This window comes from Ipomoea triloba, chromosome 1, assembly GCF_003576645.1.
Source record: "Ipomoea triloba cultivar NCNSP0323 chromosome 1, ASM357664v1".
NCBI lineage: Eukaryota > Viridiplantae > Streptophyta > Magnoliopsida > Solanales > Convolvulaceae > Ipomoea > Ipomoea triloba.
In genome coordinates this window covers 27,539,114-27,608,502 of record NC_044916.1, presented here as the reverse complement: position 1 = coordinate 27,608,502, position 69,389 = coordinate 27,539,114, and the positions used below count along the sequence as shown (strand labels likewise).

Below are 69,389 nucleotides of genomic sequence, written 5' to 3'. Positions count from 1 at the left end.
AGAGCCCAGGAAACACAAGAAGCAGACCATACACTTCATCTACGGAGGTCCTGCAGACGGAGACACACAAGCAGAAAGGAAGAAGTGGAGTCGCCAGTTATATGTAGGTGAGGTGGTCAGCCTTCCAAAGGGGAAAAAGCAGAGGAGGGAAGCCGTGGTCAGCCTTCCAAAGGGGAAAAAGCAGAGGAGGGAAGCCATTACCTTCTCTGACGATGACCTCCAGCAGAGGAGGGAAGCCATTACCTTCTCTGACGATGACCTCCCAGAAGGTCCACTGCCTCACCGAGATGCGTTGGTGATCAAGATGGAGATTAACGACAGCATTGTGCATCGCATACTCGTAGACACCGGAAGCTCAGTCAACGTGATGTACTACGACGCTTTCACCAAACTGGGACTCCCCAGAAATCAACTCAAAGAGGTACGGACTCCACTTTCTGGTTTTACTGGGGATTCAATAGAGACGGAGGGATCTGTGGTACTACCAGTAGAGATAGGTGTGAGCCCCAACACCTCCAAAATAAACATGGAGTTCATCGTTGTGAAACTCACGTGTGCCCATAACATCATACTGGGGAGGCCGGCTCTGGAAGATTTGAAGGCGATAGTTTCGATGGAGCACCTGTGCATGAAGTTTCCCACGCCATACGGGATAGGAGTTGCGAGAGGAGATCAAAGAGCAGCTCGTAGCTGCTACGTCAAAGCGTGCAAGAAGATTGGACAGAAAGATCTGCAGGTCCACACCATCGCAGAAAAAGTGCTGAGAGAAGAGGAGGGTTGGCCCCGCGCCGAGCCTGCATCTGAAACAGAAGACGTGGTGGTCGATCCTGCACGAGCAGATAGGGTTGTAAAGATTGGTACTGGGTTGGCACCCGAACTAAGAGCCCAGATAGTCGAAGTCATCCGACAGTTTAAAGAAGTTTTTGCGTGGGGTCCAGAAGACATGCCAGGTATCAATCGAAACATCATAACTCACAAGTTAGCCGTGGACCCTACCAAGAAACCAATACAACAAAGAAAGCGATATATGTCGGCTGAACGAAGGGACTTTGTGAAAAACGAGGTGTTCGCGTTGACACAGGCAGGACATATCAAGGAGATCTACTACCCCGTGTGGTTGAGCAACATAGTCCTGGCCCCAAAAGGCTCCACATGGAGAATGTGTGTGGATTATACAGATCTCAACAGAGCCTGCCCTATGGATCGATTCCCCTTGCCAAACATAGACCAGCTAGTAGATGAGACGGCAGGATGTGAGTTGATGAGCTTCATGGATGCCTTCCGTGGGTACCATCAGATATTCATGCATGAGGAGGATGCTGAGAAGACTGCGTTCACCACCCCAGAAGGCATTTTTTGCTACTTGGTCATGCCGTTCGGCCTCAAAAACGCAGGCGCAACTTACACCCGGATGGTGGCCAAGTTGTTTGGAAAAGTGCTGGGGCGAAACATGGAGGCATATGTAGACGACATGATTGTCAAAAGCCGCAGAGGTGCCTCTCATGTCAAAGACCTTAACGAGGTATTTTCTATTATGAGAAATTTTAATTTACGCTTGAACCCTAAAAAATGCACTTTCGCAGTCAATGGGGGCAAGTTTCTGGGATTTATGGTCACTAGAAATGGGATAGAACCAAACCCAGAAAAGGTAAAAATCATTCTTGACATGGAACCCCCGCGGTCCATTAAAGAAGTCCAAAGACTCAACGGTCGCTTAGCGGCTTTGGGTCGATTTCTATCTAAATCGGCCGAACGATCCCTCCCTTTCTTCCAGATACTAAAGAAGAATAAGGGGTTTGAATGGACCCCAGAGTGTCAGTCGGCTTTCGATGACTTGAAAAGATATTTGCTATCCCCGCCACTGCTTGCGAAACCAGAGGCAGGTGAAACCTTACTCTTATACCTGGGTATATCACAGGGTGCGATCAGCTCCGTGTTGGTCAAAGAGGAAGGAGGGACTCAGCGTCCCATTTACTATGTGAGCAAGGCTCTACACGACGCAGAACTACGGTACACTGCCGTGGAGAAAACAGTGTTTGCTGCGGTCACCGCCTCTAAAAGGTTGGCCCTCCAAGCTGAGCACTGGGATCCCTGGCCACATTCGTAAGATTGCTCGGGTTGAGGATTTGGAGACATCCAGCATCGATATCTCATGGGTTTGCCCCGTGCAATCCAGAGAGCCATGTTGGATTGACCACATCACAAAGTACAAGAAGGAAGGCACTTTACCAGTGGACGAGCAAGATGCAAAGCTAACAAGGTTGCGGGCACCCAGCTACGTGATATTGGAAGACAAGTTATATAAACGATCCTATAATGGCACACTCTTGAAGTGTGTGTACCCTAACGAAGCAGAGCTGATGATGAGAGAAGTCCACGAAGGAGTGTGCTCCGCGCATCAAGGAGCATACACCATAGCTCGACGCATCATGCTGCAAGGTTTCTTCTGGCCAAAGATGTTGAAGGATTGCGCAGAATACGCCAAGCGATGCCCTAAGTGTCAAGAGTTCCAGACATTGCCAGGACGACCCGCAACCAACTACACTCCGGTGAGCACCGCAATTCCATTCTCGAGATGGGGAATAGACTTGGTAGGAGCCCTTCCCACGGGCTCGGGAAGCCGGAAGTACATTATCGTGGCCATTGACTACTTCACCAAATGGGTGGAAGCTGAACCGCTGGCTAGTATCACAGCAGCCAGGTGTAAAAAGTTCGTGGAGAAGAACATACTGTGCCGCTTCGGCATCCCCATCCAAGTAATCACGGACAACGGACGTCAATTCGAAGGTAGAGAGTTTTCAGACTTTTTGACGGAATGGGGCATCAAGCATAGTCGGGTGGCGGTGTCATACCCACAGGCGAATGGTCAGGTAGAGAATGCCAATAGAACCATCCTTGACGGTTTAAAGAGGAAATTGGAAGCAGCTGGCGGGGCGTGGGTTGAAGAACTGGATAGCATCCTTTGGACCTATCGCACAACCCCAAGGAGGGCTACGGGTGAAACTCCTTTCGCATTGAGTTACGGGTTCGAAGCTCGAGCTCCAGCAGAGGCGATGATACCAAGTAGAAGGATGGAAGAGTACGAGGCAGAGCAAAATGAGATCCAACAGGGAACCGATCTCAATTTCATAGATGAAAGGCGAGAAGCTGCGTTCTGTAGGATGGAAAACTACAACAGGCAGTTGAAGTCCTATCATGACGCCAAAGCTAAACCCAGGTACTTTCAAGTAGGTGATTATGTTTTGAGAAGAAGAGAAGCCAGTCAACCCTTGGAAGGAGGCAAGTTCGCGAAAAAATGGGAGGGTCCGTACATCATTGACGAAGTGATTCGCCCAGGAACTTACAAGTTGACGACAGTAGGTGGCAGGTTGATTGATAGGATATGGAATTCAGAACACTTAACAAAATTTTATCATTAGGAAGTCAAGTCCTGGTCTGTCCAGGTTGTCTTGGTCCGTCCAACCCAGACGAATAAAATTCCATGTTTTTTATATAAAGAGGGGCATCATATAAGTTGAAAAAAAAAAATTTCGAGGTCCCACCTCGGCACAAAGCCGAGGTGAGGTTTCCACCTTAGCACAATGCCGAGGTTTCCCTCGGCATTGTGCCGAAGTGAAACCTCGGCACACCACCTCGGCACAAAGCCGAGGTGAGGTTTCCACCTCGGCACACCACCTCGGCACAAAGCCGAGGTGAGGTTTCCACCTCGGCACACCACCTCGGCACAAAGCCGAGGTGAGGTTTCCACCTCGGCACAATGCCGAGGTAAAACCTCGGCCCAGCGCCGAGGTAAAGCCTCGGCACAACGCCGAGGTCCCACCTCGGCCCAGTGCCGAGGGCAAAAAAAAAAAAAAAAAAAAAAAAATATACAAGAAGATAATTCGAAAAAACAATACAAGTGTTCAACACACGAATAACTGCGAAACTAGTATTCAAAAAACAGTGCGAATGTGGATAGCAACGAAAAATAAATCAGATATGCTAAGCATCCTTCGTAGCAGTGGTGGGATCCTCAGCAGCGTCTTGGGCAGCGGTGTTGGTGTTGTCAGGACGATCAGACACTCCCGCATCATCAGCATCAACAGGGGATATGTCGTACTCCTCAGACTCAGGGTCGGGATTCTCCATAAACTTAGGCAAGCCCACAGCCTCCGGATCAAAATTAGGATTCTCTCCCTTAAGCACCGGATAAATCTGCTGCTGCATGGTGAACATTCCAAGGTCGAATGCTAGCTGAGTCTGTGCCTCGAGTGCAGCCCGACCCGCCGCGGACGCAGAAAACTCCTCTACAGCTTCTGGAGTCCTCATGAACTCCCGGACGTCATCCTTGAACTTAGATGAATGCTTGTACGTCTCTCGTGCCTTTTCCAGCTTGGTGACAGTAGCACGAGTCTCCTGGTGCCCCTTTCGCTCATCCTTCAGCTTCTGCTCTAACTTTGAGTGATCAGTTTTCAGTGTTATGTTCTCTTCCCTCAGTTTCTTCAACTCGGTATCCAAAAGCAGTTGGTCTTCTGCGAGTTTCTTCCTCTGCAAAAGAGAATCGCGGAGCATAGCTTCGTACTGCAAATGAAGACTGTCCCCTATCAACACAGACTCCATCGCCATTTTGCAATATCGCTCCCGTAGCGCAACCAAACCCTGCTCTTCAAGAATTTCTGCATCTCTGTGGGTGACGAGGCTACGAACAAGCTCGGGGGCGTCAATAGTACCTTCTAAGAAGGATTTCCCGGGGAGCACATCCATACCGAGCCGGACCAAGTTGGTTCGAATGCGTGGAACTGGCGAGGCTTCCCCTTGCTCGGGGGGCTGGGCAGACAATCCCTCGGGCAAGGGATCCACATCCGAAATTGAAGATCCTGGCTGAGTTGAAGATCTTGTTCGCGGAAGCGTCAGGTTACAAGCTCCTCCACCAGATGTGGAGGCTTGACTCTTTTTTCCTTTTTTGTCAGTTTTGTTTCTCTTGGAAGGATACTGCCCACTTTGCGACAAGTACCGAGCAGCTGTTGACGATATAGCACCTTTCGACGACATAGCACCTGCAAACAATTTCAAGTTATGGCAAACAGTTACAAGAAAACAGCATGCAAGAAACAGCTAAACACCGAGAGGGGTACCAGGTACGTCAAGGGCAGCTGGCCGGATCCTCTTAAACCCCAAATTCTGAAGCCACCACTCAGAAGTACTCCCGACAACCTTAAAAGGACCACCCTTCAGAAGTTTCTTGACCTTCCTAAGCATATCTGGACTCTCGTCCAAAGTTGGATGGCATCTAACTCGGGTACCCCATGCGACAGCAAAAGGAGAAGGGATACCTAGGGAGACAAAGAAGAACCTAGACTTCCAGTCTTTGTTGAAGGAGGGACGATCATCGAAAAGCTGCTTACGGGGCATAGAGGAGATACACACGAAACCCTTACCCTCTCTAGGTGCCCTCATGACTCTAAACAACGATTGGAAGAGACCTAAGGAGGGTTTCATTCGTTTTTGGCTACACACAGAAAGAAATCCTGCGATAACCTGGTGACCGTTTGGGGCAAGCTGACCTGGGGCTATTTCATAAAAATTCAGAAACTCAATCAGGAAAGGGTGAAGGGGAAACCTAAGTCCTACCTGCACGGACAACAGGTGAACACCAAAAAAGGAGGGCTCCGGGGGTTCCATGATGCTGACATCATGCCCAGGGAGGACAATTCTAACATTCCCACACACTAGACCTTGGATATCTTCTACATCATCAGGTTTTAGACGGCGATAGGTACTCTCGATAAGTGAACTATCTATGGGGGAGTACGAGATCTGGCGCCTCTTCCTTTTACAACTAACAGAAGGGGCAAGAGGATCGAGATCTACGGTGTCTTCTTCGGAAGGAGAAGAAGACAGAGAGGAGGTGTCTTCGGTGTCATCACCATGGGCCAATGCCTCGGTGTCACCACCATAGGTCAATGTATCTTCACCATCATAAGATGAAGATTCATTGTCAAAAGACTCCGAGCACGAATTTGAATTCGAATCCATAATAGAGGAACTAACCTGGTTATGGGTAGGCACAATCACCAACCTATCAGCACAACAGAAAGAAAAACGAAAAAACAAAAACAAACTTGTCAATTCAACACAAGCATAGCCCTGAGCTAAAGAAAAAAAAAATGTACCGCGTGACCTCGGCCAGCGCCGAAGTCACGGTACCGCGTGACTTCGGCCCAGCGCCGAGGTCATGCGACCTCGGCACGGTGCCGAGGTGGGAGTGCGTAAAAAAAAAAAAAAGGGTTGAGTCACGCTATGTGACCTAAACATTGAACTTACCAGGATAGTTGGGAGTAGGAATGCAATCGGTAAAGAAAGAAGGGTTGAGTACAAAAGAAGGAGAAGGGTTTTTATAACCCTAGGGTTTTGTATAAGGAAACCCAATATTCCTAGTATCAATGGGATTTCCTAAAACAAATCCTGGCATATATTTTGCAAGTGGCATATATTTTGCAAGATTCTAAGGATTGTCTAAGAAGGTTATGATGATTCACATCCTGAATTATCCCGGATAATTAGGGAAGATGAACCAAAAAAAAAAAAAATCGAAGTCACGCCCAGCATCTCGGCCCAGTGCCGAGGTCACGTCACGTAGCTTCGGCCCCGTGCCGAAGTTACAACACCGTGACCAGGCACGGGGCTGAAGTCAGGATAAAAAAAAAATAAAAAATAAAAAATAAAAAATAAAAAAAGGGAAGGGAACGGTTCGAAGTAAAACTTTTTATTTTATTCCAATAACATTCAATGCCATCACGCACTATTACACTTCAAACTACTAACTCCTACTCAAGACTTTAGGTCTTCGAGGACTTGGGATATTCCACTGCCAAAGGAAGCTCATCATCAGGCACAAGGACGATGGCCATACTTTCTTCCACGGGAACTTGTTTCAGTTGCTTCACGGCATCCTTCTGACGGAAGGGTTAGTGGATCCTCAACGGTATCACCAACTTCGTGCCCACGCTCCTTCCTCTGCTTCAACTTCTCCCGTCTAGCCAGCTCCATCAAACGGAACGATCGGCGCCTCTTCGTCCCCGCACCTGCTTCAGCAGCACTCGCTCTCTTTGGACTCATGATAAAACCAGCTGAGCTAACGTAATGAGGAGGGGTGAAAGACACAGATTCTGAGAGGGTCCTTATATACATATGAAGCCGGCCCATACACGGAAACAAAATCGCAGGGAGATTAGGAAATATTCCATAAATATGTGAAGTTTCCTTCCGGTAAAATTTCCTTCCAGAATTCGACATACCAAATCTTCTTCCACAAGTTCCAAGGGCGATCCATTCAAACACCGGCTGATACTCCCTAACTACCTCAGCCATTCTCGCTAGCTAGGGAGTGGGGGGCTGGTGACAGGGTAATTGGGTACCCGACCCGGAACCGTCGTCATAACCAAGACAGTTGCCGTTCAAACTACCAAGACACCTCACTCCTCAGCATCAATGCGCAACGGTCCAACTCCTCAGCATTGATGGCCAACGTTCAGCTCCTCGGCATTGATGACCAACGTTAAGCTCCTTAGCATTCAACACCTAGGTATTGATGTCCAACGTTCAACTCCTCATCAATGCTCCGTTACTGAGCTGAAAGGAATAAAAGGACTCACAACCACATAGTGGAGACGACACTTGAACTTAGACAATACATACTGAACTCACTTGTACACTGAGCACTACGCTCAATATGGTATTCAAACATTCAAATACTCAAATAATATACCGGTAAACACATTATTACCGTCATTTATGATTGAGCCAATGATAATATGATATTAATTGAAAAGTAATACATTTTTCTTTAAAAGTACTCCGTATTACATATTTGTTAAAAAGTGCTACCTTTCAAAAAAAAAATTACACTTATTTTTATATAATAAGTGAGTAAATACATCAAAAATAAAAGGGTCACGTAGACCCCTAAACTCTATACAAGTTAAGGTGTCAATTAGCCATTAAATTTTTTAAAATTCCAATTAAACTTATCAATTCGTAATTTTCGTACATTGAAGTCCAGAAACCAATTAATTCCCATTTAACATTGATAATATCCTACAAGGCAATTGACGTGACACTCTTTTTCAATAAATAATAATAATTAGTATTATATTAAAAATTTAAAAGGGAAAAAAAAAAAAGAGTTCAAAGAATAAAAGAAGGAATAATACTAGTATAGTACAGGCTGACTTAATGGAGATTAAACACAAAGCACATGGCCACCAAAGGTATATTAAAATGTGGATATCTTTGGGAAGTCAATTAATAATTAGAATTAATGTAATGCCAGTGATAATATATACTACCTTGATAATTATTAGTGGCAGTAGTGAGTGGTCACACTGCTGGCACGTTGCAACTGCCTAAGGCTTTATATAAAATTCACATGGTTCAATAAAAAGAGTTTTTTTTTTAGTTCATAATAATTTATTAAATGGAGAAATTTTAAGTTATATATTTTTTAAAAATGAAAAATTAGAGAAGAAACAAAAAAAAAAAATGAATCTCTTTAATTTAGAAAGTAGAGATATATATACCAATAAACGTATTGTCTATTTTATTTTATTTTAATAGAAAAATAGAGAATTTCCCGAATTAATATTGCACTCGAGAACTGAAAAATTAAAGTAAATGAAGCCTACTTTTTTTTTTTTTGAATACTACTAACTCTATTACAATGCAGTATCTGTTCATAACTACTTTCTCAACCTATTGAAGCACAAGAGTGCCCACCACCTCCCGTATAAAGGGAAGGGTTTGATGCCACTGGACCACAACGTCCTTGGATTCATTTAGTAATGCATTCATATACTTGTCACTGATTGGATACCAAATAATTAGTCTTGAATGAAATTATATCACGTAAGACATAAAGGTGTTTAGTAAATAGCTGATAGCTATTAGCTGATTGAGTTAGTGAAATTGACTGATAAGCTAATTATGTTACCAAACTAGGGCCATAATATTTCTTTTAAAGTAAATAGTTGATTATTCTTCTCTAAAAAATATTCCGTAATGTTTCCAAAAAAAAAAAAAAAAAAAAAACTTCGTAATAGACGGAATTTTTAAAGTACACATCGTGCCTAATAATTCCAAGTTCTTTAGAATAAATGAATAAATCGTCTGGTTGCATGTCTTATTAGACTATTTATTTCGTTCTTAAACTGCGTATTCCGTATATGTGTTCTTTTTAGGCATAATGGTTTTAACTGTTTGAATAAGGTATCTTAAGTACATGAATGGTTAAAGCACCTGATTTACTTTGAACGTCATACGAAGTTATCATATTAAAGAAAAGAACGAACCATTAATTTGGTTGGCAAGTTAAACTAATTTACAGAACAAGTAATAGTAATTTATTCATATTCTTAGACTTTTCCATTTTGATTTATAATTTGTTATTCTAGTTCCTCGTAGTTTATTGCTTAGCTTCTTGAGTTTTGATTTAATGATTTTGCATTTGACTATTTGAGTTAACCTTTATCTTTGATACTGAGTATTTGTTTTGTGCACTTTAACTTGTTAAGTTAATTATTTTAATTTCAAGTTTATAATTTGCATTGTATCAATTTTATGTGGATTCGACCTTTACTTTTGCACACTATTATTATATATTCGTGTACTTGCTATGACATTATTTAAATTGTCCATCACATGGACCAGGCTTTACCTTGCATTGTGGACCATATTTCAAAAAGACATTCAAATTATGTACTTGTAAATAAACTGAATGTACATAATATTTAATTATAGATACATAATAGGTTAATGGTAATAAGTGCCTAACTTACTAATTAAAAATACATAATATGTTAACAGTAAGTATATATTATGGATAGGGTTCATCATGCGCATGGTGGATCATGGTCCACAATATAACAATTGATATTAGTTTTTTTTTTTTCACTTTTGGTCCCACGACTATTGAACAATTTCCACATTTGATCCCTGACTATTTTTTTTCTCACATTTAATCCCACGACTTTTAAAATATTGCCACATTTCATCTTACGACTTTTAAATTATTGCCACATTTGATCCTCCAACCTAATTTCTGACCACCGGTGACCAAATTGTATCTATATGTTATTGAACATGAGCCCATAATAGTTTAGTTGCTTATCCTATAAGGATAAAGTTGATAGTCACCATCGGTGATCGTAAATTAGGTCGGAGGCCCAAATGTGGCAAGTTCTTTAATGTCGTTGGACCATATATGAAAAACTTAACAGTAAAAAATCAAATGTGAAAATAAGCCAATAATCGTGAAACATGAAAGAAAAAAAAAATCATAAACATTACCTGAAAAGTTAATTAGACTTATAAACATTTAAAAACTACAATTAGGTCCTTTAACATGTTAAATTGTGGTAAAGAAGCCCAAAAATTGATAAATGTACTGCAATTGCAGGTCATTTACTATTTCGATGAAAATCCAGCGACCGATACCCGACGGTAACCGCCGTCAATTGCCGGATTTTCACCGAAATAGTAAATGACCTGCAATTACCAATTTTTGGATTTCTTTGTCAATTTAACATGTTAAAGGACTTAATTGCACTTTTTAATTGTTTAGAGGTCTAATTAACTTTTCACGAAATGTTTAAGAGCTTATTTAACCCTTTTCCCAAAAAATAATAAAAATAAACTCAATTGATATTAACGGTGTTGGATTGTATTTTTTTATTAGGCCTTCTTGAAGGCCCATTTAATATTGGACTGTGAATAAAATGGGTCATAAATTTACTATCTATCTAATTAGTAATTTGTACAAGACCCGATCTGGCCTGTTTACATTTCGTCCCTGTCAATAATCTTTACAGAAATCGCAGGCACCCATCAGTTTAACTCTGGAAGCAACCTCCGCTCTGTGTCTGCACTCCATGTCTTCTTCTCTGCTTCTATCTCGGCTTCCTGGTCCGGCCACCGCCGGGAACAACCGCGACTTATGTTCTTCTATAAGCCTCCACAAATCCACTTTTCTCTCCTCCCAAAACCTCATATTCGCACCTTCTGGTCCCAGCCCTAGAGCAAAAAACGGTGTGAGAGGAGGATGTCCCTACAGGTCTCCCGTAGCTTCTTCTAAGTCTCTCGACCACATACCTAAACAATTCCGAGAGGAGAATCTCAAAGAAGGGTGTCAGTCTCTTTAACCCTTTGTTATTTGGTGTACTTATTTTTGTTAATATTTTAGAAATTTATCATCCATCTCATCTGCTACTCGGTATTATTTATTAGCAATTTCTTGGATTTTTGTTTTGATTTATTTGATGTGAGCAATTGTTAGGTGTTTTCTGTTTGTTATTTCAGTAATAGTTGGACCTAGTCGTTGAGCAATGGGAACCGTATAAGGAGTTCAGATTTTTGTTCTACTTTTCTATCTCTTTTTCTTGATAACTAAGCTGCAAATTATCTAGTAAAGTATATGTGTTATTGTAAGTTTTCCATTTGTCATTTTCTTGGCAATTCATTGAAGAAATGATGAAATAGTATCTTAGCTTTTTATCTGAGAGGCTTGTTCTCTTTCCTGGAATGAATCTGACTTTCCAGCTGTGTCTCTGTTACACTATTTATTGTTATGTGTTACTGGTCATTTCAGTAACCATTGCTAAAATTTATTCTGCTATCCCTATTTATTTATTTATTTTCTTTGTAGTGATGGAAAACTATAAAAATGTGCCTCAGACTCTCTATGGCCTTACTCCATCACAGATGGATTTGTTCCTGAAAGAAGATAGCCATGTGCATAGGCAATCTGAAAGTGTCACTGAGGTTCGTTTTGTTTTCCAATCTAATGTGGTTCTGACAAATAGAATTATCAATCTAATATGGTGCTGACAAATAGAATTATAAACAATTGATGTGGTGAATATTTGATATTTCATTTGAATGAATTGGGGATGCTTGGCTTGCTACTTTCAAGCCCAAGAGTGGAAATGAAATGATTGAGATGCTCGGTAAGAATTTTTGGATTCCAAGAACAGGGAGTGAAGAAAGGAAAGAATGGGTTTTCTTGTTACCCCTCCAACCATGGGTTTCATTCCAATTTCTTTCCTCAACACATTATTTTCTTTTCTTTTATTATTATTACTATGAATTTTAAATTGTTTAATTGTCAAATGGAGTAATATTAATTTAAGTAAACTATTATTGTTATTATAGATTTTTTTTTTTTACTTTAATTCCAATTACATTGGTAGTTCATATCCAAACAAACTGGCTACTTTTGATAAAATCCATTCTCATTCCTTATTTTTTTTATTCCAATTCCAATACCTATGTTTAAACCAAATCCTTGCTAAGAGTTGTCTCCAGGCCTTTACTTAACTGTCAAAAGGTCCTTATCTGTGTAGTGTGATTTCACAGGAAAGCATATCATCAAGACACAATTATCTGAACAATGGTGGGATGTGGACTATGTCAAGCATGAATGGAAAGCGTCCTTCAAAAATGTCCTACAGCATGTATTATGGAGGGGCAAGGGGATATGGTGGAAGGCCTAGATCTGCTCCTCCTGATTTGCCTTCTTTGCTTCTAGATGCTCGAATTGTGTATCTGGGCATGCCAGTTCTGTACCTCTATAAATCTTGCCTTTAATTCTTTAAACCACTCTTATGGTATTAAATTTTGTTATTCTAAATTCTCCCTGTCTTTCCATTTGCTATAACAGATTGTACCAGCGGTTAGTGAGCTTCTTGTTGCTCAATTTTTGTGGTTGGATTATGATAATCCTACAAAGCCTATATATCTCTACATAAATTCACATGGCACCCAGGTTAGTATTAATTTGTCATTCATGTTTTCATTAAACTCATGAAAAACCGGGTGGTTCTGTGTGTATCATAATATAGGGAACATTAAAAGTTTGAGACGCAATTTGCATACCTATTTTTTCTTTTGAGCGGGTACATGGTGCTGTTTTCTTACACCACATTTTTGCACAGAATGAGAAGAAGGAGTTGGTTGGTTCTGAAACAGATGCATATGCCATTGCTGATGCCATGCGTGTGAGTATCTAGCGTTATACTAATATACTTGAATCTGATATAGCTTGTAATTGCACTACCCACAATTGTAAAAAGGTGCACTCGGGTGGGGGCCTCGGCCCTCCAGAAATTTTTTAAAATGTAAATTAACTAATTCAATCTAATAGTAAGCCCAAAAAAAAATTACAACCAATTGGTCAACTCCAAAATAATTAAAATAAATTGGACAAGGCCAAAATCAAATAAATATAGACACAAATAGTTGTATTCAATTTAGGAATATTAGATATTTAACATTTTAAATTAAATAGAATTTGGAATGAATTGGTATAATTTAATAGTTGTGTTATTGTATTCAATTTAGTAATATTTTGTTTTTTGGAAGGAAGTATTATTCTTGATGGACTTCACCACTATAATTACTCCATCTTTCTCATTTTATAAGTCCTATCTATTATTTGTTGGTTAATCCAACTCTTCTTTCTTCACTTATTTTCTTAAACAATTTCATGCAATTTTTAAATTGGCTATTTGTGTTTAATAGAACTAATAATATAGTTTTTAAAATATATAAATTTTATCTACTAATATTAAATTAAATATTACAGAAAATTAAATTGTAAATAATTCGAGTCATGCCTCGTTATCCATGCATGTCATAAAATGGGATGAATGGATTACAATAATAGGCGTGGCACTTTTGTATGAATATTTCATTATTTTTGTCAACTATATAGGTTTTTCTATCTATTATTGTACCTATAGCTAGGTAATTATAATTGTATACTTCCTTCAATGATAATTACAATTTTGATTTATAAAAATAAAAAATAATAAATAATAAATAAATAAATAAAAGGGAGCCTCAGCGCCCCTATTCCCCTAATATGGGTTTTCCCTTGGGTGTACTATAATGGTTATGAAATTAGAAACTATACCGCTACTGTGTCAGTTATTTTTTTTTCAGCTGGTTCATCTCCTTGTAACCTAATAATTTTTTCTTGTTTACACTGGCTCAGTTAAGCAAACCAGATGTTTGTACAGTGAATGTTGGTAAGGCATATGGTCAGGCAGGAATGCTTCTGTCACTTGGGAAGAAAGGCTTCCGAGCTTTACAAGCAAGTGCATCCAGTAAGACTACTTTTCTGCATTTTCTATAATGTCGTCTGTTATGATAAAGATCTTTGAATGTAGTATGGGGGGTGTAGTGTGATCATTAAAGCAAAATAAATAGTTAGCCTGTAACGTGTTACATTGTGGATTTGATAATTTATTTGGTTACTTCTTAAATAGTTATCTTCTTTGTACTGCCTATCTAACCGACATTATGCAGTTATACTGGCGAGATGAATTGATTTGCTGTTTGCTTGTCTTCCCTTGATTTTGACTTTGTATCGTGCAATGCAGCAAAATTATATCTACCTGATGTTTACAAATCAAGTGGACCTGTGACTGAAATGTGGATTAAGGTCATCCTCTCTCCCACTGAATAAACTACACTACACCCAATGTGTGCATCTGTGTTTTTGGCAAAAGATATTTGAGTTACATTGAATCCTACAGGCAAAAGAGCTTGAAGCAAACAAAGACTATTACCTCGAGCTATTGTCCAAAGGGATTGGTAAACCAAAGGAAGAAATTGAGAGAGATATTCAACGTCCTGCATATTTCACAGTACAAGAGGCCATTGACTATGGCATTGCAGACAAGATTATTGATCCAAAAGATTCTATATTTGAGAAACGGGTAATTTTGCCATCTCATTCTTCATAACATTGTCAATATATTTATCCTTCTTTGTTGCTAAAAGTGAGAACAATAACAACCATCAGGATTACGAAGGCATGCTTGCCCAATCAAGAGCAATGAGGAGAGCAGCTGGATCAGGCGCACAAGCGGCTGCTGGCTCTGGGTTTAGGTAGGTAACTCACGGTGTCCAAATTTGAAGAATGAAAACTTCTGGTTACCTTTGAAATATGGTCTTTCAAGTATCTGGTGTAGAGGCAGGCACTTTCAATTGTACTGTATTAAAATTTCTGTAATCACCAGTTCACAAGTTTAAGTAGTGCCCTGATACTTATACAAGATTGTACTTTAAAAAAGTATTGTGAATTGATGCCCAGCTACTTTGCTTTGCTATTGTGAAAACTATTAACTATGTGTTCTCTGACGGTTGATGTTTAAAATCTTAAAATGCTAACATAAAAAGCTGACTTTGAAGTTTATTAGTTTAAAAGTTTTAGTTCAAACAAGCATTTGTAAACCAAACCAAAGCTGCAAGTTCAGTTCATCTGCCATTAAGTATATTATGCCCTCAAGTACATATTTAAACAGCCAATCTTACATTTTATAAATTTTTCTACTTTATAACAAAATTATATTGACAGTTACAATAAATTAAGCCATTACAACTCTCGTCTAAGTAGCAGCATTGGGCAACACTTTAGGCTTTGGCTTCACTTCAACTTCATTCACACTTCTGACAAATATGGCATCTGGTTCATGTCTGCAAGAACACAAATACAGTCAATAAACTGCTACAAATATGAAATATACATGTTCTCAAAAAAAAAATGAAATATACATATTATATTGTTGCATATGTGGATACGCTCATTAATTACACCACTTACAGTTTATCTCCCTCCTCAAATGTATAACTTGCGGCCACAGCCAACAGTCTGCCATCTCTGCTGAATGACAAGGCTGCAACGCTTGCAGGGTATTTGGAATACTGCAGGTTAAGTACAATTAAGAAAATCAGTAAGAGGAATCACTGTGTCTGCGTATTCTTAAGAATTCGATATAATTACCTGATATAACCTCTTTTTGTTGTTTCCATCCCAAACATTAACATAACCGTCACAACCCCCAGTAGCAAAAGTACCATAGCTGCAGAATAATTTTGCAAAGCAAATCTTTAAGTATAATAAGGAGCCACAGAAAGTTTTGAATCAGGTTAATTTTATGATTCTACCCAGAAAACCATGAGTACATGGAACCAAACACTTACATTGGGTGAAATGCAATGGCATTAACAGGGTAGACAACATCCCTTCCAGCTTCAGATTTTCGATGACATTTGAATGCATATCTGCACATTAAAATTAAAAACTATGTAAACAACTATTGGCCACTAAGATGAATCTACTTTTTATTTGCAACTTCTTATAGCTATCACTCTACTAAATATAGATTGGAGAAATGAGTTCTACAAAAATAGGAAGTACATATACTGTAGACTAATTAACCAGCAAAGGCTGGCTGGCACTATGAAGAAAACTTCAGGAAAAAGGTTCAGCCTGTGTTTGATGAAAAATCCTCAAAAGCATTCATGTTTTAATCAAGTGGAAAGTGCTGTTGCAGGTTTTTGGTAAAGAATAGCAATACTTTTTGGATTGACCAGCCTCAGACAGATCAAAAAATTCCATGGCAACGCGACCTTCAACAGAACTAAGAGCATAACCTGCAAATTACATGTCCAATTAAATGCAAACACACACAACATAAGAATAACTCAGAAGCACCAATTCCACTAACATACAACTAAAATCAGTAAAATGTAAAACTGGACAAAGTTTTGAGCAGATGTTCAATACCTAAGCTATATTCCTTTATAGTTGTTAGCCTATGCTACATGCTCAACTCAAGAATGAATAGCACCCAAAAAAAAAACTCATATATGTCTATGGATTTATGAGAAACCATAGTAAAACGGTATATCATCTCCAAAACCAAACCTTAATTATCATTCTGAAAGTGAGTTATAATTACACAAAAAATGTGTATACTGTGAAGTGTGAACTAAAAGCTTGCAATCAAGCAGAGCCAATAACAGCCCTTAAAATATAGAGATTGAAGATTCAGAAGTGTACCCGTTCCATTAGGATAACAACGCACACATCTTGTTTGGTATTTCAGCGATGACTCCCTCCGTTGCTCAGGTTGAGACATATTTCTCAGATCATATACATTAACATGCCTCCCAGCAGTTGCCACTACTAAACGGTTGCCAACAAGAGACAGAGAGTAAACACGCTCTGGTTGTGCGTAAGTCCCAACAAGAGTGCGCTCCTGTCCACTAGCACCTCTAGGATCCCAGCACTTCAAGGTTTTATCCCAACTACCAGTGATCACTTGTCCTATACATGACAAAAACACGCGTTTTTCTTTTCTAAGTCAACTTGAATGAGTAATATAAATAGGTAAGAGTGTAACACTAGATTTACCTAATCATTTAAGATTGATAAGAGCACAAGAGTTCATGAACTGAGTACTGACTTTATCACCGCAGTTAAAACCATAAAATTGATTATATGTTTTGTTGTATATTTCTGTTATCCACATAATTCTCTTTTAATCTCCAGAACCTCTTAAAGCACATATTTTAATATTTTATATGGATTAGTATTTTTAACATTTAATAACAAGAAAACCAAAATATAAATTAAAAAAATAAATAAATAAAAAGGTGGAATATTGAGAATTATACAGTACTAATTCCTAGCATCTGCAGACTACAATTACCAGTGTATGAGTATTCAACACAGCGAACAGGTGCATCATGCCTCCCCAAAATATCATCCCTTCCATAATTGAATACAAGCCTGGAAAATCAAGAGTAACACTTTCTAGTAAGGGAAACATTTAGACATGTTTATGTATTGACATAAGATCTACTCAAGTCAGAAGAACTTCATTATGCATCAAGGAACTATTACATAATGCCATACTGGTATATTTCACAAGTTCTACTTTATACAAGTTCCCATCTTTAAGGAAGAATCCTAATTCCTTACAAATAAGATTTTTAAGATTTTAATATTTTATAATGAAATTACTGCACTGTTGAGCACCACTTGAAACCAATAACTACTCCTAATCAATAAACTCAAATGTCTACCATTCAAGGATATTTCTCATTATTGTATTACTGGATACATTAATCTGAATTAAGTACCATTGGATTCACCAAGGTTTGGTAACTCTACAGTGCTTATAAGGAATCAGAGTATCAAATTCTCCTCAAAATGGAAGAAACTTGAAAGTTTAAAAAAAGGCTCCAATATGCACCTTCTAACAGTATTATCAGTACTGGCACTGAAGCCTGAAGAATCGTCATGGAAACAACAGTCAAGCACCGCGCCTCCGTGAACGAATGTTCCTCTCAGAGCATTGGCGCTAGCATCGTACAATCGAACAGTCTAATAGAAAAGCAAAATGTTTAAAGTAGGATCTACAACCTCGAAAACCAAATCCAATAAACTGCCAACAATTGTAACCAAAACGAGCTTGGGACAAAAGAAAACACACGACAGAAAGACTCACCTTATCCCAGGAAGACACGAGGAGCTGATCGCTGTGGTTGGAGAAGCGAAGGTTGGATATGCCGTCATTCGGAGGATTCGACAGCTCACGTCCTGTCGGGAGTGGTGCCGCCGTCATTATTCCTCAGAGCTCCGGTCAGCTCTAAAGCTCTTCAGAAGGACAGAGAGAGAGAGAGAGAGAGAGAGAGAGAGAGAGAGAGAGAGCGCTAGGGTTTTGTTCGGATAGAGTGAAGTCTGTGAAGACCGTGTTTGAATGAGAGCGGGTTGTTCGCGTGCCAGGTGGGAATGGATTTTTGAAATGACAAATTGAATTCGGTTGTTTGATTACTTTGATCTATTTTGAATCGTAAAAGCGTCATAAAATGCGTAAAATAGAAAGCCAACCAAATGGATATATTAGATTAAATCAAGAAGAAAATGAGGAGGGACATCCTCCCAATTCATACGACCAGCGTGAGAACCAATCGTTTTAGCCAAAATATGAGCCGCTCGGTTCACTGATTTAGGAATGTACTGAAAAATACAAGCTAAAAACAGATTGCAGATAGCTCTATAATCGTAAATAATAGAGTCAAAGTAAGATCTAACTGAAGGCGCCGGGAGTAACCAAAGAGGAGGTTAAAGAAGCTGTAACGGCTATGGCTCCCCTCAAGGCGCCGGGACCGGACGGCTTCCATGCAATGTTCTACCAGAAATATTGGAACATAACAGGTGATTGCATGCATAAGCTGGTCGAACGGTTTTTCGCAGAAGGCAAACTACCGGAAGACCTTAATGAGACTAACCTGGTTCTTATACCAAAAGTGGAGAATCCGGAGAAAATCGCTCAACTACGACCCATAAGCTTATGCAACGTCGCATACAAACTGGTTACCAAAGTCATGACAAATAGAATCAAGCTCATAATGTCGGACCTCGTGTGCCCGAACCAGAGCAGCTTCGTCGCAAATAGGCAGATTACGGACAATATCGTAATCTACCAAGAAATTCTGCATTCCATCAGGACTGACAAAGGTCGAAAGGGATACATGGTCTTGAAGATCGACTTAGAAAAAGCCTATGATAGGCTGGACTGGAGGTTTATACGCTCCACGCTCAAGGAGTGTGGTTTCAACCACAACTGGATTAGAAACATCATGCACTGCGTAGAAACCGCTACCATGTCGATTTTATGGGAAGGGAGAAATCTTGATAAGTTTAGATCCGAACGAGGAGTACGACAGGGTGATTCTATCTCGCCGTTCTTGTTCGTTCTGTGTATCGAGCGCCTTGGTCACATAATTTCCAAAGCAGTGTCTCAAGGTAGATGGAAAGGGATCAAAGCATCTAAAAACGGACCCACCATCTCCCACCTCTTCTTCGCAGACGACATGGTCCTATTCGCGGAAGCGGAGGAGGAACAGATCCATGTCATAATGGAATGCCTGGAAGAATTCTATAAGTCTTCGGGGCAGAAAATTAATAAACTAAAATCTAATATCGACCACAGATCTGGGAAGATACCTCGGAGTCCCATCCCTCCATGGAAGAGTGACGAAGGATCATTGCAAATCCATAATGGACAGGGTGCAGAGCCGACTAGAAGGATGGAAGACTCGATTCCTAAGCCTGGCAGGGAGGCAAGTCTTAGTCCAGTCAGTGCTTAATGCTATTCCATCTTACTCAATGCAAACTATGCTCCTCCCGAAGGGCGTCTGTGACGCCATTAACAAGAGTGTACGTAGCTTCCTATGGGGAGGCGATGGAACGAAGGGGAAAGTAAGTCTGGTGAACTGGAATACGGTAACGGCTCCTAAAGAAGCAGGAGGGCTTGGGATCAAGTCTATGCGCAACATGAATAGGGCGCTCCTTACCAAGCTAGGGTGGCGGGTTCTAAAGGAAAAAACAAGTACCTGGGCTCGCGTCATTACTTGCAAATACATGAAGACAGGGGCATACGTCGAGAACATAAAGAGAAAACGGAACAATTCCAACGTTTGGAAAGAGATCTGCGAAGCTGCTCAAGTGCTGGAGAATGGAGTAACAAAGATTGTTAGAAACGGACGGGGCACCTCCTTCTGGAATGATCGCTGGATAGGCAAAGGACCCCTTCGTGAACACTTAATCGGACCGCTCAAAAGGAATGACGAGAACCTGCGAGTGGCTGATCTGTGGAATGCAAGGGGCACGTGGGACTTGGAAAAGATAGACGTGGCACTGGACCCTAACAAAAGGAATGAAATAGCCGCTAGAGCACTTCTGAGAAACGCTGACAAGGAGGACACCCTAGGATGGGGAAATACTAACGACAATGCCTTCTCCACCAAATCGGCATATGGAATGATCTCGAACCAGCAGAGCAATGAGATTACTGAAGGATGGATGGACATTTGGAGATTAAGGGTACCGAATAGAATACGATCTTTCCTTTGGTTGGTTAAGCATGGAAGGATCATGTGTAATGCGGAGAGAAAGAAACGAGGTTTCACGTCGGATGAACGATGTGCCATCTGCAGTGCAGAGAGCGAGAACGTAGAGCACACCATTCGAAGATGCCAGGCTGCGGAGGCGGTGTGGAAAGGCATCAACATTGTAGAGAATTCAGGTATGCTCAATTCCATGGTTTTCGAAAACTGGCTAACCACTAATTTGGCAGGAGCCGACGGTGGGCAGAGACGTAGACAAAGGAGCGCGAGGTTCGCAATCACAGCTTGGTGGATATGGAAATGGCGAAATAGCCTAGTGTTTAACGGAGAGGAAAAAGATGTGAAGGACAAAGTTGCGTGGCTGCAGACCCAATTCAAGGAAATAGAGGCAGCAATGGAACGAGGAGAGGGACCTTTGACAAAGGCAGCAAAGAGAAACAAGGAGAAACCAACCATGGCAACCACCGGAGGAGGGCTGGACTAAAATCAATACGGACGGCTGTGTGAACAAGTTTAATCACGCTACGTGTGGAGGAATTTTCCGAAACTCTGAAGCGGCGTTCTTAGGAGCTTTCTCCAAGACCGTGGGCTTGTGCACACCGCTGGAAGCTGAGTTGTGGGGAATTCTTATCGGGCTAGAGGAAACATGGGATCGAGGCTACCGAAAAGTGGAGCTGGAAACGGACTGCGCTACAGCAGCAAAACTCATTAATGGAAGTCAAGGATGTGATGGACCTACTGGAAACCTCACCGACCTGTGCAAAGACTTGAAGTGCAGAAACTGGGAAGTGAACCTTAGACATATTCCCAGGGAGCAAAACAAAGCAGCAGACACTTTAGCTAAGGGCGCTCGCAATCAGACGGGAGCGGTTGATTGGTTTTCTGAGCCACCATGGGAGATCGAGAGGATTCTGCGCGAGGACGAACTTGGTCTCTTAGGAGCGTCACATGTTGTTAGGGTCAGCTAAAGATCCAGGATTTTATCCTCCATCCACCATAAAAAAAAAAAAAAGTAAGATCTAACTACCGTTCTCCTACCAACACTAGGATCAAATTAAGACAATCAGATTGGACAGAGACCTCCATCACCCCCCGCGATTTAATCCATTTCAGAGCTTCCTTTACTCGGTCGAATTTAGCTAAGTTGGCCGTCAACTCGACATAGTCGCCCGAGTTAGGCACTAGGCAGCCACCTAAGGAGCAATTCGCCTTGGCGTAGGGGCGCCTAGCGCCTAGGCGGCCGATTTTTGCAACAGTGCTAAAAATCTGTTGAAAAATATGGCTACTAAAAATTAAATGTTACCTAAAGTCCTAAACCAATAAAACCGATTGAAACCAGAAAAATATGAAAAGACAAAAATGCCCTTACTAAAAATCGAAAAAAGTCTTCAAAAGAACTAAAAGTGTCCAAAAATAATAATCTGGGATATTAAATGTCAAAAACGATAGTCTGAGACTAAATTTAAAATTGTCACCAAAGACAAGAGACTTCTGGTGAAATTAACTCCTTGTAAAAACAATAGATAATAATCAAATAAATTGTCAAACTATTCCAAAAAAAAGAGTTAATTCCATTTTTGGTCCTAGTTTTATAGGTGACGTTCCACTTTTAGTCCTTTTTTTTCAAAACATCCTATATTAGTCCTAGTTTTATTGTGGCATGACAATTTTTGGTCCTCCGTTAATAAAACCGTTAACCTACCGTTAACTATCATGATATTTTTATCTTTTTATATAAAATAAATAATTTTTTTTATTAGTATTATGAAATCCCTAATTTCCATTAATTATTAATCAACTAATTCCGCAGCACTCAAATAATTATTAATTATTATTATTAATATTTTGCGGAAGACTGCTGTGGAATTATTTGATTAATAATTAATGGGAATTAGGGATTTTAATACTAATAAAAAAATATTTATTTTATATAAAGAGACAAAAATATCTTAATAGTTGACGGTAGGTTAACGGTTTTATTAACGGATGACAAAAAATGGTCATGTCACAATAAAACTAGGACTAATATAGGATGTTTTGAAAAAAAAAAGGACTAAAATTGGAACGTCACCTTTAAATCTATGACAAAAAATGGAATTAATTCCAAAAAGAAAATACAACTAGACCATTGAAAAAAATTCCAAAAACACCTTTAAACATGATACAATTGATCATTTTAACTTACTATTACTTGTAATTTTAAGTTACATGTTGCATAAGATAATCATCTCATATATTAATCTTATCCATTATCATAATATGTGAGTGATAACTAAATAAATTTAAAGTTAAAGTTCATAAACTAAGTATGTTAATACTTGCCAAGGACCTTGTGGTCCAGTGACATCAAACCCTTCCCTTTATATGGGAGGTGGTGGGTTCGAGTCTCAGTGGAGGCAATACTGATTCGGTAGTGGGTTTGCCTCTCGGTGGTGGGTTCGCCTCTCAGTGGAGACAATACTGATTCTTGTGCTTTAATAGGTTGAGAAAGTAGTTATGTAATAGCTCAATATTAGGAATAAGACGAAATCGAGTATAACCTTAGTTATTTTGTATAACTTGAACCAAACGCCCCACTATTGAGTTTATAAACTTTTTGTATAACTTGAACCAAACGCCCCACTATTGAGTTTATAAACTTATAATATTGTATATTTTATCTTCTAAATTTGTTGTATTGGCTTCGTAATCATATTCCTTGATTATTACTACAATTATGTGGCAGTATCCAGTTTATATTTAAATTTAAAAGTACAATTTTGAATTAGTTTTTGACATGTAATCATGACTATAGTATAATTTTAAGAAATAGTTGGTTAAAAATTAGCAAGTTTTTATTATGGAGTTAAGGTATTGATTTTTTAAACATGTAGTTAATAGATTATGTGCGGATATACATGTAATACCAATGAATTTTATAATTCTAAAAAATAAAAATAAAAATAAAAAAGATACCACTATATAAAAGTTACGATATTGCAAGATGAAAGGAAAATGTGCAAATAGCCCCTAAATATTTCGCGAAAAGTCTATTAGGTCCATGAACTTTTTAAAAGTTCAATTGAACACATGAACTTGCGATTTTGAGTCATCCCACCCCATTACCCCCGGTTACCTCTGTGGTAAAAACCGGTAAATGCTTATGTGGCTCGCCACATAAGCTTTAGATTGGGTACTTGGCTGCCACATAATCATAATTTAAAAAACATTAAATTAAAGAAATAAAAAAAGATACAAAATCACGTTCTTCATCTCCTTCTTCTTCCACCCAGCGACTCCATGAACACATGAACTCACTCCAGTTTGTTCAAACCCACATACCCAAAGAGCAAAGAGAAGCTCATTGGCCCGGTTAAAAAAAAAAAAATCGACGTCGTATCTTAATTTTTTAATAAAAAAAATGACATATGACGTCGGTTTTAAAAAACCGACGTTGTTTCATTTATTTACTACGTTGGCCAGAACTACGTCGCAAAAAAATCGACGTTGAATGTAGATAATAACCGACGTTAAAAGTGTTTTATGTAGTAGTGTATGTTAAGTGTTTAATTAATATTCATTATACCGTGTTTATGTGTATGTTTATTATGAATATGAATTTTGTGCATTATGAACATGAATTATGTGTATTATATTAAGTGTTTAATTCATGTTTATTATATTGTATTTATGTGTATGTGTATTATGAACATGAGTTCTGTGTATTATGAAAATGAATTATGTACATTATGAAGCCAAATTTTATCGCAAATTTTACTGTGGACCGTGGTCGACCATGCATCAAAACGACGCCGTTTTGATTAATGAAAACAGACGGCTGGAATAGTCTCTGTTTTGCGCCATTCACTTTCAGTTTATATACACTGCAATTACATTTCATTACAACTGCAGTTTCTTTTCGATATAACTGTAGTTTCATTCGATATTATACACTCAAATATGTGATCCTGTTATTCAGTTTCCTTTCAACACAACTACAATTTCTTTTATAATATACTGCAGTTTCATTTCAATACAACTACAATATCATTTCAATATAATTACAGTTTCATCGGACAATATACACTTAAAAATGTGAAACTGTTATTCAGTATCAGTTTATATACACTGCAGTTACATTTCAACACAACTACAGTTACATTTCGATATAACTACAATTTCATTCGATAATATAAAACTCAAAAATGTGAAACTGTTATTCAATATTAGTTTATATACACTGCAGTTACATTTCAACATAACTACAGTTATATTTCGATATAACTATAGTTTCATTCGATAATATCAAAACAAATGTGAGGCAGTATCTTTTGAGATGAACTGTAGTATTAGTTACGGAGCTCCGTTACGATTTACGTCAGCCGTTTCTCCTGCTTACTGAAACGGCGTCATTTTGTGAGTCGTGGACCATGGTCCACTGTATAACGACTGAAATTTTATGTATTGAATCAGGGTCCATAGTGCATTATGGAAATTGTTATCTTTGATGTACTCCGTATATAAGATTTGAGGTCCAGGCAGTTGGCCCAATGGATTGGCCCAGTGTTGATGTTGGGACCTGAGACACCTCAGTTCCAGGTGGACTTTGATAGGAAATGAAATCTGTCGCCGTGACTCTGAAACACTGGAAGTCGGGAATGGATCTGCAAACACAGAATCATGTCGAGAATTCGTGTTTGATTTGCGAAATTCCAAATTTTCTCAGCTAAAAGCCTAAAACCCTAGAAGAGATCACAACTGTAATATCCCGATCTCGATTTCATATACTGCTCCAATTCAGCACATGCAATGGTGGTCTGTAGATGCCGGAAGGTAACCGCTTAATAATTCTCTCGTTATACGCGCGCGCGCACGCACGCACTCATCTTAAGCTGTAGAGGGAATGGTGGCTCTGCTTGTTTACAAATCATTTATGTTGTAAAAATGAGATCTAGTCGAGTCAGTAATTTACAATCTGCAGAGTATTCGTTAATCTCATTTTGAATTATTATTACTGGTTCAAATTAATGTTGATGAATCTCGGCTGCAGTTCTGCGTCTAGCTGGTTTTGCTGAGTTGATCAATGATGTTATTAAACGCATTAGAAGACCAAAAATAAATTGTTTTAACTTTAGTGCTTACTGTATGTTGATTTCCACTTGATCAATTATGATAGCCAAAACTTTAAAACTTCAACTAAGTGATGTAGAGCTAGTGTTTCTGTTTCATGTCTATTGAGGTTGATAATTGAGTATAGTATAGCAGTTTGAGTTTGTTGATTATGGTGGCTTTATTAAATCACTGAATGGTGATCTGGTGAATTTCAGGCAACTAAGTTGTACTGTTTCGTACACAAGGTTCCAGTTTGTGGAGAATGCATATGCCTTCCCGAGCATCAAATATGTGTGGTATGCTTTGGAATTCATTGCCATCTTAAACTTTGGAGACTTCTTATTTCCCATGTTCTTATTGGAATTTAAAAAAATTAATCATTTTAGGTGCGCACTTATTCAGAATGGGTCATAGATGGAGAGTATGATTGGCCTCCAGATTGCTGTTTCTGCCATGCTGTGCTTGAAGAGGCAACAGATACTCAAACTACTCGATTGGGCTGCTTGCGTATGTATTCATACCAATGCAATTTCACCTGCAAAATTTGCATGTGGTTTTGCACATTCCTTATATAGAGCATCTTACATTTGTTAATTGCTTTTTTGTAGATGTCATGCATACGAATTGCTTGGTTTCACATATTAAAGGATTCCCACCACAAACTGCTCCAGCTGGGTACGTCTGTCCAGCCTGTTCAACTTCAGTAAGTTTTACTTACAGAAGCTAAGCAATTTTTTAATATTTTGAATACAGTACTCCAGTTGCAGTGGAAAGAGTGAATTTCAAAGCACTGCCAGTAACTGGTATATAGAAACTTGTAACTTTGGAGAATCAGGAAGTGTAAGAAGTTGCTAAATTTAATTGCTTTGAGCTGGAGTAATAAACTCTATTTCTCATTTATTCACTTAGTAAATTAGCCTGAATCACTAAGATAATCATCTTGGCCATCACTCTAATGTGAATTAATACTGTCTTCCATAATGATATAACTGCATATACGAAAGGATTTGAAATAATGGCTACATGTATGCCCCTATTCAGAACATAGGGCTTCAAAATTCAGCCATGGAGCTACAGTAGCTATCATATAATGGAGAAAGAGTGTGAACTTTGATATGAAGCACAATAAGAGTTTATTAATAGCATGACTTCTGGTTTTTAAATATGTGTGTAAGCATTTTTTTGGGGGGTGAGGGAGGGGGTTAATAGAAACCAAACTACATATTCTTCTTTTCCCGCTTAATTGCCTTTAATGTCTGAGAGATTTGCTTATTGATGTAGATATGGCCTCCTAAACATTTCAAAGATTCAGGGTCTCATCTTCATTTAAAACTGAAAGAAGCAATAATGCAGGTAAATTTACTTTGTTATAAAAACTGCTTTAGAAACTTTCTTTGCACATTTATTGTACTCCGGTATTTCTTATTTGCTAATAATGCTTAATATTGACTTCTTGCCTTTATTATATTCTGGCTTGCGAGTTTTTTTGTAATTAATTTTAATGTGGTCCAGACTGGAATGGAGAAGAATTTGTTTGGAAATCATCCTGTTTTATTGCCGCCAACAGATTCTCAAAGTCCCCCACCTGCTTTTGCTTCAGATCCATTGAAGCATGTTTCTGAAGCTGGATCTCCTGGAAAAGATTTTGAAGGATATACAGCTGTCCCTACAACAGGTTCTGCAAAACCTTCAGCCATTGATATTGTTGAAATAGATGGACTAAACTCAGCTTCAGCTCATTCCAATCATGAGGCCAATTTTACTAAAAGCTCGAGTCCTCCTGCTGTAAGCAAATACTACTGCTATTTTTACATGTATACAACTGTAGAGCACTTAAACTTGCACAAAGCATACAAATAAACTTCAAATTATGCATAGGAGGTATTTTATTTTTCTTACATCCACTTCTTGGTGCCACTCCTCCCAGCCAGGGGCTACCACACGAAAGAGCGCAATACAAGTAGAAAGACAAAATTCTGAAATTTCATATTATGCTGATGATGAAGATGGGAACCGGAAAAAGTACACTAGAAGGGGTGAGAGCATGTCTTCTTTAGTGTGGGCATTTTTTTTGTGTGTCCATTCATAAAATAGGGGCTTTGATTCAGAGGATAGATAATGGAAGCTATTTATGCATCAAGCTTTCTCATTTCTGCTTTCCTAGGTTAGCTTTTGCCCATATGACAAAGATCATAGCTAAGAAAACATGCTAGCTACATTGTGATTTGTACTCTGTAAGATTCCCGCAAAGTAAAACTGGTGTTGTTTATCTACAGGTACACTCCGACACAAGTTCCTTAGATCTTTGCTGCCCTTTTGGTCAAGTGCATTACCAACACTACCTGTGACAGCACCACCACGGAAAGAGACACCAAATGCAGATGGCACACGCCATCATAAATCTTCAAGGATGGATCCAAGAAAAATCCTCCTTGTTATAGCCATCATGTAATGCCTTATGCATCTTTTCTTGGCTTGTTAATCTGTGCTTTAGACTTTAGTAGAATGAATCTTATTCTTCACTTAAAGAAATTAGAGGAAAAGGGGACAGTATGTTGGAACCAAGCTTAATCTCTATCTATTAGTGTACCTGTGAGTGGTTAAATCAATGCCAATGTTCATTTCTAGCAGATGGGAACAAAATACTGAAATACTCCAGATTAAATACTCTCCTTTTAGATAAGTGAAAACACTTGCATTCGAAAATCTACAATTTCTGGATTTGGATATTTGCCTCAGATTTTTCTGAGGGTAGCTGACTCTAAGAACTTATACAGTCAATTATTGCTCTCTTTTTGAACTAGTAGTTGGAAATCTATTTAGGGACAAACAAAACGTAGAAGTGAAAGGCAGAGTTGTTCTAAGCATTGCAAGGGTTGTTTATTATATTCTAAAACCGTGTTCTTGCATGCAGGGCTTGCATGGCAACGATGGGTATCTTGTATTATAGACTTGCACGTGGTCTGGAGGAGCTGCCTGATGAAGAGCAGCAGTAATGTTCAATACTCATGTTGCAGCTTGATTGATGGTGTACCGCCTTAAGATCAAAGTAGCAACATTTTTCTCCTCCCATTTTGGGTCAATTGGAATTTTCAGGACTAGTTTTGTATGGGAATGTGCAACTTGCAATGCTTGGTTGTCTGTCAGTTACAGTCTTACAGAGAATACATGTAGCTGTGATTATTATGCTGCCCATTCCTAGTTTTGGTTGCTTTAACCTTGAGTTGAGAAGTATCAGTTAAAAAGGAAAACTGCTTTCTATCTTGTTGATTCAAATATAAATGGCTGATAGTTGATTGGGTTAGAAGGTATAATTAATTGATAATATTAACTGATTGTAGAAAAGTGTTTGATAAATTAGCTGTTCGTTGATAGTTGTTTGGTATAATTTCTTTTTTTAAAAGGCTAATTGAAAAGGTTACTTTGAGTAGCCTTTTGAAATTTAGGATTTTGGAATTACAAAAAACTTATTAACTAAACACTTATATTGAATTTTTAACAAGTCAAACAATATCTTAAGGAATTGTTATTATAGAAGGAACCTTAATTAACGTTATCACATGTGATGGAATAATATATTATGCCATATTATTATTATTATTATTATTAAATAATAATAATAATAATAATAGTCAAAAAAGAAGAAGTCCAGCAAGAAAGTAGGAAAGACTACGAGAAGTTACAACTGCACAAGAGTAACATAAGGAGCCCAGGCTAGGGGGCCAGGCTCATATTCAGTCCCACTACGGGAAGTTACAACTGCACAAGAGTAACATAAGGAGCACAAGAGTAACATAAGGAGCCCAGGCTAGGGGGCTAGGCTCATATTCAGTCTCAGACTCATTCTCTTCTACAAATAACCTCTCTTCTACATATTCTTCTCTATCTTTCCCATGGCCATGGCTACTATACCTTTGTACATGTACTACAACGACCTGTGGTTTTTACTGCTTTGGTTTCCATCCACTTAAATCATTGTGTTATTATTTATTGATTCTCTACAATCACCTCTATTTATTCTTCTTTTATTTATTGGATTTATTAATTCGGACACCCCGGGTTAATTAAGTCCATCAACATGATTATTAATATTGATATTTGGTTATGTATGACCCTATAATGGGAATAAATGTAATATTTGGTTATGTATGACCTTATAATGGGAATAAATATTTTAAAAATAAAAAAATTAAGACAATTGATCATAATATAATGACATGCAAAACATCAATATGAACAAAAAAAATTCAAAAAGTGTGTTTGTAGAAAAGAGAGATGGTTGACATCTCCCTAACAAGGACGGGAATAGCCTTGGGCTTTTCCTTATTAGCAAACACATCAGTTTAGGCAACTCACTTCGATAGATCTATAACCTACCTCAAAGCTTTTAACATTAATACCACGATTTTTAAAAAAAATATATATGAAAAAAAAACATATCACAAATAAAATTTAAATTTAATACATAATATTAAATTCATAATCTATCAACACAATAAAAGATCAAACATACTTTATTAGTGCATTACATCTAAAAAAAAAATGCAAACACAAAAAAAAAAAAACTTCAAATTCATAAACAGACTTCATTATCAGTGCAATTCCTATCCCTTATATTACTCAAAATTTACTTTCTAAGATCCATTGAGGCATTGGGGCACCGAGGCACAGTACACTACAATTCACACACATATATAATGAGGGGAAAAAATCACAATTATTATCTAAAAGTGTATATATGATAAACTCTCACATAGAAAAGGTAAATTGCATTAAAAGAAATTATGCAATAAGCTCAACCAATAAAGGGCTGATAATAGTCAAACTTGTAACTTCTTGATAAAAAATTCATGTTCTATCTATTTGATCTTATACTTTTATTTTTAGATCGAGTTCTACTATGCATACTCCCAAATTCTACTTCTTGATGTGACCCACAAGAATGAGTTATTCTCATATGAGTCTACAGGAAAACATATACATCAATAACTTGTAAGAGGAAGTAAATTAAAATTGTGAGTATAAATAAGTGTACACTAAGGGTGTGTTTGGTTCGCACATGGGAATCGAAAACTGAGTGTGTATCAAATACTTAATAATGGTAATGACCTTTGGTGAAAGTATTTTTGCATGTTTAGTAGTAGCCAGTATGGTGGAATGTGAATGATTATTAATAGTTGGGAAGCGTCTGAGAAGGAAGGGAGTGAAACCCTTATTCTATTACGGGCTGTTTGGTTCACAGAATAGGTCGGGAATGACATAGCATTCCCAATAATAGCCTATTCCGTTGTTTGGTAAGTAATTGTATTCCCAGGAACAATATTCCTGGAATGGTCTATTCCTTTTAGGAGGGTAATAACTATTACTAGCACCCTTGGTATTAGCCTATTATTGACCTTTCAGGAATATGAATTTTATTTAATTTTCTTTTTTGCCCTTTTTTAAAACTAAATTTTTTACGCTCACTATTCTCTCTATCATCGCATCACAAGATCTTTCTCTCTGTCAGCACAAGCATCTCACATCCGCCATTGCAAATTGATTCTTCTTCGAGGTATTGTTCTGACCTTCTCTTTATATTTTTTTACAAATTATATATATATATATATATATATATATATATATATATATATAAACTGATGCGACTACGGCGTGGTGTCACAGTTGCATCCGCCATTGCAAATTGTTTTGAGTATTTTGTTTAAAAAACTTATGTTATTATTCTTCTGAATATTAATAAATGTTTTTATGATATATCGATTACCGGTTGATTATGAAATGATGGTAAATTGATGCATAATAATAATAATAATAATAATAATAATAATAATAATAATAATAATAATAATTTTGTACAAGGGCATTTATGTCTTTTAAATATATATTCCATTTCTATTCCTTTAACCAACCAAACGCTGGAATACAATTCCCAAGTCTATTGTTTCAGCGAACCAAACGCTGGAATACAATTCCTATTATATTCCTTACCTATTACATTTCTTATGGAATGGTATTCCTATTCTCTTAAAATTCATTCCGTGAACCAAACGTGTTATTAGAGAATTATTTTTGCAATTAAGGGGATAATAAAAACTCATAGTGGTGTTCTAAAAACATGTCAACCAAACAATAACAATAACACTGGCTTGTTTGGTTGAGTGTAGTTTGAGGGACATTGAATTTCAATTCAATGAATTATCAAACTACATTGTTTGGTTGGAGGGAATTGCAATTCCCTCCAAATGATGAATTATTAATGGGGTACCCTCATGAATTGCAATTTGGTGGTGAGGAAGGAAAATTTTGTTGGTGTAAAGACAAATTTGTCCCTACTCCATACCCTTTGTCTTTTTTTTTTTTTTTTTAAATATAAATTTGAAAGAATTATTATTATTATTACTACTACTAAAACCTAAAGACATTTTAGTCATTTTGTCGCTTCTTACATTTTAATTCCTTATACTCTTATTATTGCATACCAAACACTGTAATTTTAATTCTTACTTTATTTATTAAATTACAATTTTACAGAATTACAATTCTTTTCCCCTAATTCTCTCCTCCCAACCAAACACTTTAATTTTAATTCTTACTTTATTCATTAAATTACAATTTTACAGAATTACAATTCTTTTCCCCTAATTCTCTCCTCCCAACCAAACACTTAGTAAGTATTTTCCTTTTGGATTAAGGGCAGACAACTCCCACATGTCATAAATCATCTCCGTTATTTGATTGCGATGTGAGCGGAAACAGACGTAGACGGTAGACCACTCGTTTTACGCAACATGCTCCAACGATATTTCCGCTAAAACGAATCATATATATCCCCATCCGCATTGTATTTCAACCTTTCAATCTTCTCAATATTTTCAAACATTACAAATATCTTTTCAAATACAAAATATCAGGTGACATATAAGAGCATCTTTTAACTGCTAAAGATTTTGTAGAAATTTTGTCACATGGAGAAAAAGAGAAGGAAATAAGGGTGTCAAAAAGAAAAATGAAAAAATGGTTATTTACGCATCCAATTGGACGTGCTTGGTGTACATGTTGAACGCGTACCAAGCAAGAATTTTTTTAGTTTTTCTCTTTCATCGTGAGATAAATGCTCAATAACTTCTCATATCTTTGGTAAGAATCGAACCCTCATCATATCCACTTTTTATCAAAAAAGTAATACTATGTCTACTCTAACTTTCTACTCCATTTATCTATTTTCTGTTGAGGTGTCGTGTTCTAATTAATCTATAGAATAGTGAACTCTTATTTTATTTATTCATTTTCTTTTACACCCAATAAAATTTGTACACGATAAAGAAAATTATACTCAATAAAATACATCTATCTATCATTTTTCCGGCCATAGAAAATTAAATAGTTGATGTGGCTGGTGCAGCTTGAGGTTTGAATTGGTTTCAGGCTTGTCTGAGTGCCATATAGCATGAAACGGCAGCCATGATTACGCAGATGGCGAAGTAGGTGAAGTCGTCGAAAATGGCTGAAAAGCGCATTTCTTGGAGATCCCAAAGCGCGGAAACGCAATGCCCTACTCCCTCAAAAACCACCATTATCACGTTAGCCATTTCAACTCGATCGATCGATCTGTATGTTAATTCAATGCTCTTCCACTCCGATCTGATCTATCTATCCTTCCTTGCAGAATAACCAAACTATATATATATATACACACACACACACGATAACCCAAACTAACAAAATATGATGCTTCCAGGATGTTTCCTTCTCTAATCAACATGATATGACCTCACATGCCTACCATACCTAAAACTTTCTTCACAAATAATTCAATAATGTGACTTCAATTCCACTTTTCTACTTTTCCTCGCACAATATAATAGCTACCAAATAACATTTTCGACAACAAACGCCTATTGTATTGTTTGTTAATACATTTTGTTCTTACCAACATTCTTCTCCGCAATGAGCAGGGCCGGTTTTTTTTTTATTTATTTATTTGCGTGGCCTTGTGCCGGTAAATAAGTGAGCCTCTATCAAAATATAAATAAATTGCGAATTGAAGAAAAATTACAAAGAGAAAAATGCAAAAAATTTAATTTTGGGCCAATATAATCACAAATACATATACTAACCATTAAGGCAGAATTGGACCAGGGGTCCAAAAATTTGGGACCCTGTGCGGGGGCGCATCTTACACGTCCTAAAATCCGGCCCTGGCAACAATCAAGGGGAATAGTTAGTCTAGAGTCCCCTACCTCATATAATAAGGCTATTCTGATAATAAATAATTCAAAATATATAGTTACAATAATAGATATTGGCCCTGGTTGGTAAATGACTGTTGGCTGATTGGGTTGGCTGTTTGGGTTAGAAGGTATGATTTGTTAATAACATTAGATGATAGTAAAAAGTTGGCTGATTGGGTTGGCTGTTAGTTGATAGCTATTTGGTATAATTTTTTTTTTCTCAAAAAGCTAATTGAAAATGCTACTTTGAGTAGCCTTTTGAATTTTAGTAGTTTAGAGTTACAAAAAGCTTATTAACCAAACAACTAATAGTGATCAAATAAGCCAAAATTGGCTGATAGGCTGATTATTTACCAAACATGGCCTTTGTTATAATGATATAGTAAAAAATTAACTTACAAATTTCTTTAAAAGCATAATTGAAATATTGAGTCTTGTTTTAAATAATCGAAAGAAGATTAATTAAACAAAAAAAAATAAAAAACTTACCATACATTTGTTTTGTAAAACAATATAATGCAACAAAATAATTTTCAAGGTTCCTTATTTATAATCTTTGATGCTCAACTTTGAATGCTATGTATTTAGTCGGGCTAATTATTTAACCAAAGTTTATGTTAAATTTTATATTGTATTTTTTTAATAATACATTCTAACGTATTCATAGTATATGTTTAACAATTATGTCATTGGGATGAGGTTCAAACCTAAAACAAAAAAAAATATTGATAAGGATTAATCCTCCATGCATCTAAGTGTACAACAAAATATGTAAAGTATAAAATGTAGATGGGAAAATTTAAGCCAAATCATCTCTTTTATTCCTTGTTCTTCAAACTAGTAGAGAGAATATAGAGGATAGCTTCTTGTGTTTGTTTAGAGAGAGAGTGAAGAGAGGCAAAAGTCCTTAACTTGAAGGGCTAGGGCCCTTTTATAGGGCTAGATACCGCACAATACGCTAGGCATACGTATAGTACCCGTAAGGCGGTATACCCGGGTTATATTCCCTATCAAATACTAAAATCAAATTATATGAACCATACATTCATTTCAATTTTCAACAAACAATTAAATCAATATTTTTTAGTTCTCATTAGAAGACTAACTTTATTGACTCTTCTTATATATATATATTCCGTAGAAGAAAACTAAGAACTAATCACAACCTTACATTTGAAAAAAAATTGAACACACCATACTAGATTTAAAAAAAAAAAATGCAGTGGCAGTTTTGTAATTATCACCAACTTTATTTTGCAAACGCGAACAGTAAAATATGTTATTTAGTATTAACGTTTTACACATTTAGTGTTAACATTTTGCATATTTAGTATTAAACGTTTGCACTTGTAAAAATGAGAAAGTACATTGCAATTATGGTTTCGATTTTAAAGTTTTATGACTGAGTTATTTTATTTTATTTGGTCCCGTGGTTCACTTTTTACTGCTTAAGGTCTAACATTTACAGTTTATAATTAAATTTTAACTTTTTCATTAATTTTATAGAATTTACTAGGTTTGCATATTTAGTTGTTAAAGATTATTGTATATCTGGTGTTAAAGTTTGCACAGTGGAGTTAATGATAATTACGAAACTGTCACCACGTTTTTTTTTTTTTTTTAATATGATCAAATCCGTCAAATTTTTACAGATGTAAAGCTGAGATTGGTTATTATTTCTCTCATATGAAAGTGTTCTCACAGGATCCATAGCATATTGGGCGCTCGGGGGCCGCGTAGCGCCTAGGGGGCGATTAATCGGTGCCTAGGCGACCCGCGCCCGTGTATTTTTTTTAGTTTCTTTAAATTATTTTAATTTTTTAAGACTTGATAAGTATAAACTATTTAATACTTTTATAGTTAATACTCAAATATTAAATATTAACCTAAAAAACATATAGAGTTTGAACAATTTAGGGTTATTTCGCTTAAAACGATGTTGTTTTGAGTGAAATAACCCATTTAAAAAAGAGAGAAACAATAGCTAATCGAGCCTAGTCGTTGCTTAGGAGGCTAAGTCGGTGCTTAGAAAGTCTAGGCAGACTTATTATGGTGATACGGTAGGCAACCAGCCAGTGCCTAGGCGCCGATCGGTGTCTAGTTGGAATTTTATAACACTGACATATACGGGATGAAATAAGAACTAGAGAATATGTAATTTTTCAGAAAATATTTTGCTTGAATATGCCTGCTGCGAAAGTGAACCAAAAAAGTAAGACTCACTCCTATCATTCATGTGGGAGTGTTAACCGGGACACCGAGTGCCAATAGAGCACAAGGCCTTTGGCATCCTAAAAAAGTAAAAATGGGACATTTTAAAAATTGGACTCAAGATCTCTCACACCCTAAAAAAAAATCATACACCAGACCAATTATTCAACCAAAATGATTTATAGAAGCATTTACTAAAAGTAAAAATAAGACATTTTAAGAATTGGATTCAAAATCTCTCACACTCTAAAAAATAATCATACCACTAGACCAATTATTCAACCAATAGGAGCATTTTGACTCGCAAACAGAAAATTAGACCAATTATTCAACCAATAGGAGCATTTTGACTCGCAAACAGAAAATTAGACCAATTATTCAACCAATAGGAGCATTTTGACTCGCAAACAGAAAATGGGGCATTCCGAGAATTGAACTCGGCACCTCTCGCACCCTAAGCGAGAATCATACCACTAGACCAAATGCCCACACATCAATTTATTTTGTAACTATTTTATATGCTGATTCGTTCTAATATACTTCGTTGCTTGCTGTTTGCTAACGCTAACTTGGTTACTTCTGTCAGGTGTTAACAGGAGCAGCAAAAAGACAAGATTGGGGCATTCCGAGAATCGAACTCGGGCTAACTTGGTTACTTCTGTCAGGTGTTAACAGGAGCAGCAAAAAGACAAGATTGGGGCATTCCGAGAATCGAACTCGGGACCTCTCGCACCCAAAGCGAGAATCATACCACTAGACCAAATGCCCACGTTATTATAATCTGTGTAAGTAAGATATTTGTCTCATCCAAAATGCAAAAGCCTCAGTTCGATCCATGTGATGTTTTTCACACCCAATATCCGAACTAAATTTAACTCGGATATGTTCAATTTGGGTGAAATTATTTCGGATTAGTTTGGATATACCAAAAATTTTATTTTTATCAATTTTGAGTTTTTTTTAATGATTTTATTATTTATATTTTTTTCATATACTATCAAACTAAAAACAAGACAAATACTAATAATTAACGAATAGACTTTTAAAAATTAATATATTATTAATTATGAAATACATTTAAAACTAAATTTATTATTATATTTATAATAAAATTTCGGTTAATTAGGGTCAGGTGTGGACAACTTTTTAACGCCCGATATCCAAAAGAATTTACATTTGGATATACCAAAATTTAAAATATCCGAACCAATAATTATTTAGCTTCACTCGAAATTTAAAAATCGATTCGGGGTTCGAATGTTAGTTCAAATAATTCGAATTACGCCCAACCCATTTGCTTCATTGCGAACGGTGGGTGTCAAACTGTAAACTCAATTGGAAAAACAAAAAATAACAATGTGGGGGTGAAGGAAGCTGAAGCTCTGAGAATCGACGAAGCACTTAGTTGGATAAAGGATTTGGAACTTGACTCCTCGTCATATCATTTCAGACTGTTTGAGGATTGATTTGGTTTAATTTCAATGAAGTTTATTTTCCGAACACTAACAACAACAATGTGGGCATTCTGACCTCTGAGAATGAACTCGGGATGAGATCTCTCGCACTCAAAGCAGGGCGGGAATTATANTTATTCAACCAATAGGAGCATTTTGACTCGCAAACAGAAAATGGGGCATTCCGAGAATTGAACTCGGCACCTCTCGCACCCTAAGCGAGAATCATACCACTAGACCAAATGCCCACACATCAATTTATTTTGTAACTATTTTATATGCTGATTCGTTCTAATATACTTCGTTGCTTGCTGTTTGCTAACGCTAACTTGGTTACTTCTGTCAGGTGTTAACAGGAGCAGCAAAAAGACAAGATTGGGGCATTCCGAGAATCGAACTCGGGCTAACTTGGTTACTTCTGTCAGGTGTTAACAGGAGCAGCAAAAAGACAAGATTGGGGCATTCCGAGAATCGAACTCGGGACCTCTCGCACCCAAAGCGAGAATCATACCACTAGACCAAATGCCCACGTTATTATAATCTGTGTAAGTAAGATATTTGTCTCATCCAAAATGCAAAAGCCTCAGTTCGATCCATGTGATGTTTTTCACACCCAATATCCGAACTAAATTTAACTCGGATATGTTCAATTTGGGTGAAATTATTTCGGATTAGTTTGGATATACCAAAAATTTTATTTTTATCAATTTTGAGTTTTTTTTAATGATTTTATTATTTATATTTTTTTCATATACTATCAAACTAAAAACAAGACAAATACTAATAATTAACGAATAGACTTTTAAAAATTAATATATTATTAATTATGAAATACATTTAAAACTAAATTTATTATTATATTTATAATAAAATTTCGGTTAATTAGGGTCAGGTGTGGACAACTTTTTAACGCCCGATATCCAAAAGAATTTACATTTGGATATACCAAAATTTAAAATATCCGAACCAATAATTATTTAGCTTCACTCGAAATTTAAAAATCGATTCGGGGTTCGAATGTTAGTTCAAATAATTCGAATTACGCCCAACCCATTTGCTTCATTGCGAACGGTGGGTGTCAAACTGTAAACTCAATTGGAAAAACAAAAAATAACAATGTGGGGGTGAAGGAAGCTGAAGCTCTGAGAATCGACGAAGCACTTAGTTGGATAAAGGATTTGGAACTTGACTCCTCGTCATATCATTTCAGACTGTTTGAGGATTGATTTGGTTTAATTTCAATGAAGTTTATTTTCCGAACACTAACAACAACAATGTGGGCATTCTGACCTCTGAGAATGAACTCGGGATGAGATCTCTCGCACTCAAAGCAGGGCGGGAATTATATCACTAGAGTGTATTGGTGTTAAAAATAAGCAACAATTACGTCTAATCTTGATCTGTTCCCTCTAAATGCACCAGAAGATGTTAGGGAAAGTTGTTTATGGGTTGTTTGGTTAAATGCATTTACAATTTAATTACAACATAATTCTTTGACCATCCGAATTACAGTATTTAGTTTGAGGGGAATTGCAATTCATACCATCTTCCATATGGATTGCAATTAAACGTGAAACGAAAGGAAAAAATGATGAAAAATATTTTTTTTCCCCTTGATTATTATTATTATTATACAAAAACATTTTAGCCATTATACAACCTCTTCCCTTCTCATTTTCAACAATTTTATTCCTCACTACCAATATAATTTGAATTCCTACTTTATTTTCACCTTATTTTTTTCTTACCGAATTACAATTCATTTCCTCTAATTCCTTCCATCCAACCAAACCTCCTATTAATGCAAACAAAAAAAAGGGCATATCCACATCTAGATCCCTATTTGAAACTACTCAAATTAAATGAGAAATACAAATGAATAGTGTGGGAGGGATTGCTTTAATTTCGGATAAAATGAGAAGCAAATGCCTAAATTCCCATAAACTTCTCTCTTCTTTCTCCGATATTTATTGCTAACCCCACACTTTTTTCTTGTATATATTCTTTTAATTTTTTTCTTTCTTTCTTTCTTTCTTTCTTTATAGGACCAAAAAGGAAAAAGAAAAGAAATTAATACTTGTTCTCTCAACTCACCTTGCTCTGTGAAAATTGGAACCGGATCCGGTTGCAGAAAACAACATTGTTTGTAGGTGCCACCATTGCAAGGGTATCTCATATCTGTATTTTTCTTTCTTGCCTTTAAATAACACTTTTAATTACTATACAATTGAATTGATCAATAATTTTATAGTTTGGTTTAATTAATAAACACAGCAAATTTACATGTAGAGGCAAAATTTGGTAGCCTAGCCCTAGCCTTGGCCTGTCCTGTCCCAAAAATTCTTTCCAGAAAATATTGAATTCTTTAGATGTGTTTCTCATATCTAAAATGTGTTGTGTTTATTGATTGATAGATGATGTTTGTTTTACATACAGATTTGAATGGGAAAGATAGGAGCATGCTTTAGAGCAGCCTGCAACCATCCATTTGTTATGGTTATGCTGTTCTTGTTGGCAGTTGTGTACAGATCATTTCCTTATGTGTTTTCGTTATTAGTATCTGCCTTCCCTATTATTTTCTGTACTGGTGTTTTGCTTGGAGCATTGCTTAGTTTTAGCCAAAAAAAAGCGCCCCAAATCAGAGGAGGAGAGGAGGATGATAGGGGAAATTTTAAGACTCACATTTCAAATGATAGTGTGCAAACAAGTAAAGGGTGTAGTGATGATAGTTGTGATGATGATGATACTGGATTTGAGCTACTGAATAAAGAGAATGGTGATGGGTTAGTTTTGAACAAGGATCATTGTTTGCCCATTCCAAAGTTGAGTTCTCAGGAAATTGATAACAAATCAGTATTGATAGGTTGTTGTGATTCTAAACTGCCGAATATTGGTTTACCTGCAAAACACAAGGATGATGATGAAGAAATTTTAGATTCGGGGTGTGATTCTTCTCCAGATGCTGCTTCAGTTGCCGAGATTGTAGCAATGCTTGATGATGAGCTTCATCCGCTTTTAGATGAAGGTGCTCCACCCCGGCCTCCTGTTAATGTTACTTCTGAGCATTTTTCTAGGTCCAATGATAGCAGTGAAGAATCTGATGATAGTATTGAAGAAAAAACTGCATTACAAGTTGAAGACGAAGAAGAAGATGAAGAAGAAGAAGAAATACAAGGAGATAATGAAGAAGTAACAAAGAGTGCAATCAAGTGGACAGAGGAAGACGAGAAGAATATGATGGAAGTGGGAAGCTCTGAGCTCGAAAGAAACCAACTATTAGAGCGTGTTATGGAAAGACGAAGGTCAAGAAAGTGGGTGAGCATGATGATGGAGAGCTCTATTGTGACAACAAGGCAGAATCCTTTCGACACTCTACCCGATTCCTACCAAGAGGGATTGCCTCCAATCCCCGGATCAGCTCCATCTGTTTTAATACCTAGGCGAAACCCTTTTGATATTCCATATTACTCTAATGAAGAACACAAAACTGGAGAGAATAATTCTGGATTAGATTTTTTAGATTTTCAACCTAAAGAAACAACAACATCAACATTGTTTGAGGGGAGTGAGTTTTTAAATGTAGGGCCCTCAATCTTTGGAGCGAGCAAGCAAGATAAACGGGAATCTTACTTTGCTGCTGAGCAGATGGCTCCACAATCAAATGGACATGCCAACTCCAAGCTAAGTTCTGGTCCTGAAACTGAATCGATGTCAGATGGGGAGGATCTGGAAGACAAGAAAGAAGAAGAAGAAGAAGATGTAGGGGATAGGGAAGAAAAGAAAGTGATTGATGATGAGCATATGTTTGAAGAAGCAGTGCTGGTATCTAAGATAGAGCATGCTTCTGAGGATGTTGGGCATGGAAGTCAGTCGTCTGAAGAAGAAGAAGAAGAAGAATGTTTGGAGTCAGGCATGGGAATGAAAAATATTTTAGTGGATGAGATTGTAATGAAACCGGAAAAGTTAGAAAGTGTGGAGCAAAGTTACAGCAATGCTTCAAGCTCCCTTACATCATCAGAGGTAAGTGGAAGGATGTTTGTTGAGAAAGAAGTTGAAGAAAGAAGGTCCTCGTCCTCGTCCTCATCCTCGTCCTCATCCTCGTGTGGGTGTGGTGCAGAGAATGGCATATCGAGGCAAGCTGCAGTAGAATCGAACATGTCAGGTAGCAGTTTAGTTGAGGAGGAGGAACGAAGAGAGCAGCCTGTTTATGATTCAAGTCCTCCTCATCATCATGCTCCTACTCGCCAGAGTCTGAGGAGAAACTTTTCATCTTCGTCATTGGATGTGCACGAGTCATGGTTTCCTCCTAAACAGGTGAAGAGAACCGTATCGTTTGCTCAAGGGGTTATTATGATGGGAAGTAGTAGTAGTAGTAGTAATCGGGACACTGAGATGTCCATTCCTATTCCTATTCCTATTCCTATTCCTATTATTAAAGAGATGTTGGGAAGCTCCACAACAGAAGTGGTTCCAGATCATCAGCATCAAGTCACCTCCAACAGCCACACCCAAGGGGACATCAAGCATCTGCAAGATCATCAACTTTCTGAAGCAGATACTCAGTTTAAACCAGACAGATGATGGATGATGGATGATGATGAGTCCACTTCCAAGTTCCAATTCCTTCTCCTCCTCCTCAGCAGATCAAGATAGATAGATAGATAAATCATCACAGTTGTTAGGCTTGCAGGGTTCAAGGTTCAAGATTATTCAATCTGTTTAGACGATATCAACTAAACGAACAAGAATTTGATTCCCTTTTTACTTACTACTATGTAAAGGTGATGCTAAGCTAGTTTGGACATTGATTCAATTTCACCGTGAATCTGAAGAAGAATTGGCATAATGTTCTCCCGTCAAGAAATGGATGGTTTCGAGGTGTTGGTAAACAAAACAAAACAAAAGGAAGAATGAATGAAGAGAGAGAGAAATTCAGTTCAGCATCCTATCATATATATTTCTGTCTTCAGTACTACAAGAAGAGAAGAGGCGGCCAATCACTATCGCGGCCTTGCAGACAAATTAAAGATTATTGATTGATTCAAGAAGACATACTGCATTTCAGAAACCTATTATCTATTTAATCTGGCATCTCTTTCTTTCTTTCAGATCCCCCCTTCATTATATTGTTTGTTACAAGTGAATAATACAATTATGATCAGAATTACGATGAGATGCTTGCAAGTAAGAGTGTTAAACCATATAGTGATTTGAAGAATGAACAAGGGGCTGTTTACTTCTCACACCTGAGATCTTCAACTATCTCATCTGGTGAGGTGTAGACAACTAGACTAGAGGCTTGTCAATTGCATTAAATTTTACCACCCAATTCACAACATAAATAAATAGTGCATTACTAATTTATATGCCTTAACTATTACTCCGTATTTATTTATTTATTTATTGAGTTTTTTCCCAAAATGGTCCATCGACTATTGCTCATTCTCAATTTTGCATTTCGACTTTCAATTGCACCTAATGTGGTCCCTCGACTTTCAAAAACTCACCCAATTTGGTCCTCCGTTACATATTCCGTCAAATCAGTGTTAAAATGGAGGGTATTTTCGTCCATTTACCTATTGTTAGCCTAATAAACATTGAGAAATAGTTGAGGGACCGTTTTGAGGATAGTCAAGGGACCATTTTGGGAAAAACTATTTTATTTATTTCATTTTTGTTTATTTTCATTTTTTACACTCTATAAAAATAGAATTTCTATACATTTTTTCTTACAAATATAAATAGTTAAAATCGCGCAATCCAACCTCAAAATTTTTAACTTTCTTTACAGACTTTTCCCCTCTAAATATACAAACTATTCCTATGAAGTTTTACAATAAGTTCCGTAAATTTCATAAATACTCATATACTTCTTTTTTTTTTTTAATTTTTTATGTTCATAGACAATCAATCACTATGTATCACATTAAATATTACTTTTACCATTGAAAATAATATTTTTTTTCAAGCGTAGACACCCAAAGAGTGTAAAATGTAGGGAAAATATTGGACCGAAACGTAAATTTTTCTAGTAAACTTCTCAAGTGAGCCGAAAGTAAAATCTCGTTAATGTTTCCTGCAATATTTTCTGTATTGATTTCGAAGTAATTATTAAATTTTATATTATTTTACATTATTTAAGATATTGTATGACATCTTTTATATGTTTTCCTCTTCTTATTTTTTTTATTATGACATCTTTTATATGTTTTCCTCTTCTTATTTTTTTTATTAATTATTAATTTATATGTTTTCCTCTTCTTATTTTTTTTATTAATTATTAATTATTAAGGCAAGTATAATTTATTTTTTTTATTAATTATTAATTATTAAGGCAAGTATAATTTATTTTTTTTATTAATTATTAATTATTAAGGCAAGTATAATTTATTTCGTAATGTGGACACATTATTTTTAAAAATTTTGATTTAATTAAATTATACCTTAATTATAAAAATCCTACCTAATAATTTTAGTATATTACACGGGGCACAATAATTATTAAAAATAATGTTTAATAATTGTCAATTTGTATTCAACAATAAAATTTATAGTTAATTTTTAAGTCAATCATAAAATCTTTTGTGATGTGCGCACATTATCACGATTTTAAGTATTTATATTTGTAGAAAAAAAATGTATAGAAATTCTAATTTTATAGAGTCTAAAAAATGAAAATAAACAAAAATGAAATAAATAAAATAGTTTTTCCCAAAATGGTCCCTTGACTATTCTCAAAACGGTCCCTCAACTATTTCTCAATGTTTATTAGGCTAACAATAGGTAAATGGACGAAAATGCCCTCCATTTTAACATTGATTTGACGGAATATGTAACGGAGGACTAAATTGGGTGAGTTTTTGAAAGTCAAGGGACCACGTTAGGTGCAATTGAAAGTCGAAATGCAAAATTGAGAATGAGCAATAGTCGATGGACCATTTTGGGAAAAAACTCTATTTATTTATATATGAATGTCCACCAACTTTACTCTCCTGCCTTATGTTTTAGATTTAGATCTTTAAATGCTAAGATAAGATAAAAGTTTATGGAAATTCTAAACAACATTAGTTCAGTTCACACTATTTAAATTTTTAATTCAAACCAAACAAACAGAGCTGCAAGTTCAGTTCAGTTAATTGCCAAATACAGATGCAGCAGAAGATCTAAACACCTAATCTTACATTTCAGCAAAGAAAAATGTAATGTTGTATTTTTTCCTCTTTCTTTTAACATCGCTTCAACTTGGTTCACACTGGAGAGTGGAGACAAATATGGCACCTGCTTCATTTCTGCAACTACTACTAAGTACTAAACAGCCTGTCTGTATGTAATTAACCTCTTTTTGTTGTTTCCATCCATCTCAACACATTTGCTAACTTAATCTTCTATACTGCGTTAACATCCAAAGTTGTGTCTTGTGTCCTCCCAAATTCTTCTCATTTCACCACTTTTGGTTAAAAAATACTTGGGAGTTGGGGAGTAAAGGAAAACTACTTTTTGTCTCTGCACGGGAACTCCATTCTGATGTCCTCGACTATAATTCGGTCTATCGATTTTGATGATTTTACCTAATTGACTTCTCAACTAATAGAAAAGGACTAAAAAAAATTTAGTCATCGACTTTGATGATTTTACCTAATTGAGTTCTCAGCAATTAGAAAAAGGACTAAATTTTTTTTATTATAATCAAAAACTAAATTGGGTTCACTTATTTGTGATGGAGATAATACCCAATTTAGTTAGTCCTCGACTAATTACTATAATTGGGTGGGTCATCTCCACTTTGATAATTTTACCTAATTGAGTTCTCACTTGTTAGAAAAGGATCAAAACTAAATTGGTATTAACTCGTTTGTGATGGTGTGTAAAAACATGAGTTTGATATTACATTTAAAAAGTACAAACAAATTATTTTAATAAATTAGTGAAGATATCCAAAGAAACCTTTTTGGATTCAATGAGAAATTGATGGAGTAGGGTTGAGTTTGAACCCCAAACGGCAATCCACTACCCCAATTCCAAAAACAAAAAACCAACTGCCACAATTTAGCTGGCTGCTACGGTTAACATTTTACTGATTTAACAAAGTACCCAAGCCAACTTGATATAATTGAGAGCAAAAGAAAAGGCTCTCAGCCTGTGGTGAATAAAACACGCTGGTCTTTGCCTACAAAATATTTTCTTCAATGGAATTGTAAAGGAAAAGGTGGCAAATAACAACTGTGGCAATTATGAAGCCAGAAGTGCTTCAATTTTGGCGATCTGATCTTCTTCGTTCTGTGGGGGAGGACTCTTGTTTGCTTCATTGAAAAGATCATGTTTCCACTTCTCAACACTCTTGTTTGAACGATAGCTTGGCCTTGAACCCACTTTGTCTCTTCCCCTAAAATTACCGCTGTCATAGTACCTACCTGGTCTTGAAGGGAACTTCCCCCTCCATGTCCCACTCCTGTTTGCTGATCTATCCCCAGTGAATTGCTTCTCAGCTTGGTCTGGATGATGAGAAACATAGCTGCTTTTCTCATTTCTTCTTTCAACATGTACAGGGCGGTTGGAGGAGGAGTTATGCTTAGCTGCCTCTGTTTCCTCTTTCTCAGGATCTGCAGAAATCTTTTCCTCTCTAAATGACCTTTTCTTTGCAGGTGGTTTTGGATTTGTTTCTAACTCATAGTACCCATCATGGCGCCAATCATCAGTTCCTTTTCCATGAACTTTGGCTTTCTGGTCCATCGGCAATGCATCATTACTTGTTTTCCTGTTCACCTGCTCCTTGGCATCCCTCCAGTGGCCATGCCCTTTAAAAGGAAAATAACATGTTGAAGAAAAAATTTACTGGACAATGCAACACTGAACACTAATATGTTATTGCTCATGCTAGAGAGGGAGAAACTTTGAATAGTGAGATTAAGGCATATATCATACATATCCCCCTTCCCCTTCCCCTTCCCCTGGCCATTCCCCCCACTGCGCCACAGCCCAGTTTAGTTTCACACATGGCAATACCAAGAAAGGGACAAAATAGAATGGCACCTAGAAGGCTAGAAGGCTAGAAGGCTAGAAGGCAATTGAAGAGGAACTCACCATCTGACTCTCTTCGCCTTGAGCTTCGACCAGCTTGCCCGGCATTACCACGCTCATCGTGCTGTTATAAGAAATGCACAGGCAAGCCTAACAGTGTTATATACACAGAGGTACTTGAAGTCAACTGGCTGAACAAGAATTCCAATGCATCAGCCAAAACGAAAGTTCAACAAATCAAAGAACATGCTATTTAGTCATTAATAGCCAAATCCTGAGTAAGGGACTCTAGTACTGATAAGTGGATAACAGATCAAGGGGAAAAGGTTTCCAAAATTGCCAAGATGGCAAGAGATCCACACTTGTAACCACAAGGTCAAAAGTTCGAATCCTTGCCCCCTTGGTTTGAGCCGGTCAGCTATGGGTAACCTAGTCTGGTTTACTTCCTTGTGGTCCTTTGCCGGCTAGGGTCACAAGGTGGAGTTTACCTACACCCGAAAGGGTTGTAGGGTTTCCCTCGTTATCCAAAAAGGAGGCTTTTTTTTAAATGTTTCCACCAATCAATTTAGTCTCTCTCTATAGTGGAAGTAGCATTATATTGATGCATATAAAATGAGTATCAATCCAATGGCAATACAATAACCATCCACTGGGAGGAAACATAGTTTTAAAACTATTGGTGCATATAAAATGTTATAAAAAAGAATATGGGCATCAAAAGGAAGAAAAGAAATGAGGGAAGAGAACACCAGTGCATTTCACCACAGGTAAGCAAATGTCCACTAAAACACACTCTTAAGTACCATGAAAAAAAATTGTTAATTATTAAAGAAGACACCTGAAAGTATGTCCGAGAGCGGGGTACTTCTGCTGGATCCGTAGAATGTTTGGCAGATGGCTGCTGAGGTAATTCTGATGGATCAGAAGAATGTTTGGTTCCTTCTATGTGAACATCCCTCTTCTGGTCAGATACCTTTCTTGCAGTTCTTTCTGTCCTATATTCCTGTCTAGATGGTGCCTCATGAGACACAGCATCTCGCAATTGATGCTGGTGATTTCGTTCCCGATCTGAATTTTTCCTAACATCTGAAGAATTGTTGGTGGGGTGCCTCTCATTTTCTGGTTTACTATCCCGCCTAGATCTCTTTGGGCTAAAATAGTAGCAATTATAGGACGATCATCAAAGACTGAAGAACACCAGAAGCTTCATATAAATTATAAATTGGAACAAGCCCATTCATGTAGCAGAGTGGACCTCAAGAAAATAAATTATTACCTAACAGTCAAAACAGGTAATTTTGAACCTCAGTGGTAGCAGAGGTTAGCAACAAACGGAATCAAGAAACCATACCTAAGGCTTGGGAATGTGTCATACAGCTAACTAAATCATAGTTCCAAAAGAAAATGCATATGAAACTGTGAACATAACTTGTAGCCATAGAATCTGTAGTATGATGAAAGGAACATATACTGATTACAAGCAAAGTTCCTCAAGTGTGGATTGCATGAAGTGTTGGGGACTGAGAGAAATCAGACCTCATAAAAATTAGTCCAAATTAGAGTAAGAGAATGGAAGCCACTTCATCTCAAAGCAAGGGATAATGCTGATCAAGTAATATCAGCTCACACCAGAAGTGACAAACCTACCAAACGGAGCAACAACAATGAAGAATGGTGAAGAAAATATACACATCCAACTAGATGCAGCTTGCAAAGGCTAAGTCCTTAACTAGTTTTAGCTTTCAAATACTCAAATACACAAACTAATCAATTCATGGTACCCCACTCTCCAGAGTCCCCTCATTCCGTTCAGACAAATTCTAACCTTGAATTGATAAAATGGAAACTTTTTAAAGGTTTCTTAAGCAATAAACAGAACATTTTTACCAGAATTCAATAAAATCAAGATTAAGGAGATCTCAACAGACCAATGACAAGGATCTATTCACTGTTCCCAGGCACATCAGGGCTTTGTAGAACCTAGTTAATCAGCAAAATACAAAAGAACTTCAACATCCTGCATTCCCAATCCAGAATATTCATCGGCGAACACTTGGAAACCAAACTAATTGCAACAACAGACCGCGACATTCCATCAGAACAATGAATCAATCATCTGAAGTGTTTCCCAATCTTTCAGAACTTACAAAAATTCACCACCGCAATCGTAGAGACGCACATACAGAGAAGTAGAAATATATACACTAATGGGAGCGCTGCAGGGCAATTACCTGGGTTCTTGATCGAATCGAGACCTGTGGCGTCTGGGATCAGAATCGCGGCGTTCAAGCCGAGACATTACAGATCGGCGGCGATGACTGCCTACAAACTCAGTCTGCTGAAATGCTAACACTCCTCCGGGTACCAAAATTCAAGCCTACTGGGCTTTCTTATCACTTTTAACACTTTGGTCCATACGTTTAGGGTGCAGTTGTTATACTATGGATCAGGGTGGATTACCGATTATGGTTCAAAATTACGTCGTATCCTAATTTTTCAGAAGGCATATATTTTTTTAGCAGAATTATAAATAAATTTGGTATTGGTACATAATCTATTAATCATAATTTATAAAAAGAGTTAATTTCAGTGTAAGTTCATTATTTTTCGTGACAATTTTACATTTTTAAATTATTGTTTTGTCTTCATTCATTCCGACTTTTGAAATTTGGACACTTTTGGTCATTTTATAAATTTTTTTCACCAAAGTCCATTTTATACCAGGGTAAAATTATCCAATCATTTTTTTTTTTTTTTGTAATTCTCCAAAAGGCACTTATACCATATTGATGAGATAAAAATCCTAATTTCTTCAACCCAAAGTAAAGCTTAGGGGTCGTTTACTTCACTTTTCTGTTTTTCCATTTCCAATTTTTCATTTCTCCAGTTTTCCATTTTTCCTTCTCCATTCCTCCAGTTTTCCATTTTTCCAGTTTTCTAATTTTCCTTCTCCATTTCTCTAATTTTTTCATTTCGTTAGTTTTAGTACATAATTCGATTACAAAACAAAATACTCAAAACTTCATTAAATACAATCATCTCATATAACATTTGTATATTTATACAACAAAGATAATAATAATAATAATAATAATAATAATAATAATAATAATAATAATAATAATAATAATAACAACAACAACGACAACAACAACAACAATAATAATAAAGATAATAATAATAACAACAACAACAACAACAACAATAGTAATAATAATAATAATAATAATAATAATAATAATAATAATAAAGATAATAATAACAATAATAACAACAACAATAATAAAATAATAATAATAATAATATTATTATTATTGTTATTATTATTATTATTATTAACAACAACAATAATAATAAAGATAATAATAACAACAACAACAACAACAACAACAACAACAATAATAATAACAAAAGAAATTAGCTTAAGAAGAAGAAAAGGAAAAGAATAGGATAATAAAGACACATGGCTACATGAAGAAAGAAAAGAAATTAGCCTAACAGGCAGGGCCGGTTTTTTTGTTTTGGTGGCCCCGTTCTGGTAAATAAATGAGGCCCTATTAAAAGCGCAATTTTAAAAATCAATACCATAATTTTTTCTAATAATAATACTAATAAGGTGATAAAATGTTGTTGTGTGCAAAGAGAAAGGCAAAAGGATTTTTTTTTTTTTTTTTTAAAAAGGCAAAAGGTTTACTCAAAAAAAGAGGGTTTTTTCTAATAATAATAATAATAATAATAATAAGGTGATAGAATGGTGTTGTGTGCAAAGAGAAAGGCAAAAAGAAAAAAAAAAAAAAAAAGGAAGGCAAAAGGTTTACTAAAAAAAAAAAGGAAAGTGTATGCAAAGGGCAAGATTCGAGCCCTTAATCTCCAATATAAAATACTATAAACAAACATTTTTACAATTTCTCCATTAGAATCTTCAATGACTAGTTACAAATTTATTTATTTTTTTAATTGCATAACTAGTTAGGTAAAAATTAAATATTAGGCCCTCTGCTGTCAGTCCAAAATCCGGCCCTGCTAACAGGTTTCGAACCTGGGACCTCTGGGTCAGCAAAGCATGCGTGCAAGAAGAAGAAAACAAGATATTAGCTTAAGAAAGCCACACCTAGCGAGTTTCGAACCGAGACCTCCAAGTGTGCGAAGTAATGTTCACCCGTCCATTTTCCATTTGGAAGAATGGAGAGATCCATTCTACTTCTCTCCAAATTTGTATAGAAATGGAAGAATGGAGATGGAAAGTTATTTTAGAGAATTGGTTTTAGTAAACAAGTTTTCCATTTTCCATTTTTTCACTTCCTCATTTCTCCAATTTTTTGGAAAATTTTCCATTTTTCCAAGTTGCTAAATAACCCCTTAGTTTTTGTTCTCTACCCCTCAATCCAATAATGAAGCACAAAAAGGAAAATTCATTTTCATCAATTATGTCAGGAATAATAACTTATCATCGATTTTCAAAAAAAATAAAATAACTTATCATCATAACGAATGGCTTCAACCCCGTCACTATTTTCCACCTCATTTACACCGAATCCAATAGAATATGCATTATATATATATATATTATTTTTGGCTCTAGATTTATAGGTGCAGTTTCAATTTTAGTCCTTTTTCTTTTTTCTTTTTTCAAAACATCCTATATTAGTCATAGTTTTATTATGGCATGACCATTTTTTGTCATCCGTTAATAAAACCGTTAACCTACCATTAACAATTAGGATTTTTTATCTTTTTTTTTTGTTATAGAAAATGTTCTAGTCAATTAAAGTGAAAGCCTTTTGTTTCTCGAGTCTTGAATAATGAGCATTGGTTGAAAATTGCGAGATTTTAATATTTTATATATGCTTTTATACTAGAGTGACTTACAAAGGTATTTTAATAGGTAAATAAACGGTTTACAAAAAAATAAATTTTGAAAATTGGACTCAAGATCTCTCACACTTTAAGAAAGAACCAATTATTCAACCAAAGTGATTTGTAGGAGCATTTTGACTGGAAAAATAAAATTGCATAATTAGCTGCTTAAAAATAAAATTGCATAATTAGCTGCTTACACAAACAGAAAAAGAACCAATTATTCAACCAAAGTGATTTGTAGGAGCATTTTGACTGGAAAAATAAAATTGCATAATTAGCTGCTTAAAAATAAAATTGCATAATTAGCTGCTTACACAAACAGAAAAAGAACCAATTATTCAACCAAAGTGATTTGTAGGAGCATTTTGACTGGAAAAATAAAATTGCATAATTAGCTGCTTACACAAACAGAAAAAAGAAAGAACCAATTATTCAACCAAAGTGATTTGTAGGAGCATTTTGACTGGAAAAATAAAATTGCATAATTAGCTGCTTACACAAACAGAAAAAGGGGCATTCCGAGAATTGAACTCGGGACCTCTCGCACCCTAAGCGAGAATCATACCACTAGACCAAATGCCCACACGACATGTTATCTTGTAAGTCTTTCTAATTTACTTTGTTGCTTGGCTGCTTGCTGACTTGCCTACTTCTGTCAGGTGTTAACTGGACCAGCAAAAGGGCAAAATTGGGGCATTCCAAGAATCGAACTCAGGACCTTTCACACCCAAAGAAAGAATCATACCACTAGCCCAAATGCCCACAATGAAAACTGTGTATTATAGGTTATTTTTATCTTATTTTGTTTGTGTTGTGCAGTTGGTATAAGGAGATTAGCAACGTAATTTCCAGCATTTGTTGTGTGCATTATGGGTACGTTTGAAAATCCATAAAATGATTTTTGAAAAATATTTTTTGGATTTTCAGTGTTTAGCTTAAGGGGAAAATAGAAGTCAATAGAAAATAAGGGAGTGGTTAAAAAAAATATTAGAGATTTTCATTCTGAAAAATTAATTTCTCCTTTTTGGGGGGAAAGTTATTTTTGGTTTGTAACAATGGAGCAGCCAATCACCCCCTTTCTCTTGTCACCACCACGTCCACCACTATTGTGTATTTTAAAATTTAAAACTAAAAATATTTATGCTCATTTTTCTAAATAAATAATCAAACACATCAAGACAGTTTTCTAAAATGCAACTAAACACTATAAAGGAAAATGAAAATCATTTTCCTGCTTTTCAAACACAACCTATATCTAATATTGGGTTATACACTTATACATAATTCACTTATATTCATACAGTTACACTACTAGTGAGCCACTCAGCCATAACTCCATAAGCACATCCATTAGCCCAATACCCAAAAAAAAAAAAAAAAAAAAAAAAAAAAAACACAAAATTGATAATCTCCTAACCTTAAACCCCCTAATGGCCTAATCGGCTAATCATTTTCACAAAGAAGCAGAGTCTCAATTCTCGACTTCTTAACTTCTTCAAAGTTTCAATCTTCCACAATTCCACTTTTTCACATGGACCACACACTGACACATTCAGACGGTCACTCCCTCCATCCTCCCACGCCCTCACTCCTCATTCCTATCATCAGCCCCGCGAACTGCCCATAGCCAGTCGGCCAAGGGTTTGTATAAAGAAAATAATAGTAATAATCCCAGTGGTTTTAATTTCATTTAATAGGTTAAGGTTTGATGTTTGGCAGTGTGCTTTTAGGCACCTAGGCAGTATGATTGAACTTTTTTTTGGCACTTAGGCAATTGGCAATTTGCATTGTAATTTGTATTTGTTAGTTTGTAATTTGTACTGTCATTAGTCATTACTGGCTTAGCTTGCTGTGTTTAGACTTAGCACTTTGTCATTTGCAATCTAACTTTGTAGTATTTGGATTATATTAGTATCCGTTTGCTTTTTCGATAACCGATATAACTGAACGAAAATTGATCGTCGAAACTCTTTGCGAAAGAAGAGCTCCTAGGGGGGCATGAATTCTCATTTGATAAGTCCCTCTTAGGTATAGACAAGATATGGTACTACAAAGCAAGGGGACTACAATTGAGTATGCCTAATTCCTTCTGTGAAAAGCTTAAAAGTTGTTTGGGTTCAATTCAAAATTGCACTAAGATGAAGGTTTGACTCGTGGGTTCAATTCAAAATTGCACTAAGATGAAGGTTTGACTCGAATAACTTTTGCAAGTTGAAAGTTACATCTTTGTGGGTTCGGCCCTAAAGTGTGGATCATCGGGTTGAGTACAAAGCATGTTTCAGACCTTGAGCAGTGACATGGGTTGAGTACAAAGCATGTTTCAGACCTTGAGCAGTGACATGCTTTCTTTTAGTATGATTCGATAGTTATAGCATTTACTTCAGTCGGTTATGACGGTTAAAAATTCTCATCAATTTTTCGATCGATTATATAACCGGCCGACTGTTTGCTACCCCTAAACATAGACAAAAACTTGTGTGAGACCATCTCACCATAAGACGAGTCGGGTCAGATCAAGATGCAAATGTAATACTTATATGCTCAAATGTAATACTAATTAGGAATAAAAATTTTGTTACTTATAAGGATAAATGTAATACTTTTAAAGGAAAATACAATACTTTTACATTTCGATTTAAAAGTATTACATTTTTCTTCAAAAGTATTATATGTTACCTTATAAGTAAATGGCACTTGTCAACATGATTTATTATGAAAAATGTATTACTTTTTCTTTTATAAGTAACAAAAATTGTATTCTTGATTAGTATTATATTTGAGCATATAAGTATGACATTTGCATGTTGTTTCGATTCGACCCGACCTGTTTCACGAATAAGGATCCGTGAGACGGTCTTACACAAGTGTGACCTCTAAACATATTGTGTGTGGGCTCGTCAATTCATCATAATTGGCACTTAGGCAATTGGCAATTTGGCATTGTAATTTGTATTGTCATTAATTACTACAGGCTTACTGTGTCTAGACTTAGCACTTTGTCATTTGCAATCTAACTTTGTAGTATTTGGATTAGTATCCATTTGCTTTTTCGATAACCAATATAACCGATCAAAAATTGATGATCAATTTTAGCGTTTACTTCTGTCGACTGTGACAGTTAAAAATTCCCATCAATTTTGTAACCGATAGATTGTTTGTTCACCCCTAAACATATTGTGTGTGGGCTCGTCAATTCGTCATAATTGATTCGGTTCCCTACAAAGCCAACTGCTGTCTATGTCGTAAAATTGAAAATACTGAAGATATAGGGGCATTCCGAGAATCGAACTCGGCATAATTGATTCGGTTCCCTACAAAGCCAACTGCTGTCTATGTCGTAAAATTGAAAATACTGAAGATATAGGGGCATTCCGAGAATCGAACTCGGGACCTCTCGCACCCGAAGCGAGAATCATACCACTAGACCAAATGCCCTTGTTCTTTTGTAGAGTCGTTTATTAATTAAATCGTTCTATATGTACGCGACACAATTACTGTTTAGTTTCTCAGATCAGGCCGGCCTTTTCCATTTTAGAACACATTTTGTGGCTTTGATGATTATATTGACATGGAGATACAAATGAAAAGCTGAAAATGGCTGGCAGGCATTACATTCTAATGAAGGAATGCTTAGAAAGAAATACTTGAGATTTACTATGTTTATTACAATAATGCTTAGCAGCTTCATTAGCTTAGCATAATAGGCAGGCAAGATTTATTTGAGTTTTGCTTTGCTTGCCTTCATCTAGGGCGGTTAACGAATGTTGTTCGTGTACGTTTGTTAAGATTTATAGAGCATTCGTGTTCGTGTTTGTTTGTTAAGCATTCATTAGTGTTCGTTATACGAACGTGTTCGTTAACATTAACGAACACATTCATGAATATTTCATTAATATTTGTAAACACGTTCGTGAACATGTTCGTTCACATTCATGAATACTTAATAACCAAACACATGCACTATATATATATATATATATATATATATATATATATATATATATATATATATATATATATTGATGATCACAATTCCTTCATGAACAATAAATAATTAATGCTTACAAACAATAACCAAACAAACAACACAACAGTTATATATTGAGCAATTGGCCTCGGTCTAGGGGCGTCTAGCGCCTAGGCCGGGAATTTTTGCAACAGTGATATATATATATATATATGATTAACTTCTTATTCGTAAACATTATAAAATGAAAACTAAACAAACTTGTTCACGAGCTTTTAGCAAACGAGCTTACAACTGTTCAAACTCTGTTTGTTTATGAACCGAGTTTTAAAATTTGTTCATTTATATTCGTTTACCTTAATAAACGAACACTTATGAGCACAAACACGAGTAGAGCCTTTCACTAACACCCCTACCCTCATCCCATTATACATTTGCCGAATTGATAATTCTTTTTCAGACTTCAAAAAAAAAATTGGCATTACACTCACCAAGTCAAATAAGTTAGTTGTGCATATATAATTATGTGTGGATCGGAGTGGAAATGGCCAAATAAATTAAACTCGATCATCTGACCTATCCTATTCTACTGTTGTTTTCTCGATATTCACGCCCAACCCCTCAGCCTTTGTGGTATTCCTTTTTATTCTCTATATACTTTCCTTCTTAAACCTCCCTGGAATTGCATTCTTGTTCATCATCAGCTCAAAAAGAGTAAGGGGAAGAGAGAACAAAAGCATAAAAAACACAAGCTTAGCTTGTTCTCTCTACTCGCCTTGCTTGAAAATAAAAAAGAAATTCCAATTAAAATATCTATATATATATAATAATAATAATGGCATTTCAAGCAACAAACACGAAGTGCATGGCTTGTGACAAGACCGTGTATCTTGTTGATCGCCTGGCTGCAGACAACAGAGTTTATCACAAAGCATGCTTTAGGTGCTACCACTGCAAGGGTACCCTCAAGGTCTGTGCCTCATATATATATATATATATATATCTCATCTTGAAAATAAGAATGTCAATCAGACCAGTCAGTTCGTTTTTGAGTTAGCCAGCCTAACCCTAAATCCTAGCCTGGGATTGTCAGGCTGATCAGATGAGCTTGATATTTTCAAATTAACGTTCTAAACTTTTAATATATTTGATTGATGGTGCAGCTGAGCAACTTCAACTCGTTTGAGGGGGTTCTATACTGCAGGCCACACTTTGATCAGCTGTTCAAGAGAACAGGCAGCCTGGACAAGAGCTTTGAAGGGATCCCCAGAGTGGCGAGGCCGGAGAAAGGCGGCGAGGAGATCAGGTTTGGGAAAGTGGTGTCGAGCCACTTCGTGGGGACCACCGACAAATGCGTCACGTGCACCCTCACGGTTTATCCGACCGAGAAGATCAGCGTGAACGGGACGGCGTACCACAAGGCCTGCTTCAAGTGCAGCTACGCGGGCTGCACGATTAGCCCTTCCAATTACATTGCCTACGAGGGGAGGCTCTACTGCAAGCATCACCATATCCAGCTCTTCAAGGAGAAGGGGAATTATAGCCAGCTCCACTCCGAAGGTAGTGGCAATTTTAGTGCCGGCAGTGATAGCGAGACCTCCGCCGCCGCTCCCATCCTAGACCCGGAAATCATCGCCGCCGCGGCTGCGGCGGCGGCGGCCGAGTGATCGTCCGATTTTTTATTATCCGTCCCGGTCGGAGGGAGGGAGGGAGGGAGGGAGCTCAGCTTTTTTTATGCGCGCAAATGATATGATGAGCTGATGGAGGTTTCATTATTTGGCTTTTGTCTTTCTTGTTTTTTTGCTTAGTACGTGAAAGAAGGACTGACTGAAAGCACCTTGCTTGTGCCACAACTTTTTTTTTTTCTTTCTACATAATATACACATTATTTTTGCCAGCTTATATTTGCATCGTTATTATTTCAAACTCAAAAAGTAATCAACTTCTGTATGACAAATGAAAAATAAAAAAAATAATTATTTTTAAGAGTTAATTTAATATGGGGTCACTTGTGTGGGTAGTGCCGACCCCGGCTAAATAATACTATGTACCGACATAGTGTGGTGGCTGTGCCCCCAAATTTTGGGGCACTTATTTATGTTTTATATATTAATGTTGGTGTTACTTATGTATAGAGTTGCAAAAATTCTGATTAGGCGCCGATTAATCCCCGCCTAGGTGTTAGGTGTCGGTCGACGGCCTAGCATATCACCTTAAATGGTGGTCTAAGTTGTTGTTATTTTTTTTAATGGGTTATTTCACTCAAAATCATTTTAACAAATTCTATATATTTTTTAGGTTAATATTTAATATTTTAGTATTAATTATTAAAGTATTATATAATTTATAATTTATAATTATTAGTCTTTAAAAAAGTAAAAATATTTAAACAAATTTTTAAAAAAATAAAAAATAAAATAAAAAGATACACGGGGGATTAATCCCCGCCTAGGCGCGTCCGAGGAGGAGCGCCTAGCAACCAAAACATACATTCTTAAGGGACTTGATTTCGTATAGAGTTATAGTCACTTATAAAAATTGAGGCGGGTTAATTTGAGTTTACTCCTATCAAGCAAGTAGAGGAGTAAAGTTTTCCTAATATATTTATCTAAATTCTTATGAAAATTTTGAGCACTGTACCCTGAAAATAAAATAGTATGGCTTACATAGAATAGAACTATCGAAGGGATGTCTAATGAATTAAAAAGTACACATAATTTCAACACAATTTAACATAGTGAGGGGAAGAAAAACTTTCAACCAAAAAATTGGTGTAATTATATTCTTTATATATAAGGATGATCTTTTTACATTTAAAATAATATTAAAATATCCAAAAAGAAAGTCAAACAATCACAATTAGTTACTCTTTTGTTTTATAAGTCAGTTGCATATAAACACAATGTCCAGAACAGTTTCATTTTAGATACACTGTGGTTTTATTTTGTTATGAACACACAAAAATACAAGCCATTTTTGGACATGATCCACAAAGCTCTGTGGACCATGGTCCACAGTATAACAACCGGCACTTTACCCCTTAATTGGGTTGACTCGGTGCGAACAAAAATTAGTCTGAATATGGTACGAGCTTAAAAATGTCTCCTACAATAAGACATGCTTATGATACCTCATGGCTTGACCAATAATAATAATAATAATAATAATAATAATAATATCGTCAAGTCGATGTTGCATGGGAGAGACGAGAAAAACCTTTGGGTATATGAAAAAAACACCTAAATTAAGTTTTGAAAGAATTAAAAATTTACAATGAACATGTGTTTTATACACAATATATAATTTCCTATGAGAAATAGAAAATTTTAACAACAGAAGGAAACGAAAACTAAAAACATTTTTCCTGTTAAGTGAAATGAAGATTGAGGAAGCATTTTCTACGACTAAGCACAATGCCTAGATTTCATTTCTATAAACAAGGTATCCATACTATCAGAAGAATGAAACTTCCCCTTTCCCATTTTTACCTGAACAAGTGTTCCTAGTTTATCCACCAAGATTTTCCCTTTCTGATTCAAACTTCAATTCCCTTACAGATTACCGGCTTATATATCTGTCAACACCTAAACACAAACATCCGAAAAAACAAAAGGAAAACACAACATCCAAGCTTGTCAGCGACCAGAAGATGCATTCAAGATTACAAATTGACCACCTGATTCTAGTCACCGGAAAATCCGCCATATTTACAAGAGTGGAGTAAGAGTGAGATGGCTGGAAACTCATCTGCACCCTTTCATCTGGATTAAGGTCTACGAGATCGAGATTCTCCTTTGGCAAAATCCATCAAGCCTGAATCATCTAAATGTGTTCAGGAAAAAGAAAAACAGTTAATGAAGGATTAAGTAGTATGCATGAGTGCTAATAGCTTATAGAGGGAAAAATCTTTTGGATAATGCAATCATGCTATGTACGGAGTATGTATAATCATGCTGAAGAGCCAATGGACTATAGAAACCACCAATTTGAAGATTAATTCGACAAGCATCGCAAAGATAGGCCAGATAACAACCACCAACTAAAAGGAAAAAGAAACAAACAATATATGCTCAAGGAAAAATATATGGAGGCCATTTCAGGCATACTATCATATTGCTCCACAAAGCACAAATGCCTTTGTGAGGTAAGATGTAATCCTAAATGGCCTTTTATGAAGAAAATAGGGCTCCCTTTGGAGCCAAGTGGAGTTATGAGCTATGATCTCTTTACTGAGAATCAACAACTACTAAAACGGAAGCTAGAGAATGGAAGAAACTAAGTAAAATCCTTATAACTAAAAGAAATGAAGGATTTACCATCCTAGGGGTGCTTCTCCCATGTGCTGTCTTCATTGCTGCTTCTGCAAAGGCTAGTGCAGCTTCTGCATCAGCTTCTGCTGCCTCTGCCTCCCTTGCTGCCTGTTCAGCTTCTGCTATAGCGGCTTCAGCTTCGGCAACAGCTTGAGCAGCAGCAGTTGCTGCCTCCTGAGGCGTCATACTCCTCATCTTGGCTAACTCCAAATCAATCTGAGATTTAGTGAGTATATCAATATCATACCGATCAACCTTAGGCAAGATTCTCTCCCTGCCCTCTAAGATTGGAATGGGAGGGTTTCTTGTATTGTTAGACAACAATGAAGATGGAACTATCCTATATTTCCGTGACATCTGCAAAAGAAGAAATCACTCAACAGTATTATGATCAAACCTGAAGAGACCAAATAAAGAAATACGGAGTATTTCTTAAAATTATTCCTTGTTTTAAAACAAAACATTGTTTCACAGATTAAATGCAGACAAAGTATAATATCACCTTCATAAGTTTCCCGGTTGCAGTCAAATACTTAAGTTTTGCAGAAAGTAGCCTTTTAAAATTTGGAGGTGCCCAGTATTGATCCTACAAAACAAAGAACGCAATTCTGGGTATAATGAATAACAGGCTGAAACAAACAAAATATGAATAATGTTGGTACTAAGCATGTTTGAATCCGTGCATGACCCTTGAACTTCAATAGCTTCAAGATGTTTGATATTACAGCTCATATGCTTGATATCTGTACAGAGGCTAGATATGGATCAGCTAATAACATCCAATTTCAGTAACATTTGAATAGCTAGTTAAACCAAACTCCAATTTTCTCTTCTTCGTTACAATGTATGAGCCAAGTACATTATGGGATCAAGCTTGGATTTTTTGCCACCTATTTTTTACATCGTTACTATAAACTTGTCCACTAGTCAAGAAGAAAACCTTAACGTTGGTAGTCAAAAGGTTGAAGCCTATATGCAAGGTTGCTATACTGTGTAAGGCTCTGGTCTGGGTAGGATATGCACAATCTTTTTTACTCAGAGAGTCAGAGGCAATTTACAGGAGTTGAACATTGGAACCAGTGACCTAACAATCCATAGGTGCCCTCTTGGCCACTACACCAAGCCTAATTGGCTAATTCCATTGTTCATTCTTCTGAGAGTATGCTCAATTAAGAAGAGACTTACCTCTATGTATGCAGCAATAGTTTTCTTGTTTGATCCACCAGGCTCCTTCAAGTTGTTTATAGCATCCATAACAAGATTGTCCAACCTATAACAAAAAAAAGAGGCAATGATTAGTAGAGTCATCTTATGCACTATCCAGTTCAAGTTTCGAATGAACAAAACATAGTTAGACTGGTATAACAATGCAACTTCCAATTTTTCTAGGGGAACACCGACTCACCGAGGGTGCTAAATTTCTAGCATAAGAAATATTTGGTTAATACTTCAGACATCTCTTATAGAAAATCATAATAGTAGGAAACTTACAAAAATGTGTCGTTATTCTAGAAAATGGAAATATAAAATTAAAAACAATCATAAGACACGCAAAGCCAAATAGACGCTTTGAAGAATCAAAAGCAGAATTCCTTTCAAGTGTCACATTCAAAGGGAAAATGAATAGTGTATTAAAACATGCAGTAAATTTACAACTGTAATAAAAAGATTGTGCCATATAAAAGTAATAAAAAAGGAGTTCAACCGTATGATGGATCTCTTTGAGCCACCATTCTGTGGAGAGCCACTAGAAGTTGCAACTCGCTTGCCTTCACTACTTTCCTCCTCGCTTTGAACTACATTTGTAAGAGCCAATGAGCTCTCATCCTGTTTAGAGGTTCGGTGCACCCTTTTAAGTGCTAATCTTGACTTCTCTCGAGATCCCCAGCCATTTGCCATCACAGTCATGTTTCTCCACTTGTCCTAATCAGATCAAACAGAAATAAATGCATGAAGTGCCTAACTCAAGAAGACATATTTACGGGCACTATGAGAGATTATTCTATCATTAATACCCTAGGAAATCAATACTTCTTTTTCCCATTGAAAAAAATAGATTATAAGTAGAACAATGAGAAGTTTTACCTTGAGATCTACATTTGAACGAAGATACAATACTCCACTATATTCTGGATCCTTAAGAATCGTGCGCCATTTGCCTGGTCCATGCTTGAGTACTCCAGCTTTAAGAGCAGCTTCTTCTTCAGGAGTCCATTTTTGTTTAGGTGCACCCATTAAAGGTTTTTATGGAAAGAGGTCTTAAGGGAGACGAAGGACAAAGACAATAAGAAATGGGAGATTTATCCTGTATAACCAACATTACACCAATATAATTAACACTATGTTTAGACCGGGACCACCCTCATTATATCATTATATGAAGGGCATAATCTAAAAAATGCCACAAACAAGTAATTCAAAGCTATTCCATGTTTAGTCCCCTGATCAAATGAAGGCATGCAGAAGTTCGCACATGCCACAGGTATCAATTTGAAGTTACCATTGCATTGATTACCTCCTCAAGACCGTGAACAAGCTATAATTCATAACCAACACTAGCAAACAGAATTAATTAGCAGTATCACTTAAACAAAGTCCAAATAGTAAGAATCTTAAGTACTACATCCTTGATATGGAGTTTTTGTAACAATAAATTGAGTTCTTATCACATTACAAAACTTCCAACACAATTTATCAACCAACTTTATTTGGCTGAGATCATCAATTAGCAAAAAGGAGACACAAAATTGACAAAAATTCATTCCATTTTTGCACTGCAGACACTCATTCAAGAACATAACCTTTAAAAAAAAACAATGCAAAAGAAATTCTCCATATTTAAAAAATAAAATGAAAAAGCATTTTCTTTTTGTTTTTTGTTTTTTTTTTTGTTTTTTTTTTGGGTTGGTGAAGGTAATCACAATAAAAGATTCAAACGCTGTGGTCGTACTGCAAATTAGTAAGCACTACAGAGAAAATGAATCATCATAGAGATCAATTTCCAGACAAATTTTCAATCTGAGATCATATTCTGCAATAGCCCAAACACAAACCCTAGATTTGAATCAATACGAAAATTTCCAAAGGCATAATCAGAGTTCAGTTGGCAAAAAGCAATTAAACGTTTAAAAAGTTTGAAAATCACCAGAGAAGTCGTTCAGATGTAGCGATTTGATGCTTAGAGCTTTCAGAATTTGGACGTGCCCTGTCTGAACTCTGAAGTATTATTTCCTTTCTTTTTTCTTTTTTCTTTTTTTTGTTCTTTTTCTTTTTACACGTCTAGGGAAGTATATAAATTGCTCTGACTTTTTTTTTTTTTCTTTTCTTTTTTTTTTTTTTTTTTTTGATCACAGAGTGTTGAGCATAAATAATATACGAGTATAAATATAAATGTGCAGTCCAACTATCAGTTTAGACTTTTAGTTGAGAGGGAGCACATGCTTCAATTTGGTATTAGTGTCAAATCTCCGCGTCATCCGAATCAGCTTAGGCTTTTTTAGTATTATATGAGAGGCTTAATTAAAGGACGACAAAGTGTTGTTCATATTATTTTTTCATACAAAGAGAGATTTTTGAATTCTTGACCTCTCTTAAATTATGAGAATGTATGAGAGGCTTAATTAAAGGATGGCAAGGTGTTGTTCATATTGTTTTTTTTATATAAGAGAGATTTTTGAATTCTTGACCTCTCTTGAATTATGAGAATGCACAGAGTCACAGTCACTAACTGTAACTGTTAACTAGTTTTCTCACTATTTTAGTACACAATTGTTGTCACTTTTGGTTCTTTGATTATTATTCACTTTTACTTTTACTTTTGATTTTTTTTTTTTGAAAACCATTTACTTTTGATTTTTAATTACTAATTTTGTTATACTTTGTGTATAAGTATATTTATGTTGTCACTTTTAATCATATCGATCAAATTTTCGATAACTACTTGTCAAAAAATGTAAATTTTTTCTCAATATTCTTTATTTTAAAATTATATTGCTATAAGGAAACATCACTCATTCAAATTTAATTACACAGTAAAATTTGCAAAAGCAACTCTATATGAGAAAATTTAAAATTTCAACAAATAATTGTGGAAGATTTGGTCGGTAATTGGTAAGACTAATACGGCAACAAAAGTATATTTTTACATAAAAAATGACAACATTAATAGTTTGGGACTAATTTGTGATAAGTGAATATAATAATATAAAGACCAAAAGGGACAATAAATCAGTTATTATTTTATGTATCATTTTCTATTTAAAACTCAAAATAATCATTCTTATTTTAAGAAAAAAAATAAACCAAAAAAATATCGCTTTTAGTTCTCTAATTAATTAATTATTGAAGGGTGCACAATATCTCTTTTAGTTCGCTATTAGGGATGTTGAGTTTGAAAGTAATTTAGAAATAGAGTTAATTTCATATTTTGTCCTAGAGTTATAGGTGTAGTTGACTTTTAATATTTTTTTTTAGAATACTCTCTATTAGTTTTAGTATTATTGCGATATGATTATTCATTTTTTTTTTGAAAATCAAAGAAGAATATTATTCTATAATTTGGGTAAAAAAAAAAAAAGAATGCGACAATCAGGGAATCTTGGTAGAGCTGTCAAAACACAGGTTGGGCCCGTTTACCCGTGCTTTTGGACGGGTTGGGTCGGTGAAATCCCAACTCGTCCCGTATAACCCGGGTGGGAACATGATAGAAACTAAATATGATATGTTTGTAATGGGGTTATGCAGTTCATGGACCGTACTTAAGCAATCAGTCTCCGCTGCTCTGATCGACGGGTTGGGCCCGTTTACTCGTGCTTTTGGACGGGTTGGGTCGGTGAAATCCCAACCCGTCTCGTATAACCCGGGTGGGAACATGATAGAACATAAATATGATATGTTTGTAATGGGGTTATGCAGTTCATGGACCGTACTTAAGCAATCAGTCTCCGCTGCTCCGATCCAAAGGTAACCTTGTTCATCTGGGCACGAGACCGCTGCTCGTTTGTTGTGGCCAAAGACTCCGGGAAGTCCATATATTTGCGGGGGGCAAAGTGCTGGTCAAATTGGTTTTTCATGTAAGAGGGGTTTGAACTCCCGACCTCTCTTAAGGAACAAGAGTGCACTGCTACTCAAGCTTACCAAGCTGGTTATTCCCAGAGATATATTAACATTAGGAAGTGGCAATGCTGTGTTTAGTGATAGGTGGCAGCCAGGCCCGATCCTATCATTTTATAGGCCCAAGGCGTAGCAACAAAAATGGGCCCTATATTAAATTAATATATATTTTTATAACTAATTTAAACTAAATAAGGAAAAATACTAATGTCAAATAACTTGAAATAAGATTCACAAGTTTTTAACAATTATACATACACACATGTTGCAAAAATCACGCATAGGCAGAGCCCGGCTGCATCGAGGAAGGCCGAAATTGGCCTCCTCCACGGCCGGGCGCCTAGGCCGCCGGCCGATTTTTTGTTAAACTATCGATTTTTTGTTATGTTTTTTTTTTTTAGTTAATTTCATTTTTGGTCATAGATTTATAAGTGGCTATTCACTTTTAGTCTTTTTTTATCAGAACATCCACATTTGGTCCTAGTGTTATTGTGGCATGACCATTTTTTGTCCTCCGTCAACAAAATCGTTGAAATGTCGTTAAATACATAAGCATTTGTGAAAAGTTGTCCCCGTTATATTTTTAATTTTATATTTTTGAAAAAAATCATAATTAAAGACCAAAATGGCTTTGTATTTAACGATATTAAAGTTGTTTTGTTGGTAGAGGACAAAAATGATCAAATATGGATATTCTAATAAAAAAGGACTAATAGTGGATAACCACCTATAAATCTAGAACCAAAAAAGGAATTAACTCTTTTTTTTTTTTAAATGCTTGTATATATTAGGGATTATAAAAATTTTCCTAAAAAAGTTTTTATGAACCAATCATGTTAATTAATTTTTCAAGTAATTGTACGGCTATGTTTCCAAGGTAACAACAAACATGTTAATTAATTTTTCCCGTAAAATTATTCTCATCACACATATTCTTGAAAACATTTTTTGAGAATTTAATTGATGAAAAAGTATGAAACCAACTCTACAAAAGAATATGATCCATTAACCCACTACGGTATGTGAGAAGCTAAGAGATCCACTAATGGAGGCTACTCCATCAACTAACTAATAATTAATAATTAATGCATGGAGTATATATGCAGGCATCGTACGTTGTTGATCGAATTAACTGAGCAAATTGAAGCGTTAACGTCAGAAGCAGGCGTCCAAGAGGCAGCAACAACACAATGCGGCCAAACTGCAAAATTACAACATATGATTATGGGCATATATGCATGCATATATGAATGATAATCGTGTATATATGTCGACATCATATGTAAAATGAAAGGACAAACATATTGCATGCATGCCAATGCGTATGTTAGATGGTTTTTACTTTTTAACCTCGTTGAAAATCTGGTCAAGAGATCACATGGTCCATAAAGTTTATTGTGATAAAAGAAAATATTTTTATTTTTACCACAATAATGAATATAGAGTAGAAAAAACATCAACCTTTAAGAGGGAGTACGTTGTAAGAGAAAACAATAATTAAATTATCTTCTTTTAAAAAGTTGAACTCCCAATTAATTAAGTTATTTGATCTGCTTCACAGCCGTATTTTGTGACAATTTCAAATTTAGTCCAAACTCATGATTTTTCCTATTTTTAGTAAAGGCATTTTTGTCCCTTCATATTTTTCTTTCGTTATTTTTTCGCTTTCAGCCAGTTTAATTGAATTAGTTTACTACTTTACTAAAAATCAATTGAAAAATATGATTACTTTTTTTGAAAACAAAAATATGATTACTAAAAATCAGAAGTTACATAAAGTCCTAAACCAATTAAACCGGTTGAAATTAGAAAAATAACTAAAGAAAAATATAAAAAGACAAAAATACGCTTACTAAAAATCACTGTTGCAAAAATTCCCAGCCTAGAAACCCCTAGACCGAGGTGAATTGCTCCCTAGGCCGGCCGCCGGCCGCTTAGAGCCTAACTCGTTGAATTTGGCCGAGTTAACTCGCCCAACGCGGCAGAGTTAGTCGAGTTAATTCGAGCGAGTCGACCTTATTAATTTTTTTATTATATTTATATATATTTAAATTTATTTATTTATATAAGTAAGAGAAGTAAGATATATATATATATATATATATATATATATATATATATATATATATATATATATATATATATATATATATAATATAATATATGACATACATCCATACACATACATTATTTTTTTGTTTTTATAGATCGCCACCGAGGTACTGTCTAGGCGCCGCGCTAAGCGCTAGTCTACCGCCCTACTAGCTCCTAGTGCCTACTGCAACCATGCTAAAAATAGGAAAAGTGATGACACGGGCTAAAAGTGTCAAAAAAAAATAAAAAAATGAAAGACTTACCATCCTTCCAAACAACCAGAGCTGCTGGATTGTTGTTGGCGAGGGGGCGGTGGCGCAGCGTATTGGGGGACATACTGCGGTGGATAACCCGGTTGGGGAGCGTAACCTTGAGGAGGAGGAGGAGCAGGGTAACCTGGAGGAGGGTAGGCTTGGGGAGGATACCCTGGAGGAGGAGGAGGAGGGTATACCTGGGGTTGGGGAGGGTAGCCGGGAATTGCATCTTTGTCTTGACAATCTTGCGGCGGTTTCGGATAACCTACAAACAAAATAATGATCCAAACCAGAAAATTCAGATTGTATTGTGGATATCAGATGAGATGATGAGATGCAAATTAAAACAAAAATGCATGCATATGTGTGTGTGTGTACCTTGGGGAGGAGGAAGAGCAACGGGAGGTTGGGCCTGATTGTAATGGCTCATTATTGTTGAATGGGTGGACAATGGAGAGACTAAGGAGATTGTATGTAGAAAGCCGTAGAAACAGAAAGAGAGATGGAATTGAAGAAGCTAAGCTAGCAGGGCGATAGATGAGATGCATGCATGGCTATACCTAAATTAAATGGGCACTCCCATCCATTTATGTGGTGTGGGTTCTCTCACACTTGCACCACTACCTCTCCATACTCCATACATTTTACTTCTTTACTACTCCCTTACTTTCTCCTTAATTCTCTTATTTTCTCGATCATTACCCTCCCAAAATATTATATTTTTTATTTTTTAAATATACATGATTAATATTTATTTTTAGAACTTAATTGATGGATATCCCGAGTAAGGTACCCGGCCTAGAACACCTTCGGTATCTGGAGCCTGCTGACTGACTACCCTTATCAGCAGATGGGTCGAGTTTAGTTGCCCACCAGCCTGCTTGACGTGGGGCAGGCTAGTCGTGATGCCTGACCGGGTGTGGCACTTAGAAGCGATGAGGCGAAATTCCCTAAGGATCTTCTCCAGATTTGGCAGGATACTTTCCTGTTCTATTTTAGGCAGCGTTTACGGCGGTTTGGGTAGTTTAAGGAACCTTCTTAAACTCAAATTTGTGTAAGATCTTCTTGTTTCCTTCTGGAGGTTCATTATTCTCGTATAAATACCCTCAAGGGTCGCATTGTAAAGGGGGTACCGATTTTAATACAAGAGCAATTACTCTGTCCTATTATTTTTTGAGTATTTACTATCAATTCACTTTGTTTTACGGTTGTACGTTTTGGTCCGTCATCCGGCTATCTTGTGGCCGTAAAACCAACTTAACACTTATGATTTCTTATTTTTCTCAAACCTGTTTGGTGTTTTCCAATTAATTAAATTTCTTAAAAAAGTAATTCCTGAAAATGGGTTTGCCAATAACAACTTTGTTAAGAAAATTAGTAAACATGTTTTCAACTCAATCGTTATACCCTGCACCACGGTGCACATAGCAATGTGCACCACATACGTAAACGACGTCGTTTCGATGTTAGTGGACGGGGACGCGGACGCGAATGACTCCAGGAAATTCATTATCTATAATACACATAATCATTATCTAGAATACACAGAACGTTTGCCTATAATACACATAATGTTTGTCCATAATACACAGAATATTTACACAAAATACACAGATGTTAGTGGACGCGGACGCGAATGACTCCAGTGAATTCATTATCTATAATACACATAATCATTATCTAGAATACACAGAACGTTTGCCTAGAATACACAGAATGTTTGCCCAGAATATATAGAATATTGACACAAAATACACAGAACTCATCCTCCTAACATTCGAATGAAGAAACACATCACAACCTGTGTTAATAACATGAATACACAGAATATTGACACAAAATACACATAACTCATCCTCCTAAACATTCGAATGCACAAACACATCACAACATGTGTTACTAACATGAATACACAGAACGGTTGTCTAGAATACACAGAATGTTTGCCTAGAATACACAGAATATTAACATAAATACAGAGATTGCCCGAAACGGGAAATGTGATTTTCAAAAAAACGGACGGTTAGTTTACAATGCTCAAAACGACG

General features: G+C 36.3%; 8 protein-coding genes and 7 non-coding genes across 15 annotated transcripts; 5 read left to right on the top strand and 10 right to left on the bottom strand.

The window, feature by feature from the left end:
- The first annotated feature begins 10,835 nt into the window (after positions 1–10,835).
- Positions 10,836–15,177, top strand: LOC116024774 (ATP-dependent Clp protease proteolytic subunit-related protein 1, chloroplastic). The gene is made up of 9 exons (XM_031265771.1): positions 10,836–11,160; positions 11,678–11,793; positions 12,388–12,588; positions 12,692–12,796; positions 12,966–13,028; positions 14,027–14,138; positions 14,415–14,476; positions 14,571–14,753; positions 14,840–15,177. The coding sequence occupies exons 1-9, from the start codon at positions 10,905–10,907 to the stop codon at positions 14,927–14,929; spliced, it is 1,188 nt and encodes a 395-aa protein (XP_031121631.1). The 5' UTR covers positions 10,836–10,904; the 3' UTR covers positions 14,930–15,177.
- An 85-nt stretch (positions 15,178–15,262) lies between these two features.
- LOC116024783 (mitotic checkpoint protein BUB3.1-like) lies at positions 15,263–18,667 on the bottom strand. Its single transcript, XM_031265781.1, has 9 exons — positions 18,336–18,667; positions 18,081–18,211; positions 17,535–17,614; positions 16,883–17,149; positions 16,398–16,473; positions 16,021–16,101; positions 15,821–15,899; positions 15,641–15,741; positions 15,263–15,513 (listed from the first exon to the last, which is right to left on the bottom strand). Exons 1-9 carry the CDS (start codon positions 18,450–18,452, stop codon positions 15,426–15,428), a joined length of 1,020 nt encoding a protein of 339 aa, XP_031121641.1. The 5' UTR covers positions 18,453–18,667; the 3' UTR covers positions 15,263–15,425.
- Positions 18,668–25,322: 6,655 nt separating this feature from the next.
- On the top strand, positions 25,323–29,134 carry LOC116017633 (zinc finger protein-like 1 homolog). The gene is made up of 9 exons (XM_031258254.1): positions 25,323–25,551; positions 26,046–26,126; positions 26,217–26,337; positions 26,439–26,533; positions 27,112–27,183; positions 27,343–27,615; positions 27,758–27,866; positions 28,107–28,278; positions 28,745–29,134. Exons 1-9 carry the CDS (start codon positions 25,528–25,530, stop codon positions 28,824–28,826), a joined length of 1,029 nt encoding a protein of 342 aa, XP_031114114.1. The 5' UTR covers positions 25,323–25,527; the 3' UTR covers positions 28,827–29,134.
- Positions 29,135–30,086: 952 nt separating this feature from the next.
- On the top strand, positions 30,087–30,220 carry LOC116002562. Its single transcript, XR_004094508.1, has one exon. It is a non-coding gene; the product is annotated as a U6atac minor spliceosomal RNA (small nuclear RNA).
- A 6,468-nt stretch (positions 30,221–36,688) lies between these two features.
- On the bottom strand, positions 36,689–36,760 carry TRNAP-AGG. The gene has a single exon. It is a non-coding gene; the product is annotated as a tRNA-Pro (tRNA).
- Positions 36,761–36,968: 208 nt separating this feature from the next.
- TRNAP-UGG lies at positions 36,969–37,040 on the bottom strand. Its single transcript has one exon. It is a non-coding gene; the product is annotated as a tRNA-Pro (tRNA).
- Positions 37,041–37,902: 862 nt separating this feature from the next.
- Positions 37,903–37,974, bottom strand: TRNAP-AGG. Its single transcript has one exon. It is a non-coding gene; the product is annotated as a tRNA-Pro (tRNA).
- A 208-nt stretch (positions 37,975–38,182) lies between these two features.
- Positions 38,183–38,254, bottom strand: TRNAP-UGG. The gene has a single exon. It is a non-coding gene; the product is annotated as a tRNA-Pro (tRNA).
- Positions 38,255–40,168: 1,914 nt separating this feature from the next.
- On the top strand, positions 40,169–42,810 carry LOC116011737 (general transcriptional corepressor trfA-like). The gene is made up of 3 exons (XM_031251144.1): positions 40,169–40,877; positions 40,908–41,337; positions 41,371–42,810. Exons 1-3 carry the CDS (start codon positions 40,169–40,171, stop codon positions 42,305–42,307), a joined length of 2,076 nt encoding a protein of 691 aa, XP_031107004.1. The 3' UTR covers positions 42,308–42,810.
- A 2,847-nt stretch (positions 42,811–45,657) lies between these two features.
- Positions 45,658–49,154, bottom strand: LOC116030495 (nucleolar and coiled-body phosphoprotein 1). The gene is made up of 4 exons (XM_031272754.1): positions 48,976–49,154; positions 47,583–47,895; positions 46,808–46,868; positions 45,658–46,521 (listed from the first exon to the last, which is right to left on the bottom strand). The coding sequence occupies exons 1-4, from the start codon at positions 49,041–49,043 to the stop codon at positions 45,956–45,958; spliced, it is 1,008 nt and encodes a 335-aa protein (XP_031128614.1). The 5' UTR covers positions 49,044–49,154; the 3' UTR covers positions 45,658–45,955.
- Positions 49,155–52,114: 2,960 nt separating this feature from the next.
- On the bottom strand, positions 52,115–52,186 carry TRNAP-AGG. The gene has a single exon. It is a non-coding gene; the product is annotated as a tRNA-Pro (tRNA).
- Positions 52,187–54,967: 2,781 nt separating this feature from the next.
- TRNAP-CGG lies at positions 54,968–55,039 on the bottom strand. The gene has a single exon. It is a non-coding gene; the product is annotated as a tRNA-Pro (tRNA).
- Positions 55,040–56,281: 1,242 nt separating this feature from the next.
- On the top strand, positions 56,282–57,473 carry LOC115995971 (LIM domain-containing protein WLIM1-like). The gene is made up of 2 exons (XM_031235117.1): positions 56,282–56,541; positions 56,735–57,473. The coding sequence occupies exons 1-2, from the start codon at positions 56,407–56,409 to the stop codon at positions 57,236–57,238; spliced, it is 639 nt and encodes a 212-aa protein (XP_031090977.1). The 5' UTR covers positions 56,282–56,406; the 3' UTR covers positions 57,239–57,473.
- Positions 57,474–58,796: 1,323 nt separating this feature from the next.
- Positions 58,797–63,132, bottom strand: LOC115995965 (telomere repeat-binding factor 1-like). Its single transcript, XM_031235111.1, has 7 exons — positions 63,027–63,132; positions 61,967–62,186; positions 61,587–61,804; positions 61,067–61,151; positions 60,384–60,467; positions 59,888–60,238; positions 58,797–59,393 (listed from the first exon to the last, which is right to left on the bottom strand). The coding sequence occupies exons 2-7, from the start codon at positions 62,114–62,116 to the stop codon at positions 59,379–59,381; spliced, it is 903 nt and encodes a 300-aa protein (XP_031090971.1). The 5' UTR covers positions 62,117–62,186; positions 63,027–63,132; the 3' UTR covers positions 58,797–59,378.
- Positions 63,133–67,346: 4,214 nt separating this feature from the next.
- LOC116011727 (cysteine-rich and transmembrane domain-containing protein WIH2-like) lies at positions 67,347–67,771 on the bottom strand. Its single transcript, XM_031251134.1, has 2 exons — positions 67,720–67,771; positions 67,347–67,606 (listed from the first exon to the last, which is right to left on the bottom strand). The coding sequence occupies exons 1-2, from the start codon at positions 67,769–67,771 to the stop codon at positions 67,347–67,349; spliced, it is 312 nt and encodes a 103-aa protein (XP_031106994.1).
- Between the last annotated feature and the right edge of the window lie 1,618 nt (positions 67,772–69,389).

Excerpts from the sequence above, each read along its gene's own strand:
- LOC116011727 (XM_031251134.1), bottom strand. The coding sequence starts at position 67,771 with ATGAGCCATTACAATCAGGCCCAACCTCCCGTTGCTCTTCCTCCTCCC. Across the intron at positions 67,607-67,719 it reads TGCTCTTCCTCCTCCCCAAG|GTTATCCGAAACCGCCGCAA; the intron begins GTACACACACAC and ends TTTTGTTTGTAG.
- LOC116030495 (XM_031272754.1), bottom strand. The coding sequence starts at position 49,043 with ATGTCTCGGCTTGAACGCCGCGATTCTGATCCCAGACGCCACAGGTCT. Across the intron at positions 46,869-47,582 it reads GCTCTCGGACATACTTTCAG|CACGATGAGCGTGGTAATGC; the intron begins GTGTCTTCTTTA and ends TTCTTATAACAG. Across the intron at positions 46,522-46,807 it reads AAGGCGAAGAGAGTCAGATG|GGCATGGCCACTGGAGGGAT; the intron begins GTGAGTTCCTCT and ends TTCCTTTTAAAG.
- LOC115995965 (XM_031235111.1), bottom strand. The coding sequence starts at position 62,116 with ATGGGTGCACCTAAACAAAAATGGACTCCTGAAGAAGAAGCTGCTCTT. Across the intron at positions 61,152-61,586 it reads TCAAAGAGATCCATCATACG|GTTGGACAATCTTGTTATGG; the intron begins GTTGAACTCCTT and ends TTTTTGTTATAG. Across the intron at positions 60,239-60,383 it reads CAACCGGGAAACTTATGAAG|ATGTCACGGAAATATAGGAT; the intron begins GTGATATTATAC and ends CTTCTTTTGCAG.
- LOC116017633 (XM_031258254.1), top strand. The coding sequence starts at position 25,528 with ATGGTGGTCTGTAGATGCCGGAAG. Across the intron at positions 25,552-26,045 it reads TGGTCTGTAGATGCCGGAAG|GCAACTAAGTTGTACTGTTT; the intron begins GTAACCGCTTAA and ends GGTGAATTTCAG. Across the intron at positions 27,867-28,106 it reads GAAAAAGTACACTAGAAGGG|GTACACTCCGACACAAGTTC; the intron begins GTGAGAGCATGT and ends GTTTATCTACAG.
- LOC116024783 (XM_031265781.1), bottom strand. The coding sequence starts at position 18,452 with ATGACGGCGGCACCACTCCCGACAGGACGTGAGCTGTCGAATCCTCCG. Across the intron at positions 17,615-18,080 it reads ACTGATAATACTGTTAGAAG|GCTTGTATTCAATTATGGAA; the intron begins GTGCATATTGGA and ends TTGATTTTCCAG. Across the intron at positions 15,514-15,640 it reads TTTGAGGAGGGAGATAAACT|ACATGAACCAGATGCCATAT; the intron begins GTAAGTGGTGTA and ends GTGTTCTTGCAG.
- LOC116024774 (XM_031265771.1), top strand. The coding sequence starts at position 10,905 with ATGTCTTCTTCTCTGCTTCTATCTCGGCTTCCTGGTCCGGCCACCGCC. Across the intron at positions 11,161-11,677 it reads GGAGAATCTCAAAGAAGGGT|TGATGGAAAACTATAAAAAT; the intron begins GTCAGTCTCTTT and ends TTTTCTTTGTAG. Across the intron at positions 14,754-14,839 it reads ATTCTATATTTGAGAAACGG|GATTACGAAGGCATGCTTGC; the intron begins GTAATTTTGCCA and ends AACAACCATCAG.
- LOC115995971 (XM_031235117.1), top strand. The coding sequence starts at position 56,407 with ATGGCATTTCAAGCAACAAACACGAAGTGCATGGCTTGTGACAAGACC. Across the intron at positions 56,542-56,734 it reads ACTGCAAGGGTACCCTCAAG|CTGAGCAACTTCAACTCGTT; the intron begins GTCTGTGCCTCA and ends TTGATGGTGCAG.
- LOC116011737 (XM_031251144.1), top strand. The coding sequence starts at position 40,169 with ATGGGAAAGATAGGAGCATGCTTTAGAGCAGCCTGCAACCATCCATTT. Across the intron at positions 40,878-40,907 it reads AGTTGAAGACGAAGAAGAAG|ATGAAGAAGTAACAAAGAGT; the intron begins ATGAAGAAGAAG and ends TACAAGGAGATA. Across the intron at positions 41,338-41,370 it reads ATCTTTGGAGCGAGCAAGCA|GATGGCTCCACAATCAAATG; the intron begins AGATAAACGGGA and ends TGCTGCTGAGCA.